The sequence below is a fragment of the Ictalurus furcatus genome, chromosome 2 (genome assembly GCF_023375685.1).
Source record: "Ictalurus furcatus strain D&B chromosome 2, Billie_1.0, whole genome shotgun sequence".
Lineage (NCBI taxonomy): Eukaryota > Metazoa > Chordata > Actinopteri > Siluriformes > Ictaluridae > Ictalurus > Ictalurus furcatus.
In genome coordinates, this window is record NC_071256.1 from 10,727,612 (window position 1) to 10,799,700 (window position 72,089).

At 42.3% G+C, this 72,089-nt stretch overlaps 2 protein-coding genes across 11 annotated transcripts; one reads left to right on the forward strand and one right to left on the reverse strand.

Annotated features, from left to right (window-relative positions):
- The first annotated feature begins 16,561 nt into the window (after nt 1-16,561).
- Nucleotides 16,562-41,768, forward strand: armc2 (armadillo repeat containing 2). Of its 9 annotated transcripts, XM_053647343.1 has the most exons (21): nt 16,562-16,667; nt 16,936-17,022; nt 17,212-18,341; nt 19,247-19,305; nt 19,411-19,680; nt 19,828-19,900; nt 19,979-20,147; nt 21,491-21,641; nt 29,752-29,807; nt 30,204-30,314; nt 32,903-33,093; nt 33,230-33,332; nt 33,424-33,680; nt 34,888-35,033; nt 35,333-35,432; nt 35,949-36,237; nt 39,426-39,548; nt 39,669-39,782; nt 39,880-40,012; nt 40,126-40,265; nt 41,232-41,768. In XM_053647343.1, exons 5-21 carry the CDS (start codon nt 19,469-19,471, stop codon nt 41,417-41,419), a joined length of 2,556 nt encoding a protein of 851 aa, XP_053503318.1. In that variant the 5' UTR covers nt 16,562-16,667; nt 16,936-17,022; nt 17,212-18,341; nt 19,247-19,305; nt 19,411-19,468; the 3' UTR covers nt 41,420-41,768. The 9 variants fall into 9 exon arrangements, with proteins under 9 accessions (XP_053503318.1, XP_053503293.1, XP_053503278.1 ...); XM_053647318.1 differs by having other exon boundaries at nt 16,562-17,022; XM_053647303.1 differs by lacking the exon at nt 16,936-17,022.
- A 425-nt stretch (nt 41,769-42,193) lies between these two features.
- Nucleotides 42,194-47,660, reverse strand: sesn1 (sestrin 1). Of its 2 annotated transcripts, none has more exons than XM_053647390.1 (10): nt 47,365-47,660; nt 46,499-46,564; nt 46,190-46,387; nt 45,886-46,068; nt 45,333-45,563; nt 45,056-45,203; nt 44,677-44,786; nt 44,380-44,570; nt 44,148-44,292; nt 42,194-44,024 (listed from the first exon to the last, which is right to left on the reverse strand). In XM_053647390.1, the coding sequence occupies exons 1-10, from the start codon at nt 47,464-47,466 to the stop codon at nt 43,938-43,940; spliced, it is 1,461 nt and encodes a 486-aa protein (XP_053503365.1). In that variant the 5' UTR covers nt 47,467-47,660; the 3' UTR covers nt 42,194-43,937. The 2 variants fall into 2 exon arrangements, with proteins under 2 accessions (XP_053503365.1, XP_053503356.1); XM_053647381.1 differs by having other exon boundaries at nt 44,677-44,789.
- Nucleotides 47,661-72,089: the final 24,429 nt, after the last annotated feature.

Below are 72,089 nucleotides of genomic sequence, written 5' to 3' on the forward strand. Positions count from 1 at the left end.
ATATATATATAATATATATATATATAATATATATGTATGTGTGTGTGTGTGTGTGTGTGTGTGTGTGTGTGTGTATACAGTGGTGCTAGAAATTTTGTGACTTTTTAGAATTTTCTATATTTCTGCTTAAATATGACCGAAAACATCATCACATTTTCACAGTCCTAAAAGTAAGATAAAGAGAACCCATAATTGCGCTTGGTCATTTATTTATTCAGGAAAATGATCCAATATTACACATCTGTGAGTGGAAAAAGTATGTGAACTTTTGCTTTCAGTATCTGGTGTCCTGACATTTTCCTTCATAATTCGCTAGTATTATTCAGAATTCATTGTTCCATCAATGATGGCAAGTCGTCCTGGCCCAGATGAAGCAAAACAGGCTCAACTCATGATACTACCTCCAGCATGTTTCACAGATGGGATAAGTTTCTTATTCTGGAATGCAGTGTTTTCCTTTATCCAAACATAATGCCTCTCATTTAAACAAAAAAAAATATTTTGGTCTCATCTATCCACAAAACATTTTTCCAATAGACTTCTGACTTGTCCACATGATCTTCAGCAAATGCAGACAGGCAGCAATATTTTTTTGGAGAACAGTGGCTTTCTCCTTGTAACCCTGCCATGCACACTATTGTTGTTCAGTGTTCTCCTGATGATGGACTCAGGAACATTAACATTATCCAACGTGAGAGAGGCCTTTAGTTGCTTAGAAGTTACACTGAGTTCCTTTGTGACCTTGAGGACTATTACACGTCTTGCTCTTGGAGGGATTTTTGTTGGTCTCCACTCCTGGAGATGGTAACAATGGTCTTGAATTTTCTCCATTTGTACACAACCTGTCTGACTGTGGATTGGTGGAATCTAAACTCTTTTGAAATGGTTTTATAACTTTTTCCTGCCTGATGAGCATCAACTCCTCTTTTTCTGAGATCCTCAGAAATCTCTTTTGTTCGTGCCATGATACACTTCCACAAACATGTGTTATACATGCGTACACCTCTGACAAAGTCAGCATTAAACTCTTCAAATAGTAATACCCTGCTGATTGTTTTTCAAGAAATCAAGAAGCATAAGAGCACAGTATAAGAGCAATGCAATGGTTCTGTTTTTTGGGCATGGTGGCTTCGTTTCCCGCCTCTGCCCAGTGTGCATGTTTGCCCCGTGCTTAGGGGGTTTCTTCTGGGTTTCCTCCCCCAGTCCAAAGACATGCATTGTAAACTGATTAGCATTCCCAAATTGTCCATAGTGTGTGAATGTGTGCATGATTGTGCCCTGTGATGGGTTACCACATCATCCAGGGTGTCCCCTGCCTCATGCCCTGAGTCCCCTGGGATAGGCAGTAGGCTCCCTGCGACCCTGTGTATGGAAAATGGATGGATGGACAAACTATAAAGCTATAATAAATGTTCTTTGAGAAGGGGGAAAACACTTTTTTAATCAGCAAAAGCTGGCAGCAGTGATGTACTGTACTGTACTGTACTGTACTATATATATATATATAGTATAGTATAGTATAGTGGGAAGGGGCTGAGTATTTGCAGTTACTTGATATCATGAAATTAATGTGATCTAAGTGTGTGTACGTGTGTGTACGTGTGTGTATGTGTGTGTATGTGTGTGTGCGTGCGTGTGTGTGCATGCGTGCGTGTGCATGCACGCGTCCTTGCATGTGTGTGACTGTTCGAGTGAGGTCAACACTTTGATCTGATTGGTTGGAGCCAAGGATCAGTAATATGGGAGATTTGAGAACTAGGCTGCAGTGTGGTGATGTCATTACTGAAAGGGGGCTTTGTGTGAACGAGAGAGCAAGAGAGAGAGAGAGAAAGAGAGAGAGAGAGATGTGCAATCTCAGGTTCACTATAGCTCTAGTGTCCATTAGGCAGTAGAATACGATCTTTCACTCAGCTGGGTGAGGGACTGCACCCTCAGATCTGTTACTGGAAACACCATTAAGCTTTATTGCGGAGAACATGTGTGCAGTACAAAGGCAAACCCTGTGAGAACTTGATGGACCTGGTGAAGAGAAAAATCACCTTACTAAAAGCTTCTATGAAAGTTTAACATTTAGATCATGTTGTTCATGAAAGAAGAAGAAGAAGAAGAAGAAGAAGAAATCTGAAAAGCAGCTAGTATGCTGTCAGTGTTGTAAAGCCAAATGTAGTAGTGGCCATTGCTACCCAATTTGCATTACCTCTACTAGTTATGCCATCACCTAGCTGCAATCACACATGAATCCATGGTTAGGGATAGCCAGTTGCACCAGTAGTTAAAAGCAGTGCTATGTAATTTTGGTCACACTGTAGACAGATATGTAACATTTACAACATCACCAACCAGTCACTAAAGCAAATCAAGGTAAACAGGTAATACTACTTCCATTACTGTGACCAGAAAAGTGCTTAGCATTTGCAATTTTTAATAGGTCTGCCTGTCAAGCTTGTCATATTTTAACTGTAAATAAATGAACAAACTCCAGAGGGATTGTGGTGAAAGTAGTGACTGTATATACCCATCTCATGTATTTCTACCTTATAATCATTTGCATTTTTTTAATTCTTTTGTTTGGGATCTTATGCAACACATTTAGGTTTGTACTTGTGGACTTCCATCTCCAATTCAGACCACAGGAGACTGAGATGGTCATCAAATATTGATTTTGTGTTGACTTTGGAAGTACGTTCTGGCAGAGGCAACCAGGTTCTGGTCTGAATTATACTGGTACTTCAATCAATCTTCACAAGAACCTCTGAACCACCAACACCTCCATATTTTACAGCATCACCAAACATGGTGATGGTGTACATGACCAAAGATTTTGATTTTGGTTTTATCTGACTACAGCACACATGCTCTCCAGAAGGACTTCTTTTTTCATGCTTGTTATGAACGTGGAACTCAACAGTTGATTTTGAAACATGACCCCTACAGGTATCATCTAATATTGTGCATTGCTAATACTGGTATTTGGGCTCATTTTTTTCTTGCTTCACTACCCCTCTCAGTATGTAGGATGGACAGAGAGCTCAAATTCCTGGCAAATTTCCAACTGTTTCAGTCATGTGGTTTGGCTTAATGATACTTTTAACTGCTTGTGTACTTTTTGTATCCATTATCTGATTTGTGCAGGCCAACAACCATCAACAATCATCTGTTTCATGTTGGAAGTATTTGTTTTTTCCCATGTTGACAAAGGGATTTCATGGGTGTACAACATTATCTTTATGCCCCAGAAAAACAGGGCATGGTTAAGGGCAACAAAATGGTTAAAAGTTCCTGTAGACTTCTGAGAAGTTTTTCAATAATTACAGTTTGCTTGGATTTATTTAAGAAATTTTCTAGGGGGTGTCTATAATAATAGTTCATTTTATACAGTAATTTTTGCTCATCTGTTTTATCCTGTTACACCCAGGTAGTATGTCATGAATAACAGGACTCACCTTAGCACAGCTAAGGTATTCGATCTTTAGAAAGTGCATGGTAAGGCCCAGCAGCAGCTCAGACTGCCAGTGCTGGTGTGGTACACCACTCAATCACAATACACATCGTATAGTGGCACGTCACAGCTGGCTGGGAAACCGGCTTGTCTATAGCTCATGACGTCCACCACCTAGTAGGCTAACCTCTGCCCAGACAATGGAGCCCCCTGTGTCTAATGCCCTTGGTAAGTAAAGGACTGAGGATCAGATTGCTGTCTTCCACTTTCAAATAACGCTACAGGGTTTATACCAGGCACAACAGAAACTAGAGGCTCTGGAGGTCTGGAGGCTCACACATTATTTATAGACTGATTCATAAAATTGGGTGATAATAATATTGGAAAGAAAAGCTGGATTCATCTACAAGGTCAACATCAGAATCATCTGGCCACCAATGTATGCAAGGCAAGTTTATCGCCAGAGCATGCATCTCCATAATTATGCCTCCCTGAAGTGTTTGCAAAACAGTTTTAAAAGACACACACTTCAAGTCAAATTCACACATAGGCTAATAAGTATTCAATATAGCAATTGTAGTCCTAAGCTATCATAGCATAACTGTTCATATGAATTGAGGTCCAAGGCCATCTTTATGGTTTGTAAGTGGTACCATCCTCAGTAATCTCAATGATCTTTAGGCTGCACCATGTGGGGCCATCCTCAGTAGCAGCAATTAACTTCCAATTGATGAGAACTCCAACCACAAGTAGGACATCAGGATGGATCACGCAGGTCCAGAGAGCAGAAGGGGTCAGGGTCACTGGTATCTCAGGAGTATAATGTGTAGCGCGACAGAAAGAGAGCGGGAGAGAGAGGGAGAGAGAGAGAGCGTGGAGAGAGAGGGAGAGAGAGAGGCATGCTTATTGTCCTGTAGTGGTTAAGGACAATGTACTTTGTGTGAGTGCAAGCAGGGACTCCGGCAAGACTAGCTATGACAGCATAGCTGGGAGAACCAGAAGGCAACACAGACATGAGGGTGCCTGGGGACATACAGTAGCCAGCCACTCCACCATCAACAAACCTGGGTGAACACGTGAAAGTGTGGGGTGACAGCATCCAAACATCCCAGTTCACCACAACATTCTATGACTGTGAGCCCTCTAGATTTGCTCCTTTAACTAAGAAAAAAACTATGCACAAAAAGCTTGACTAAACAAATATGTTTTCAGCCTGGACTTAAATACTGAGACTGTGTCTCAGTCCTGAACACTAATTGGAATGCCAATTCCAAGTAAAATCTCGCTTTGATTATAAAATACTAGTATTGTCCTATGAACCATTAAATGGTCTCGTGCCACAGTACCTGAGTGAACTTTTGGCCTTTTATGATCCGCCACGCCTACATTGATCAAAAGGTACAGGCTATTTGTTGTTACCTCGAAAAGTGAAGGCTACAGCAGGGGGTAGAGCTTTCTCTTACAAAGCCCCACAGTTATGGAACAGCCTTCCAGTTAGTGTTCGGGACTCAGACACAGTGTTTGAGTCCAGTCAAGCTTTTTGTGAATAGTTTTTTTCTTAGTTAAAGGAGTAGATCTATAGGGCTCACAGGCACACAGGTGTGGTGAACTGGGATGTTTGGATGCTGTCACCCTCCCACTTTCACACGTTCACCCAGGTTTGTTGATGATGGAGTGGCTGGGTCCTAGGGTGCCCTCATGTCTGTATTACCTTCTGGCTCTCATTTTTAATTATGCTGTCATAGCTAGTTTTGCCAGAGTCCCTGCTTGCATTCACGCAAAATACATTGTCTTTAACCATTACGGGACAATAAGCATCGCTAATAATCTCTTTACCTCTCTCTCCCGCTCTCTTTCTGTCGCGCTACACATTATACTCCTGAGATACCAGTGACCCTGACCCCTTCTGCTCTCTGGACCTGCCTGATCCATCCTGATGCCCTACTTCTGGTTGGAGTTCTCATCAATTGGAAGTCACATGCTGCTACTGAGGATGGCCCCACAATGGTGCAGCCTAAAGATCATTGAGATTACTGAAGATGGTACCACTTAAAAACCATAAAGATGGCTTTGGACCTCAAATCATGTGAACAGTTATGATATGATGGCTAGGACTGCAATTGCCACAAACAGTTTTGCACTCAAGTCTCCATCAGTGAACAGTGGATCAAAGTTAAACAAAACAGACATCATGTAAAAACTGTAATGAATTTTCCTGGTTACACAACTGTACAATTTGTGTAATAATGTAGTATTAGCATATTTATAGAAGGGATTCATTTATTTATAATTGAGCTATCCATTGTCACCCAGATGAGAATGGGTTCAATTTTGAGTTTGGTTCCTCCCTCATATCATCTCAGGGAGTTTTTCCTTGCCACCATCACATCTGGCTTGCTCATTAAGGATAAATTCATACATTTAAAATCTAGATCCTGAATTTTTATACTTCTGTAAAGCTTCTTTGGGACAACATCAACAAACTGATAGCGATCAGTCAAATAAGACCTGAGCCAATAGAGGGCCAATCCCATAATGCCAACAACGTTTTCTAGTCTACCAAGGAGAATAGTAAAATCAATGGTATCAAAAGCTGCACTTTTGTCAAGCAACACAAGCGTGGAGACACAACCCTGATCAGACGCCATTAGTAGGTCATTTACCACTTTAACCAGAGCTGATTCTGTATTATGATGAAATCCTGACTGATACATTTCATGAATGTTATTCCTATGTAGGTACAAGCATAGCTGCTGTGTTATAACCTTTGATATCTCTTGATGTTATTGATAAAACTCTGTGCAGTAGCTGACGTGAATGTGCATTTGACACGGTAGCATAGCAAGGTGCATATATAATTTGTTTTTCTTAGGAAATCTTAGGGTCTTAGGAAAGCACAGGTTTTCAAAGATTCAAGTAAGAGCTAATGATATACACCTTTGTTAGTCAGAGGTTACTACAAGTATTGTTGTAGCGGTGTGTAAATAAGCGGAGGCGATGTTCGATGCAGTAGTATCAGTAGCCCATCCCAATGCAATGTGGCGATGTAGTTTACAGCAGGTTATGGTTGCTGAACTGCTTTATGTCCAGGCCCAAAGAATGACCAGAAGGATCCAGAAGGATGATTTGCACACACTAAGCAAAGCACCAATCATACACAAAAGTGTGTATAAACCATCCATCCATTTTCATTATCTTACACGGGGTCGCCTGGACCCTATCCCAGGTGACTCGGGGCACAAGGATGGGGATACTCTAGACAGGGTGCCAACCCACTCACACACTATGGACAATTCAGAGATGCCAGTCAGCCTGGAACGCATGAGGAAACCATAGTCCCATAGGTTTCAGAGGAGGAACCCTGAACCCCGAAGCAGGGTGAGAACATGCAAGCTCTGCACACACATGGCGGAGGCAGGAATTGAACATCCAACCTCGGAGGTGCAAGGCAAACGTGCTAACCACTAAGCCTCCAAGTTAAATATGATAACTTGGCCCAGATGCCCTACCAACAGGAGTGATGTGTCAGCTAATTCCATTACAGAGGAGCCAATATCTGCAGATTGGCGGGACTGCTGTGAATACCCAATATATTTCTATTGCGTGATGCAATATTGTAGGTTGTCACCATAGAGTCATCAGTGCAGCTGAACTCATCACTTGGGCAGAACACATCTGGGAATAGTGGTGAGTCTAGTGAAACCACTAGTGACAACCACCAGTTTCAGGTATACAGTCAAAACCAAACTACCCAACATTCATCATATTAGGGCTGGCCAAAATTTCCCATGAAAGCTATCAATAAATTCCTATCACTGTGGCATAGCAAACCCAACTGTCACAAATGCAGTGTGGAAGAGTGCCTTGCATGTTGTGGTTTGTGCTGCACCATCCAACCGTAGACATCTTCAGGATGTTATCTGTCTTTACATCACTTGTTTCTTTTCTTTCTGCCGTCCTGCCTTAGAGATGGGAAGAAGAGCATTAATAATACTGCTTAGTGTCTTTACATGACTCAAATAATGTAAAATTGTCAGAATGCACAGACACAGGATAGATATTTCAAAACTCGATATGATAGTCTACAAACCCCATGTCTTTCAATGTACATCTCCAATGCTCCTTCTACGTAGAGTAAAAGATAAAAGCCAGGCAGAATTGAACACAATGACACCTTACAGTGCTTGTAACACCTTCACACTTTTCTGGAGGAGTGAAGAACCACAAAATGACATGGTATAAAAAAAGTGTGAATTATTACACTGGGACCTGAAGAAAGATATTTGGACTGTTTTTCATAAGCTGTGCAGCTGTGTATGTTTGTGCCTATGTGAGACTGAAAAGTTTTTATTGCATACTCAACCCTTTCAATCTTTTGCCAAATTTAGATCTGTAGTTACCTGATTTGACATAACTTATGAAGTCATGAAGTTTCTTCTTTGCCTAATTTGGATAAGCATACTAATTTGCCTAATTTTGATTTACATACTGGACAGTTGAAGAGTGGAAAAAGGCCAGGTAATGTTGTTCTAATCTTCAATTACCCAGTTTTCGTGGATCCTGTGCCCACTGTAGCTTTATGTTCCTCTATTTTGTTCATAGGAAGTAAACCCAATGTGGTCTCCTGCTGTTGTAACCCATCTTTCTCTAAGCTTTTCTGTGTTTTGAAATGCTTTTCTGCTTACCACGGTTGTAGAGTGTTTTTCCCCCACCCACCATCCAGTTCTTCTCTATCATACAACAGCTACCAACCAGGGAGGGTGAAGGCTATATCATGTGTTTTCTTCAATACACGTGAAGCCAGCCAAGTACATCTTTTTTCAAACAGTGTCACAGTGCGGCGTAAAACACTCAGAGGAAAGCACTATCCACACTCTTCTGCATACATGAGCTTTCTCATGAAGAGAGAGTATGCCATCCCTCCCACCCTAAGAGCATGGCCAATTATGCTCTCCCCAGGACTGAAAGAATGGTTATTTGAGTTACTGTAGACTTCCTGTCTCTCAAATCAGCTTGAACCAGTCTGGCCATTCTCCTCTGACCTACATAAAAACCCTGGAGGTCAGTAGTTTCTGAAACACTCAGTGGTATCCACGTAAATACCTTAAGATGCGCAAGCTACATTCTACGCCAAATTAGTGTCATTTATTGAAATAACTATGGACATGTAAAACATAAGGACATGTTTTATCATTTAAAACATACAAATCCTGGTCAAAATATCACACGCAGTCCTTATGTAAGATTATGTCCGCAACCTCAGGCATTACACTCCCTGCAGCTGTACATTTCCTATCATCATCTTGATAAGCATTAATAAACATAGTAAATGTGTGTACAAATATACATGATGAGTCATTGAAAACACTTCAGCTAACCTGTGAGATCATCATGACTACTATTGCTAAAACAGATGCTATGAGGGGAAAAAAAGTCTTTGTCACTGCACTGGGCTCTGTGGTGAGCAAGATAAAATTTAGCCAACACAATTTGGCCCTTGAGTCACTCAGATCCTTACACTTGCCCATTTTTCCTGCTTCCAACACATTAACTTGCTGCCTAATTGTCATATATTAAGGTGGTAACTCTGGACTTCAGTTCCCATCAGCCACTGCACTGTACTACATGTCACATGACCACTTGCACCTGAATCACGTTTCTGTTAATGAGCACACTTATATATAGCCATTGTTTGCACTGTTTCTCTGTCTTTCGTTTGTCTTAGACCACCGTGTTCCATGTTACCATGTTTATTGATCTTGTTAGTTTATGTTTAGTTTTACCACAGTATTATGCCAAGTTGTCTTAGTGTCTTTGTTTTTTGTTGTTTATTTGTTAAATAAACTATTTGAAAATCTGCAATTGTTTCCGATTCTACCTTGAAACGTGACAGAACGAAAGACCTTTAACGGAAGCAGCGGATGGCCAGGATGAAGTACTGGGGCATCACGATGCCACCGATGTTTGCGGAGTACTTCGCTACGCTATGCCAACAGGCAGAGGATTACCAAGCTGCGCTACGTAAGCAGAAGGTCACCAGGAATTACCTGGGCTTCAACTTACCTCCTATGTTCACGGAGGACTACGTCATGCTAGGCCAACAGGAGGAAGTGGGAGTCTGTGGTCGGGGCTAGTACAATCTCCCACCCTCCCTCCCCTATAATGGATCTAGTTCAGCAAACGGAGTCAGCGGAGAACGAAAGTCAGCCTCCCTGCTCGTCTGAGGACGCCGCTCAGCTTTTCGGGTCAGCTGAGGATGCTGCTCAGTCACCCGGGTTGGCTGAAGACGTTGCTCCGTGTTCTGACATACCCAAATACTCCCCTCTATTCACCAACCCCGCACACAACACCGCTGTGCTTGCCGATTCAGCTGAGGACGTCTCTCTGCCTTCCTGCTCGGCTGAGGACATTGCTCTGCCTTCCTGCTCGGCTGAGGACGTCGCTCTGCCTTCCTGCTCGGCTGAGGACGTCGCTCTGCCTTCCTGCTCGGCTGAGGACGTCGCTCTGCCTTCCTGCTCGGCTGAGGACGTCGCTCTGCCTTCCTGCTCTGCTGAGGACGTCGCTCTGCCATCCTGCTTCGCTGAGGACGTCGTTCCTCCCTTTGGCCTCGCAGAGAACCTCGCTACTATCCCTGGCCTCACGGAGAACATCGCTCCCCTCACCTGTCCTGCAGAGGAAGTTGTCCCGCTGTCCTGCCAGTCAGACGTCGCTCTGAGCTCCAGCCCCGCTGAAGACGTTGCATTGCTTTCCTGCTCCGCTGAGGATGTCGCTCAGCCTCCTAGATCTGCTGGGGACATTTTGCCCAAGGGGCCAGGACCACCAGATGGAGGGAGTGCATTTTTGAGCGCTCCGGGAGAAGCGCCCTTGGGGGGTGGTTCTGTCATATATCAAGGAGGTAACTCTGGACTTCAGTTCTCATCAGCCATTGCACTGTACTACATGTCACATGACCACTTGCACCTGAATCACGTTTCTGTTAATGAGCACACTTATATATAGCCATTGTTTGCACTGTTTCTCTGCCTTTCGTTTGTCTTAGACTACCGTGTTCCATGTTACCATGTTTATTTGAAAATCTGCGATTGTTTCCGATTCTACCTTGAAATGTGACACTAATATAATCCCACCCCTTGACAGGTGCCATTGTAACGAGATAATCAATGTTATTCACATCACCTGTCAGTGGTTTTAATGTTACGGCTGATAGGTGTAAAACTGAATATCTTCGACCAACACCGTTGATGTTGATTTATCAAACATATATTAAATTAGTATTTGAGTTTATGCAAATGAAAACAATCAACGCTTTTCTGATTTTCCAATTTCCGACACTTCCATTTCCTCATATGAATAACAGAATATAAGGGGTTCGTTACTAGCTATGAACATACACATGATATGCAATTTTTTAAACAAATTAATCAGTTTAACAACATCAAACTGCTTAAAAGTTCTTAATACTCTTTTCTGGTAATGAGATATACAGTATGCAATGATTAGATTACTATAAATGCATGCTGAAATGATTTGTACAGTCAGATTAAAATTCCAGGCCACAACCAACGCAAAGGACCTTTCTTTTTTTCCTCCACAAAAACGGCAACAAAGCAGCTTGTGTGCCCATAGCCGTCGTTTTATTTTTTCGGACAGCACTGTATGAATGAGTCAACCCGTCTGTTGTCATTGCGGCATTCTCAAATGACGAAGATAAGTGCAGAAGCCCAAACTGTCAGCTGCTTGTTTTGGTTGTCCTGCTGAACACATTAAGGATAATAAAGCTATATTAAATACAGCATTTATTTATAACCTCATTATCATTTTAATAAATCTTAAATCTTCCTACTTCTTCAGATCCGAACACAAACACGATTAAAGTCATGGCTTTGTCCCCTAGACATGTTGTTTTTTTTTTTTTTTCCAGATTAAAGCAAGGTCTTGGATTCATCTAGAGAAGAATGCAAAGCACTGAAAGAATGAGCAAGTGGTACATTATTTAACACAGCCCTAACACTCCCTAAGGTGGTCTTCCTACGTTCCTGAGCAACACTCCGTCATTGGTGTTTTTGTCGACTCTGTTGTTTTTAACATGCAGTGAGGGAGTATGTGTCCAGAGGCAGCAGTGTGAGGAACTGGTTACCTAGGAGACATACCACCAAAAAGGACCACGGTCCTTGCAAAGCAAACCAATTTACCTTGGTGACGTCAAAGGGCTTCCAAAAGTGTGTGTGTGTGTGTATGTGTGTGTGATCAAGATGGCCTATACATTCAACTTAGTAGTGTAGATATACATAAATATATCAAATGCCTCTGACAAATGAGGTCATTTCTCAGCCTCCCATCCAATCCAATTACCCTTTCTCTTATAAACTGAGCATTTATATATATTTTATGGAGCTTGCCTTATTGGTATGGTGGTTGTCAAATTACCATCCTGGCAAGCCTGGCACACTACGCCAGTACGCCTCCCCAGTGACAGTGAAATAGCTCTGAGCAGCTATTGGCTGATCAGAACCATGGTAATGACTCCTGATTGGTCAAGCCCTCCAGTTACTCTCAACCAATGAAACATCCTGTATCCATGAGAATGAAGCTTGCAGAGCTATTTAAAACCAACCAGATAGACATAAGATTGCTCGTATGGACATCTTACTTTGAGGGGAAGGAGAGGAGATGAGAGGAGAAACAGAAATAATAATAATAATAATAATAATAATAATAATAAAGCAGAGGTTTATGGACAGTCTACTAAACAAATCCAGCAAGATTTACAGGAGATCCCTATGCGAATTTGTTTAAGGAAACTAATCAATCTGTTGTGTACAGTAACACCCCTCCAGTTTAACTTGTCCCACCTTTTACACTGGGCAAGTCAAAGAACTTCCGTGAGAAAACCTCCCAGACAGTCCTTCTCATAGCATTTAGGACACAATATGAGCAACACGGACACCATTTTGTAATTAAAACTACGTCACATTTTTTTGGTGAAGGTGAAAAGATTTCCCTAGTGTATATATAGACATATACATATCATGAATATGTTGATTAGACATAAAGGGTAAATACTTTGCAACACTGACCTGCCTTATTCCTGAGTCGTGACATTTGGTTAGAGGTCAAACCACAATGAATCTGAGACATGTGTGCAAAAGAGATGTTGTTCATAAAATATTAAAACAGCATCAGTAAATGAACTACGCTCCCTCTGGCACACTGGTATGAAATATTATACATTATAGCTTCGATTGTGAATGTGATTACATCTTTAAGTATGAGTTGACCATTTGCATATTAAGAATGTGCATTGTAACTTCATTTACAATGAGTAACTACATTAACTTCATATTCCCCACATTGTTTTTCCCGAGGAAGCTGTTTGTACTACCAATGAGACTCGGGTCTTAACATCTATGAATAATGAATTAAGGCTTGAGAATTTGTGGGTATTTTAGTGGTGATAAGTTTACTGTGAACACTCTCCCATCTCTGTGAACACTCCCCCCTTTCTGGTTCCTTGTTCCTGTGTTAACACCTTTTTTTCCTCTTTGTTCCTCTGTTAACTCAGATACAGACCGATAAAGCCCCTCACTATTTGCATTCCTTTGTCTACGTGAATACCATTTGTGCGCATTTACACACCTTCACGAATAGCATTTGAACGTATTCCTACTGTATGACTTCCTGAAAACCATATATGGTGTTGTTCCTGTCTTACATTGATATGCTTCCTGTTATACGCAAATATGCCCTCCCGCCTAGCCAATCAATAGTTAAACCCATTGTCTCTGTTGTGTGTCAAGCATGATATATATTTTACATTTCTTTGAATAAAATCGAGATCTTGCCATTTGAACTTTGTGTGTCTGTGTGTCATTTGGCAAAATCTCCCACGGCCTTGGTGTGGGACGAGGCATGTAGCAGGGCGAGGGCGCCTTCTTTCTTGTGTACGTTCTTTTTCTCTCTTCTTAAGAATTGTAACCCGAAAATTCTCAAATCCTCACAATAGGTCAAAAAGCCTAAGGAGATTTCTGGTTTGACTGCAATGTCTAAAATGATGTTATGCTTGAATAGATGGAATTATACATGTTTATACACATTCATCTCAATGATGAAGGGTGCACGGTGGCTTAGTGGTTAGCACGTTTGCCTCACACCACCAGGGTTGGGGGTTCAATTCCCGCTGCCCTGTGTGTGCGGCGTTTGCACGTTCTCCCCGTGCTGCGGGGGTTTCCTCCGGGTTTCCTCCTTTACTCTGGTTTCATCCCCCAGTCCAAAAACATGCATGGTAGGCTGGTTGGCATGTCCAAAATGCCTGTAGTGTGTGAATGTGTATGTGATTGTGACCTGCGATGGATTGGCACCCCGTCCAGGGTGTACCCCGCCTTTTGCCCATGCTCCCTGGGATACGCTCCAGGTTCCCCTCGACTCAGTAGGATAAGCGGTATAGAAGATGGATGGATCTCTGTGATGAATGATGTAGTGAACCACTCTACAACTAGCAGCAAGTACAGCATTGAGAAACAGACAATGGCATCCAAGAGGAAATCAAATTCATCTGTTCTCACACACAGAGCCCTGAATCCAGTTTATCTCACACCTTCCACTTTGCTTGTGGGCAAAATGTAACCACAAAAAATTCAGACAATTCTTGGCATGTCGTACTCAAATAGTTGTTAGGAACAGTAAAAATAAAAACAAACATGACTTGATTCCTGGAAGCTCACAGTGTAAAATAGCTATGTTCTTTGCATGATGCTTCCAGTTCTCTTTACAGAACAGAACAATTTCAGTTCCCGCGTCTCCCTAACCAATATTTCCTCCATATTTTCTCTTATTTCTCATTTTTGTTTTCTTTCTGTATAAAATTGTGTCACAAAGACACGTGATAGACAGCTCTCGTGTTTATTTTTGTGAGCAGAATTTGAAGATTCGGTGTGCTCATCTGTGATCAAAGGTCATGTAATGTGTGCACCTCATCTGTGAGCACTCATGTAGTGTGCATACCATGTGAGGGTCATGTAAGTGGGTGTGGTCAGCATCAAACAGGAAGTTGACCCTAATAATTTTGAAGCAGGATTATTTTTTTCATAAGGTTATAAAACTGTCATGACTAATATATGATACATAGGATACACCACTGTAACATAAGCATAACAAGCATAGGGTTAGTTCAAATCATGTACATATTAGCTTTTAATTGAATTATTTTGAAGATATTTACTTATTTATTATTTTCACAATATTATATTATTATTAATTGGGACAGTCAAAAAACAATAAGTGGAGAGAGGAAAAGTAAAGGGATATAATTGAAGCATAAATGGCTGTGTAAAATACCACGAAACTATAATCAAATAAAATACTGATAGACCTTTTATGTGCATTAAATTGTTCTTAATATTTTTATGCACCTTAAGAAGCAGGGGTATAAGATTGACTTAAGCCTACTACTTAGTATGCAAAGATTTTTACTTAGTGTACTATGTTTATAAAGATTAATGTTTATATAGTAATGCTGCTACTGTAAGAAATACATTTTAAAAGGTTACTTACCTGTGAATTTTATTTTTTAACTTTTTATACAGTCTTTTACTTTGATCTGTTTATTCTGCGTTTTAGAAAAGATTGGCTATGAATTTGGAAAATGTGGAAGATTTTCTAAACTGTTTTCCAAATTGTCGTTATCACTTTAAGAAATGAATCACGGAGATGTTTTTTTTTGTTTTTTTTTTTTTTAATATGCAGTGAATTTTACATAGACTACTGACATTTTTACGGAAACTATTTTATTTATGTATACTTTGAATAAAATGAATGTCAATTCATCCATCCACTTTCCATACCGTTTATCTGACACAGGGTAATGGTGAAGCCTATCCCAGGGAACATGGGAGACAAGGCATGTGACATTCTGGACAGGGTGCCAACTCATTTCAGGGCACAATCAGACACACTTTCACACACAGTGGACAATTTGGAAATGCCAGTCAGCCTACAATGCATGTCTTTCGACTTGGGGAGGAAACCGGAGTACCCGGAGGAAACCTTCATAGTACAGGGAGAACGTGCAAACTCCACGCACAGGGGGCAGGGGGAATGGAGGTGGGATTCAAACCCCTAACCCCCAGGAGGTGTGAGGCAAACGTGCAAATCACTAAGCCACCGTGCCCCCTAATTCAATTCAACTGTAGCATTGCAGAAATCCGGATATGGGTTTAGATTTAGATCCATAATAAGCAAGCCTGTGGTGAGGAAAAACTCTGTGATGTCATGAGGAAGAAACCATGAGCAGAACCAGACTCAAAAAGGAACTCATCCTCTCCTCTCTGAGACTGGATAGTGTGATTATGAGTTATTGTTTTGGATAGTGACAGGGTGCAGGATGTAACCCATGATATAAGAGGTGCATTTCTTTCTGCTGAGAGGCATGTACCAGATGAAGTTGTTGTGCACAGGAGAATGCTGCATAAGGGTCTGGTGTATACTAGCAAGTAAAAGAAGGAAAGGTTACTATGGAAAATTAAATGATGGATGTAAGTTTAAGACAGTTTCTGGATTGGGTAGCAGGTGGAAGGGAGCTCATAGGCATGTTATCATCCCTTATGAGGTTTTTTTTTTTTTTTAAATACTTAAAGGTTCTTTAATCCTAACGGGTTTATACTTGGAATCAAACTTAATAGGAAAAGCAGTTATTAGGTAAATACATAAAACTCTCAAGCGGATCCCACAGCTGTTCAAGCAGTGCTGTCTTTTTTTAAAGGATCTTCAGTACAAACAGGGTCATTTTTGATTTCATTAGAGTTTTAAGTTTTACTACTGAGGATGAAATCAAAGGCCTAAACCAATGAAATGACCAAACATGTATTTAAAAATGGCTTCCAGTCTAGGTAAAAAGATACACCATGCCTCTTAATTATATGATATAAACATTTTTTTTCTACATAAACACGGTCAACTCATTGAGGATTTCGTGTGTTGGGGGGTAGTTTTATTAATCGCAAGAAAGCTTAAACAAGGAGGAAAGTGAAAAATACAGTGTATCTGAAGTCACAATGTCTCCTTGTTAACTAACAAACATGACGAACCATTAGCCTCCTGATCTCCGGCGCGTGCACGCGCGGCCCTACGTCATCACTGGTGCCACCAGCGCGTGCACAGAGTTGCTAGGTAGTTTCTGAAGACAGAGTAAAGACAACGAAAGGAAGACAGCAACCGCTTACTGTATTAAAAGGTAAACTTATTATTATTATTATATTTTAAACACTTCTAAATATTATTAGACAGAAAGGAAGCATTCTTCAGGTGCAGTTAAACCATTTCCTAAGTAAACAGCGTTATAGGTAGAATAACAGGATTTGTTTGTAACTCTATAGATGACGCGTTTGTCTCAGGAAAGTGTTTCAGAGGATGTCCTGACTCGAAATAGCATTTGTAGGTCTTCAGAGGTCTTCTTCTCCTTCTTTTTTTAACGATACTCCCTCACTGCTTTTGTTGTCGAGCTTGAGTTCCTGCAACCGCTACATGCGTCGCCATGGTGACGCAGCGTGCACGCGCAGGGTGGTTACGCGCCGAGCAGCATCTCCCCTGTATAGTGCTTCTTTTCATATTGATAAACTGTTTTTCATTTATTTTATTTTATTTTATTTTAATTTCACTTCAAAATGCTGTCATTTAAAGCGAATTAGGTCTTCCAGATGCTCCTTCATAATCATTATTCATTATGAAAATGGTTAATGGTCAAAGTGTAGTGTATAACATTGATTATCTCGTTACAGTGGCACCTGTCAAGGGGTGAGATTATATTAGGCAGCAAGTGAGCAGTCAGTTCTCGAAGTTGATGTGTTGGAAGCAGGAAAAATGGGCAAGCGTAAAGATCTGAGAGACTTTGACAAGGGACAAATTGTGACGGCTGGACGATGGGGACAGAGCGTCTCCAAAATGGCAGGTCATGTTCGGTGTTCCCGGGATGGATTGGTTAGTACCTACCAAAAGTGGTCCAAGGAAGGACAACCGGTGAACCAGCAACAGGGTCATGGGCTCCTAAGACTCATTGATGCGCATGGAGAGTGAAGGCTAGCCCGTCTGGTCCGATCCCACAGAAGAGCTACTGGAGCCCAAAATGCTGAAAAAGTTCATACTGGCTATGATAGAAAGGTGGCCTCAGAATTCCCCAGATCTCAATCCACATCTGTGGGATGCGCTGGACGAACAAGTCTGATCCATAGAGGCCCGACCTCAGAATTTACAGAACTTCAAGGATCTGCTGCTAAAGTCTCAGTACCAGATACCACAACACACCTTCAGCGGTCTTGTGGAGTCCATACCTCGATGGGTCAGAGCTGTTTTGGTGGCACAAGGGGGACCTACACAATATTAGACAGGTGGTTTTAATGTTATGGCTAATCGGTGTAAATAGGGTTCATTCACCAATATGTGCCGTAACTGAAGTGATCTGAACTCACTTGTATTGGTGCTGCTTTTAAGTTTTACCTCTACAAAACACATCTAATTCTAGCGATGACTTGCATGAGTACCTGATATTTATTTGCTGCCTGAAAGAAAGAAAAAAACCTCCATGTGGACGAAAGTATGTGGACAGCTGACTACCACACCCATGTGTGTTCCTTCAGCAAAAAAAGTTGGAAGCACACAGTTGTATATAATGTCTTCGTACGAGAGTAGCATTATAATTTCCCTTCACTGGAACTAAACAATAAAAACCTGTTCCAGCATGACTGTGCCCCTGTGCACAAAGCGAGCTCCATGAAGCCATTCTGTGCTAAGGTTAGAGTGGAAGAACTCGAGTGTCCTGCACTGACAACAATCAGACAAACCCAGGCAGGCCTACAGATCCCTTCAGAAATCAAACAATAAAAAAGTATTCTATCATACACAGCTTTAGCAGGTTTGCATTCTTTCACTCTTACCATTGAAACTAATGGAGGCCATATATCCAAGTCGTCATGAGGGTTTGTAAATAATGGACGAATCGATCGGTCAACCCAACCCATTGATTAGTACAATATCATGTAGGATCAGCCAACCAGTCTGCAAGCATGGTCAATGAATAAAAGTGCTCAATCTCCCCCTTTTATCTGGCCTTGCAATTACAAGCTGCCTTCAAACACAATTAAATGCCTTAGAGAAAGCACAGGCATTGGAGTTCCCAGGTAACAAATGAACAGTGAAATTATCTGAGGTGTAGCATTCCCAGTTTTAACACTTGGCTTGCTTTGGATTGTTCAATTCAGAGCCAAAATTCACAGACCATGCTGACAGTGCTGGCATTTCTACCTCTACTGGTAGTTTTGTTTTGTTTTTAAGAAGAAAAAATACCCCCTTCAGTTTTAGGCCATGCCTACTTTGTTTTTAAATGTGATTAGATTTAAATAGATACAGATACAGATAGAAACATCACTGTTAAAATCCCAAACATACATGTATCTCTCATCCAATTTCATTGGCGCTTGGCAAAAACAAATTATTTGTCATCCTACCCTGAAATACACAACAGGTTGGGACTTGTTTTAACTAAACAGACTGAATTTATAATAAAAAGATAGAGGGGCTAGAGGTACTTGCTTTTGAAAAGGACTTCAAAAGTATTCATTATATAGTCCATCAATAAATAAAAAATTTTGGCTATCTGACCACTTTACCAAACTGGTGTCCCTATTATCTTATCCTGTCTTCATAAGCCTATCAGAGTGCTTTTACTCTAAAAGGATGGCAATGTTTTGTCATTCAATATTCAACTTGCCACCAGTTTGAGTCCCTTTCTTTAATTCGTGCTGTATTTCTTATAATTAGATTGCAGTCCATTTGAGTCTCAGGAACCAAGATCGCTATCCAGTCCATAATGGAGTAGAGTAGGTGCCAGTATTCAAAATGCCATACGATAGGTATAACAAAACCAAGTGTTCTTCCAAACGTAAGCCCGTTTGTCTATTTTTGTTTGTCTTTATGGTCTTTAGGTTCAGGTGGTCTAGAGTTATCGTCACATGAAATCGGACTGTTCCGTACAGTCCACACATGGCCTCGGTGGAGCGTAAGCAGGATGAGAAGGGACCCTTCTACCTTGGCTATGGCAGTAGGAGACAGACGAGTGCAGAGATAGTGACAGAAGCCCGGCATTCTCTCAGGACTCTTCAGACACAGCGGCCCTTCACCCCACGAGAGGAGCACCGGCAGCTTTTTGGAGGATCAGCCCGTACACGTGATGGCAGACCGCCATCTTCATTCAGGTTTTGAGAAGAAATAAAAAAAAACCTTGAAATTTGCTTTAGTTCTGTCATTAAACATTTATTAAAGTACTCCATTTTCTGAAATCAGCAATGCAGATTTTTTTTATTTTCCATGCTCAATAAGATTTTTTTCATAATCTCCTACAGCCTACATGCTAGGAATTTCGAGGCTCCTGATTCCAGGCCGAGTTCAGGGACCCGCCTCTTGCCTTTGGAACACGTAAGGCAATTTTTCCAAACTCTTCTGAAAACTTGTCCGATTAGGCGACGCGGATGCTAACAACTTATTTTAAATCAGAAGCCCAGGTTGCCACTTTCACTGGATCTAGACTACAGTGAAGTTGAGAAAGGTTTACCTAAACCTCCAGCTGAACGTTTGGACAAAAGAGGTTCTGGAAGCGCTCGGACAAGGCTCGTCAGAGCAAGATCGCTTACGCTGGTACCCTCTATGACACAACACTCAAATGGTATGTGGACACTCAAATAAATACAGTCTACAGAGTAGATGACCTACTGCACAATATTAGCCCGTGATCTCGATTGAGGTATTTGAGATAGACACAGCAAAAAATGAACATGTGGAACCATTGTAAAGAATGAAGAAGTAAGAAAATAATAAAAAAGGAAACAGAAAGGGGGGCGGCAAAGCACACCCGTGCCTACATTTTACCTGCATCAATAAAAACAGATTCTATGAATATGTAAATTAGAAATGCCCCCACCTCTAGTAAACGAATGCTGCATAGCATGCATACATTTGCATATTGCGACCTGATTGACCCTTATGTTTTATGACACAATAACACTTTGTCATATGTTCGATACTAATTTAGATTTTACATTGGGGGTTTTATTCTTTATTCTATTTTATTCATCCTGTATTTTACTTTTTATTGAAAAAAGCTGTTAAAACCTCTGCAGGGACTCAAAGGGGTTGCTTTTATTTCTTTCTTTCTTTTTTTTTTTTTTAAAAAGAAAGTTTTATTTAAAAAGAAGAAGAAAAAAGACTATGGGTAATGGGAGTACTAGAGCCGGACAATCACTCAACTGTGCACTCTGATTCTCCAGCACTGGAACTGATGACCCTAGCTTTAATCCCTGTTATTTGTAACAACGCAGATATACAGTATAGTAAGCATTAGAAATAAGGCAGGATAGAGTGTTACCAATAAGAGAGCTTTATGAAAGCTTCTAGAATAACAACATAGAGAGCTAACAAGGGAAAGGACTGAGCAGGATAGGGAGAAAAGGTTAGAGTCCTGCTGAATAAGAGAATAGATTGCTGGCACAATACTTTTGTCCTCCATTCGTTTCTTGCTATTCATCTGTCAATCCATTGTAAAGACAGACTGAATCGCCTTTTTAGCGTAACCTTGATCCACCCACTTTAAAGGACACCCTGACAACTGTTTAAGTGCATCACCCACTCACTGGAATGACGGAAAGAATAGACTCTTTTATAACCTCTGTTATAAGCACATTTCCATCCACAGAATGGAACCGTAACACTAGGGCAGCATGTGTAGGTGTTTGTGTCTACTGTTTATTAAGCTTATACAGTAAATTACTCATCGTTTACGCATCGTCTTACATGCAGGCTAAATCCCCATAAAACATTTTCTAGTTTGTGACTTGGTGATTATAACTTGTTTTACACTATACTTTAGTTATCTCTGACATTCTTTGTTTTTTTCCACATTTCCACATCCAGAAACAATGTTTTCCTTTACAATCAGTTTTGCTCTAGTTTTTTGTCATTTCAAAACAGTGTGCATGTTTGCATGTGATTTTTGTATCTATATTTCTGTAGTTCCTCAAACCGAGCGTGTTGACAAGCCTACCTTGGGTATGACGCCATCCCAGCAAGTGCACACAGAGTCGTTTTACTTGCATTCCGGTTGCAAACAAGAAAGGACAGAGAAATCCTCTGAAATTCTCACACAGAAACTAACCAAACATAGGTACAGCATTTTATCATTAGTATCTTTATTTAGGTTTCATCCCCTGCTCGTGTTTGTCTTGTTATTTATCAGCTGTCAGAATTTCTTCTTGCCCATAACAGCAACCTGGAGAGCTGTTGAAAACCGTAAGTGGCTCACTCGCATCCAGAACAGCAGTGAACTATTTCATAGTCAGTTGCTCCATCTGTAACAACTACTTATTAGAAGCCGTAGTCAGCAGGAATTTGGTCTGTTAACGTATCAGGCTTTTAAAATAGATTGAAGGATTTCAGTAATAAAGTCAGTCTCAATGAATTGCTTTACTGGGAAGGAAATCAATGATCGGTGGGAAATACTGCGGAAATATTCAAAGTGCCACTTTAATGGCATTATACCGTTGTGAAAAGTCCTAGGTGGATACATATTGTCATCTGTTTTTCCCAAACGTATTGTGGAAAATACCAGAGAATCCAAAATACACCAGATGAGATAAACAGAAGTGAAATACAATCACCGCCCACATTTAGTGGCTAATCAGTACAGCAAAACAGCATAAAATACAGAATATGAGCTCCAAATGCAGACTTTCAACTTTAACCTGAGGGTATTTACATACAAATCGGGTGAACGGTGTAGGAATTACAGAACCTTATTTTGTACATGATCCCCGCTTTGAGAATTGGCTACTCAGCCAGTATCTCCCATATCCAGGTGTAGGTTATTCCCTCACTTATCAGTAAGGATTGACTGACTACGTTTACATGGACAGCAGTAATCTAATTGATCTTATTCTGAATAAGACAATATTGTGATTAAGGTGTTTACATGAGTCGCTTTTAGTATACTTCTTTCATGTTCCTGTTTTACATGTTATAGAACATAGATCAGTTAACCGCACACGTCATTACGTCCCCACGCCACGCTGTCCGATGTTCCCTCCAGAATTCACGTATCGACATACAGTTCGTCTTCGTTATGGTACCATATACAGTTTTGGGTGTTTTTATTTTTAATTTTACGAAAGCTTCAAGTGCAGTTAATTATTTGTCATGCTGTACGTTCAAATAGACGACTGCTTGAAGCCGTGGGCTGCGTCCCAAACCGTGTACTTACCTACTATATAGTAGGTGAAATACGTTATTTCTCCTACTATACAGTAGGTAAGTACGCAGTTTCGGACACAGCCGTGCTCTCTTGTTTGCCGTAAAACGGTTGCGCACTGCCGTGTGTGTATGTGTCCTGTCGCAAAATGCGGTGAAAACTCCCACACGACGTTAATAGTGTGATTAAGGTGTTTACATGTCTGTAATGCACTTCGATAATGTGACTAAAACAGGAATACTCTATACATCTTAATTCAATTTGTGTTTACTTCGAGAATGACTTTAGTCATATTAAGGTAATAAAAAATTGCTGTTTACATGCTAGTTTCTTACTTAGAGTATTGTCTTAATCAGGTTAATATTGTATTATTGTTGTCGATGTAAACGTACTGACTGTACGTTCAGGTCGTCCTGGGAAGTCGTAATTACAACATCAGGTGCGTTCGAGTCACTTTGGTTGGCGCGAGAAGGAGGTTTACCTTCTCTTAATTAACTATTAAAAAAAAAAAATACAGCTCTACTTCTGGAAAATGAAGAACAAAGATTGCATATCAAATGTGTTCCCTTTCAAAGGGAACTTCGACGTTGCATTTAGCATAACAGTATGGGAGCGCCTTGCGCGCGTGACCGGTATCTGAAGCTTGTGTAAAATCACGCCTCTACTTATAGGCCTGCCATGATCAGGTGACGTGGCAATTAAGCGCGTCGTATGATATATATATGGCACCTGTGAACCACGCCGCCAGCCTTATTATCTTCAGCGAGACTGCATATCTGTGGTTTGTGTGACAAAGAAAAAGAAACGCTTCATTTCTACTCTGTATTTCTCAATATCTCTCAACTTTTCTATCCCTTTTTTAAGAAAAGAAAAGAGAGTGAAAGAATGAGCGAGAAAGAATTCAGCAAGTGTGTTACGCCTTGCTCCCGTTTCATCACGGGAGAAGACGGACACGCTTTCTGCGTGAAGTGTTTGCTACCCCTCGAGGGGTCTGACTGTCAGCATTGTGAACGTTTCACGATTAGGCAACTACGCTCTCAGCTCGCTCTCTTCTCGTCCGAAGGGAGTTGGGTTTCAGGGCCCCGCGGATCTGGGCCAGCCGCTGCCGAGGCAGCCAGCCGTCTCAGGTCCTGGGGTTCTTGTATGGATTTGGAAGAGGAGCCAGAGACGAGCGCGGCTCTATCTCTTGCTCTGTCTTCCGGGTCCGGCTCTCCGCCTGACTTTAGAGCTCGCGTCGCGACTATGGAAAGCCAAAACACCCTCGCTGACTCCGAGGAGTTGGTAGAGGGTGACATTGCACCAAAAACCGACAGCAGCTCTCATGCATATAAAGAGCTGCTTGAGGTGATCACTAGGGCGGTTCAGAAGTTGAATCTAGACTGGCCCGAGGAAGAGGACGTGGCTCGTAGCAGGCTGGATGAGCGCTTCCTCTCCAGTGAAAATAAACATAAAGCTCCCTCACACCGCAGAAAACTCCCCTTTTTTCCAGAAGTGCATGATGAGATATCACGCTTCTGGAGAAAACCATACACTAGCCGTGTTTATAACCCCGCAAAGTCTGATTACTCAGCCATCATGGGGAGTGAGCAGCACGGCTATGTGGCAATGCCAAAGGTGGAGGAGGCACTTGCAAGCCACCTCTCTCCATCAACGGCAGGTAATTTAGGGAGGCCAACTTTATCTTCAAAGCCATGTAAAGCCACTTCGGTGTTGGTGGGCAAATCCTATGCGGCAGCGGGTCTTACTTGTGGGTCCCTGCATACAATGGCAGTGTTGCAGGCCTACCAAGCAGACCTGCTGAGTGAGCTAGATACTGGTGAGGGAATTGGGCCAGAGGCAGTGGCAGAACTGCGCCGCGCCACAGATTTATCTCTTCGGGCGACCAAACAAACGGCCCACCATATCGGCCGTTCAGTGGGTAGCCTGGTTGTGGCAGAGAGGCACCTATGGCTCAACTTGTCAGGGATGGGGGACAAAGATAAGGTCTCCTTGCTGAACGCCCCTGTTAAACCTTCCAGCCTGTTTGGCGGCGCAGTCAATGCCATCGCCGACAGGTTTCGCGACACAAAACAGCAAACGGCGGCGTTCAGCCAGTTCCTTCCCCGTCACGTCGAGTTCGCACGGGCCTCCATCAGTGGAGCCCGGGCCAGCGCTGGTGCGAGGGAGATGCTGAAGACGAGTGTGGGCGTCCAGGGGGACCGGTCGGCCACAGCCACAGCCTGCTAAGAGGCCTGATCTAAGAATGATCATAAAAGCAAAGCAGGCAAGGAAGGAATGGTCCTGATGGGCCATGGAGGGACATATCAGGGGACATGAGGCTGCTAGGGCAACCAGCCCCAAGTGCTACTGTAGGGCCTGCCCTGGCCGAGGCCATCCCACGTTTTCAGTCTTCTCTGGTCAGCGAGCTGTCACAGGGCGACGGAAATCTGATGCTTTCCCTCCAACGAAATGTGGAAAAGCTAACATCACTGAAAGACCATTTGGCAGTGTGGAAACTACTGCCAAATGTGTCCCCATGGGTTCTGTCTACCATAGAAAAGGGTTACCGGGTCCAGTTCAGCGCTCGACCCCCCCGGTTCAGAGGTGTGCTCACCACAGTTGTCAGCACAGAGCAGAGCCCAATGTTAGTGTAGGAAATAAGTTCCCTTTTGGGCAAAGGGGCCATAGAACATGTACCCCGTTCCCTAAGGGAGGGAGGTTTTTACAGCCGTTATTTCCTGGTCCGCAAAAAAGATGGGAGTATGCGGCCAATTTTGGATCTGCGTCATCTGAACCGTACTCTTCGGACATACAGGTTCAAGATGCTGACGCTCAAACTTATCGTGCCACAGATTCAGTCCGAGGACTGGTTTGTGACGATAGATCTGAAAGATGCATATTTCCACATAGGAATATCGCCCAGTCACAGGAAGTTCCTGAGGTTTGCGTTTGGAGAAAACACATACCAATTTCAGGTTCTTCCCTTTGGGCTAGCTTTATCCCCTCACACCTTCACAAAGTGCATGGATGCTGCTCTGGCTCCCTTGCGACTCCAGGGCATCCGTGTACTAAACTACCTGGACGACTGGTTAATTTTAGCACGATCCAGGGAACAGGCGGTTCAACATCGAGATGTTGTTCTCGCCCACATGAGGAGCTTGGGGCTCAGGATGAACCTCAAGAAAAGTATGTTTTCTCCAGTGCAGAGGACAACTTTTCTAGGGGTTATATGGGATTCTTCTACGATGAGGGCGTTTCTATCCCCATCAACTATCCTCTATCAACTTTGAGCAAGATAATGCTAGGTCTGGGCATCCCCTCCAGCCTTTACGAGAGGCTGTTGGGCCTTATGGCAGCAGCAGCCAACGTCATACCGTTGGGCCTATTGCACATGAGACCGTTTCAGTGGTGGCTGAAAAGTCAGGGGTTTCATCCGAGGATGAAACCTCTGAGAGTAATTAGAGTCACGCGGCGATGCCTACGTGCTCCGAGTATTTGGAGGTGCCCACAGTTCCTAGCCTCGGGTCACACTATAGGGGCGTCTCCTTAACGCAAGACAGTAATGACAGACGCGTCTCTCATGGGCTGGGGTGCAGTCTTAAATGGCTGTCCAGCTCACGGTCTTTGGAGCGGCCCTCATCTGGAGTGGCATATAAATCGCCTAGAGATGCGGGCCGTATTCCTAGCACTGAAATTCTTTCTTCCTCAGTTGAGAGGTCACAGTGTGCTAGTTGTGTCAGACAACACAGCTTTGGTCTCATATATCAACCACCAGTGAGGGTTACGTTCACGCCCCCTGTTCAGGCAGGCGCAACTAATCCTTCTCTGGGCAGAGGGAAAGTTCTTGTCAGTGAGTGCAATGTCATTCCGGGCAGACATCCTGTCGAGGCAGGGGCTGAGGCCCGGGGGGTGGAGGCTCCATCCACAAGTGGTGGAGTCCATATGGCGGAGGTTTGGACAAGCGGAAGTGGATGTGTTCACCTCCGAGGAGACAACACACTGCCCGCTGTGGTTCGCCCTCACTCCTCCTGCACCACTGGGGCTGGACGCCATGGTGCACACGTGGCCGAGGTCACATCTATATGCTTTCCCCCCTATTGCTCTGTTCCCACAAGTTCTAGCGAGAGTTCGCCAAGACCGTGTACGTCTGCTGCTAGTAGCACCTTATTGGCCAGCTCGAATATGGTTCTCAGAGATAATGTCCCTGCTCGACGGCACTCCTTGGGAGATTCCCATCCGCAGGGACCTACTGTCTCAAGCCGGAGGGCTGATCTATCACCCTCGGCCAGAACTACGGAAACTGTGGGTCTGGCCCCTGAGGGGCACCAGCTTATAGATTCTGGTCTCACAACTGAGGTTGTAGAGACCATGTTAAACGCTAGCGCACCGTCCACAAGGAAATTGTATGCGCTCAAGTGGCGGCTTTTTGTCTTGTGGTGTGAGGAACGTCAGTTAGACCCAGTGAATTTCGCAATAGCTACAGTCCTGGAGTTCTTACAAGAACGTTTCTCAGCAGGGTTGGCTCCTTCTACAATCAGGGTTTACGTGGCCGCCGTTTCGGCCAGCCACGCCCCTGTTGATGGAGCCTCTGTGGGGCAACATCCTCTAACTTCGAGGTTCATGCGTGGTGTCAGACGGCCGAGGCCCATCTGCAGGCCGCGAGTACCTTCCTGGGACCTTTCTTTGGTCTTGGAAGGTCTGTCAGGGGCCCCATTTTAGCCCGTAGAGTCAGCCTCTGAGAAGCTTCTGACTCTAAAGGTAGCTCTTCTACTGGCCCTGACATCTCTCAAGCGTGTGGGAGATCTACAAGCTCTCTCTGTTGCCCCCTCCTGCCTTGACTTCGCCCCTGGACTAGCCAAGGCCTTCCTGTATCCTAGGCGGGATTATGTTCCTAAAGTGCCTACATCAGCTGCCCACCCTGTGGTGTTGCAGGCCTTCTGCCCTCCTCCGTTCCTCACACCGGAACAAGAGAGGATGCACCTGCTGTGTCCAGTAAGGGCCCTCTGTACTTACATCCACGGCTCCGGCCAGTGGCGTAAGTCGGAGCAGCTGCTGGTCTGCTTTGGTGGCGACAGTAAAGGTGATGCTGTGTCGAAGCAGCGCATCTCTAACTGGATAGTGGAAGCAATCTCTATGGCTTACGAGGCGCCATTTTTTTTTTGTTACTGACACATCCCCAACTCAGGAAACTCGGAGCTCAAAGAAAATCCAGAGTTTCCCACTCTTAATTATGACTTTGTGGTGGTGTTTGTGTGCGTTCAACTCTTAAATATGATCTTTGTGACACAACTTGAACGCACTAATAAAAGGTCTAGAGTAGTAGCATTTGCATTTGGAGTCTGTTACAGTTAACTCTCAATATGAAGTCCAAAAGCGCTGTAACTGCCACTGAAGCAAGCCAACAAACCTATCAGAGAGCAAAACTGAAGGCAAAACGACCCAAGAACAAGCAGGAAGTGAAGACAGCTGCAGGAAACACCTGGCAGAGCATCACTGAGGAAGAAACCAAACGTCTGGTGATGTCTATCAGTTACAGTCATTGACTGCATAAGATTTGCAACCAAGTATTAGAAACGACAATTTAATCAATGATCATTAAAGTTTGTCCAATTACATTTGGTCCCGTAAAAAAGAGAGTAGATATAGAAAGTGTTGTAATTCCTACACCGTACACCTGATTTGGATGTAATGTAAATACACCCCCCCCCCACACACACACACACACCAATTAAAGCTGAAAACTGCACTTTGAGCTCGTATCCATCATTTCATTCATCTAAAATAAACTTTTGGAAATCTGTTAGCGCCAAAGCATTGGGTTTATGTTCGAATCTAGCTTTTCAGAAAAATCTGAGAAGGCAGTCGTCTTTCTGCTGACTGTCGGGAAATATCAAGTCGTGTCTCTGCATGAACGTGTAGCCTTGATTAGAAGTGCTTTGCGATCATATGGACAGCATGAAACCTCTACCAAGACGTGTAGCTGAAAAATATAGGAGCCAAGTTCAAATAATGGTGTGTTCTTCCAGACCACTCGTAGCCAGATCTGTAAACGAGGTAATACACACACACGTCTCTCTCTCTCCCTCTTTCTGTCTCTCTTTCTCTCTATCTCTTTCTCCCTCTCCCTCTCTTTTTCTTTCTCTCTCTCTACCCTCTCTTTCTGCCTTTCTCTCTGTCTGTCTCTCTCTCTTTCTCTCTCTCCCTCTCGCTCACTCTCTCTCTTTCTCTCTCTCCCTCTCTCTCTTTTTCTTTCTCTCTCTCTCTCTCTGATATAGTTGATAATGGAGCAGTATTAGATTATGAGGGCAGGCTGCTCTGTCGACCGCCAATGTAGTTTCGCTCAAGACTCTCACGATGAGCTCATGTCTCAGACTAAAGGAGTCCATCAACAAAGAGGCATTATCAAGTCATTAAGAGGGCCAAAAAAAAATCGATGCCCAAAATATGCCCAGCTGTAGGCTGAAAAAAAAATTTTGTGCTACCCATGAGCAGCATGTCATTCTGTACCTCCAATAAGTTTATTTAAGGACCCTGAAACGTGTAACACGTTTATTTGTAAGACAGCACAAAAAGGAATAAGTTGCTCATCACCATGTATCAGCCAAATTGAGGGATAACGCCGTTTTTAAGATAAGACTCACTATGACGTCAAACGAACAACTCGGACGCGAGCACACAATCTTGTGGTTTCCTGTCTGTTGCGTGCACATTTTCACTCTGGGCAGTTTGCATGCATTCACATTATGCAAACCTCCAGATGTGTCAGAGATTGTTAGTACTGCTGGGGGTAAAGCACAGGGGCAGGCAGATTAGGGGCATGGGTCAGATTAGACATGAACAGACCTGTTTGGTACTGTACACGCCATGTATGCGGGTACCAGAACATTACAACAGGGACACCTTGTGGCAAGCTTTTAAATGTTTTAAACACATATCTACAAAATACACTTTCAGTATATTGTGTTGTATTTATTTGCTAAAAATGTTTACAATGGACTGTTGGCAGATTGCTGTTAAATGTGTTCATATGTGTGTGTGTGTGTGTGATTAGTGGATTTCAACGGCCCAGCAGCGCCGACTTATCTCAAGCAAAAGGAACAAAAACAGGTTTGTTTTATCCCCATCCATGGCTATGCTCCTGCGATTTGTTTATCAGTTTGAACTACTCACTAACTCCGAAGCCTGATTCGTAGATTTGACAACAGATCCACCTTTCATTGCACTGATCCAAAACACAGTGGCTTGTAGAATAGTTCCTACTCGCAGAGACAGCTTCCTGCATGACACTTTGAATGCAAATGTTCAGTCACCGAGGTGTCTGCACAGAACCCAGGCTAATCAAAGGATGTGTAGGCGCATAATGTTTGACCTTTTCATGCTATGCTGAACATCCTGTATTTTCTATACAAATGGGTGAAACTGAGAGAACCGCCGATGTGAATCGGGTAGGTGTAGAGCATCAATATTTTAACTGGTGTTTGTGGTCCATCTGTTCTCTGTCAGATGCTGAGCGTGGCTGCGGAGACAAGGCAGGAAGTGATGCCACTGATGAATCTGTCTTCTGGACCTCTGAGGTGCTTCCTATTCTGCAGATGTTTGAGTCTTTTTCTCCAGGTGATCATTAACTACACCATAGAATTTAAGGTGTATACATTCCCCTCTAAAACTACTGGAATGGCAAGGCCAATTCATTTATTGTTTGTGCTGTACACCAAAAACATTTGAGTTTGAGATCAAAAGATGGATATGAGACGAGAGTTTACGATTTCAGCTTTTATTTCCTGGTATTTACATCTAGATGTGTTGAACAACATAAAACATAGAACCGTTCGTATCACGCCACCCAATTTATCGGAGAGCAAAAGCATAGGAAGTTATGCAAAATATGTAATAACTGCATCAAGCCTGCGACTCACTGACTTCACCAAACTGTTGGTTTATTCTTTTGTGTTGCTTTTCCAGGCTTTTACTGCAGCTTCTTTCTGTTGGTGTTTGTTTCGGGGGGTTTCTCTCGTCAGTCTCCTCTTCAAGAGGTGAAATGCTGCTCAACTGGGTTAATGTCTGGTGATTGACTTGGCCAGTTTAAAACCTTCCAATTTTTCCCCCGATAAAGTCCTTGTAGAGTCGGCTGTGTGTTTTGGATCATTGTCTTGCCGCATGATGAAGTTCCTTCAGATTAATTTGGATGCATTTCTCTGTAAATTTGCAGACAAAATGTTCCTGAAAACTTCTGAATTCATTCTGATGATACCATCATGAGTTCCATCATCAGTAAAGATTAGTGAGTTTGTTCCAGAAGCAGCCATGACACTACCTCCACCATGATGAGCTTGTATGTTTTGGATCATGAGCAGACACTTTGGCCTTTCCATCACTTTGGTTAATGATTTCTTTGCAGATTCTAATCTGGCTATCAGATTCTTACTGCTGATGAGTGGTTCTATATTTCTACTTAAGACTACTTCAAACGTTGGATTGTGATCCCTTCACCCCTGCCCTGTGGAGGTTGTTAGTGATGTCACTGACTGTTGTTTTTTGGTTTTTCTTCACAGCTCTCACAATGTTTCTGTCATCAGCTGCTGTTGTTTTCCTTGGCCGACCCAATCGGTGTCTGTTGCTCAGTACATCAGTGGTTTCTTTCTTTTTCAGGACATGCCATTGTTCGGCCAAATGATAGATTTTCTCAGCTTTAAATTTGCTTGCTTTTCTCCCATAGACAGCGCTCTGATCATCATGTTGGTTTATCCTTTTTAACAGCAAATGCAGTCTTCACAGGTGAAACTGGCCTTGCCATTCCAATAGTTTCTGAATTTAACTGAATTGGACCTCACTATTCAAAAACACTGTTACACATGACAATAAATCTTTATATTATGATAGCAGATTGTGTCTTAAAAATAAATCATCTTAATACAGGTGAGAGGGATAGCATTTTCTCTCTCTCTCTCTCTCTCCCTCCCTCCCCTATGTGATGTTTGAAAAGATGTGCTTGGTTGGTTTCTGGTTTCATGTGTCTCAGATGAAGCATGTATTAGCCTTCACCCTCCCCATCTGGTAGCTGTCATGTGATAAGGAAGACTAAAATGTTTTTAAAATATGATAATTAATTAATTGCTGTTCTGTCACTGAAGGAAATGAATCAATTCTGTGTACTGTATGTACGCACTGTATATATGCATATATATAACTTTCAAAAGGGAAGTGCAGGAATAGAAATGAAATCTAATGGCAGTACATAAAGTATTTAAGCACTTAAAAAAAAAAAATGGAATGGAAATGCATTTGAAAGATAAATATAAAATATTTATCATGCCCAAATGCCTCTCGGCTCCCGCGTAACAAACTGCCGAGCGGCACGAGGTCACCAGACAGGATGAGACGAAGCAGCCGAGACCAGAATAGCGGAACAACATTTATTTTACCCAAAAATAGCTTTTGAAAACCTCATCGTTTTCATCTCATCTACTTCCCATTGCCTGATGGTAAACTTGCAAAGTGTGAGACAGTGAGCTTAAAGATTCAAATAGGTTTAAAAAAAACAAAAAAAGGAAAAAAATCATGCTTTATTATCAGGACATACTGCATTAGATCACATTGGTTTTGAAATATATGCATAGATGAAAGCTACAGAAGACTGAGAGCCCAAGATTAACTGTCAGTGGGTGTTAGATAAATGTCAGGGAAATGTCAACAGACCTGTTTTGGCAAAAAAAAGTGAAATGCAGATCATAAATTGTTTACCGTACCTGTTGACCCGTTTAAGAATTGTGTGTTCACACTGTAATATCAGAAATCCTTTTTTACCTACCCAGCTGACAAAAAAGGTCCCCAGGACGTCCCCTAAATGGCCTCTACGAACGTCCCCTGAATGTCTATGTGTAGGGTCCCCTTGACGTCCTATGGACGTTGAATGGGACGTTCACAGGACGTCCAGCGGCCATTCAGGAAGCTTAGGGGACTTTCACTGAAATTAACACATTCAGTAATGTTATGCTTTATGTTATGACTCTGACGTCCTCGGAACATCCGCCAGCGAACATTATAAACTCGACCAAATGCGGACCTAAGTAGACTTTCATGATGTCCGGGGGACATCCCCTGTTTGCTGGGCACGGCCGGTGCGCATCCGATTTTAAGTATATTGTTCTCTTGTCTTTGAACTGTCTTTCAACTATATCTCTCTCTAACTTGTGTACATTCAGGAGGAATCGTGTCAAAGGAGACTGTTGAGCGTCTTTGTGATGCCTGTGCCAGTCTCCATAACGTCCTGGCAGAGAAAGGCCTGCTGGGAAGGCGGTTTAAGAAAAGGTCTGCCGTTCTCCGCGCACTGTTTCGACTGATCGATTTGGGATCAGACCAGCTAAACCTCACTCTGGCTAATATCATACTTGCAGTAAGTAGATGATGGAACATTTGCTTTGAAAAATTAAAAAACAAAACATAACGACAACGACGTACCGGGTTTAAATGAAGAACGTTAACGTTTAACGAGAGCAACGCAGATCTTATCTACCGGTGTGTCATTTCAGCTTAATGTCAGCGGAAACAACTTGCTAAACATTTGCAAGCTCGTCTTTAATATAAGCCGGAGTTCCAGAAACGACTTCCTGTTCCAGGACAACCCTGTTATAGGTGCGTCTCTGTTTCCATGTAACTCATTCACTCTGATCAGTCATTAACTGTCTTTCACAGTCAGCTTATTCTGTGTGTGTGTGTGTATCAGATTCCCTCCTCTCACTGATACAGTGTGAGGATTTTAATAGCAGTGGAGAGACTGTGCTGTACTGCATAGGCTCCCTAAAGCTCCTCTCAGGAAACAGCACCCTCGCCAGGCTGCTCCTAGGTAAAGACTTCATCGCAGTCTCGCTCCGTCTCTCTCAGCGACTGATTCAGCCAACAGACCCTAAAGCTTTCCCTAATGACCATCACACGTTAGCAGGACATGGCCAGCATCCTATCACGGGACATATACTGGTCCAGGTGGGTAGCTTTCGAACGCCTACAACGACGGAAAATAATCCTAATCGTTACATTCCGTGATAAACACACAACCTTTATATCATCAGCTCCATTCAGAATCACTGCAGATGTTACCGTGAGCTCTTCTAGCAGACAGAACAAATACAGATTCTCATACTGAAAGAGAGTTGAACCAAGTCATTCTTTATGACCAGAAATGCTTGGACGGTTTGTGTTGTCGACATGCTACAGTATGTTTCCCTCAGTAAGTTTTGGTAGTGCAGGAACAAGCTGTCTCTGAACCCCACCTAGACATTCTTAGAATCAAACTAAACTGGACAAAATGGAAGGGTGGGGTCACTCAAGGTCCTAACACAGGCTGGATTGTTTTATGCTCATTTCCTTGGCTTGTTTTTTTTTTTTTTTTTTTTGTCGTCTGGGAAAGTTTCCTTCTTTTTTTCTTTTTTTTTCTCCTCTCTTTTAAATCCATACTGAGCTTGTTTGTACTGGCTGGATGTTTCAGTCCAAAGGCTGGCATTTTTTTATATAGGAGTAAGGAATGTAAATCTTTACATCTTCCTAAACAAATTTCCTGAGCTTGAAAGCAAACTCGGTTTGCCAGGCGGAAATGAGGCGAGTTAGAGAGACGATTATTACTGGACGAGATTAATCAGGGTACTATATCTTTTGACTACCACTCGTTTTTGATTTTTTTTCCACATTTTAGAACAACAATAATAATAATAATAATAATAATGATAAAGTCATCAAAACTCTGAATGAACACAAATGGAACTATGGGAATTATATTTATATATTATATAAATTCCAAATAAGTCAAAGTAGACACCCTTTTTTTCCACCTTGAATTTCCAGAAATGTATTCTTGGCATTTTCTCGACTGATTTCTTGAGGAATCCCCTGAGATGCTTTTTAAACAGTATTAAAGGAGTTCCCACCTATACCGGACATTTTATGGCTGCTTTTCAGAATATTTCACTCCAAGTCTAATGGAAGAAATGAATATGTCGGCACAATTCTATTTCTGTCTACAACACCGATTTCACACATTTAATCATACACCTTCAGATCAAAACGTTTTTCAGATCATGAGAAACATTTCAGTCGAGCGTGTCCAAACGTTTGACCGGTAGTGTAGGGTATTAAGGGAAGTGTTTTTATATACACATTGAAGCAAATGTTTGATGACCTCTTGACCCCATTGCAGGTGACAGGAGCGCTGCGAAACATGGCCGACCTGTCCGAGTCCCGTTCTTCCTTTTTGTCCGACGATGTCTTCTCTACGTTGTGCGCGGTTATGGATCATCGGCAAGAAGACGAAGACATCTGCCTTAACGTAGCCAGGATATTTAGGTGAGAGACACCTCATATTCCATACAAACTCTGTAATGACCCTCAGAAAAGATAAGAACTTTTCTTGAGTCCCTGTGTGAACATCGATATATATATGTGTATATATATATATTTTGCGTGATTATTGCAACACCGCATGAACTGACCACTCGAAACTCCTTTCACTGATGTTCTTCCTGTCTGTTTCACTGAGCTCACTGAGATCCCATCACAGAACTATTTTCTAAGCCCAATCACAATCTAACGTTAAACGTTAACGCATGTGCATGTGTGTGTGTTTTTTGTGTGTGTATCTCCAGCAAACTGTCCTCATATGCTGAGTGCTGCTATGCGCTAGCCGAGACTTCGAGCTGCTACAGGCTATTTTTAGCCCTGTTGTGCAAACACAGCAGGAAACAGGTGAGTCCAGGCAAAACATATATACACTAAAGCCACGTACTCTCTCTCTCTCTCTCTCTCTCTTTCTCTCTCACACACACACACACACACACTTTTGAATGCAGCAGTGTTAAATGAAGATGCACGAGTATGTGTGTGTGTGTGTGTTTCTATTCACAAAACATTTAACTTCTCTCCCTCCTGTTTTGTTAAAACTTCAAAAAAAAAACAACAACAAAAAAAAAACCTTAGACGTGCATCCAGTGTTGCAAAGACATAAACACACACCCACAGCCCTTCTGTAGGAACATACTGTCCCTTTTTGACTTCCTTATTGCAGAGAGCATAACATGAGCTCTGTCTCCTGGGTAAAGAAGAAATGGTTTATAGGTTAAATGGTTTATAGGCAACTGAATCCACCCTGATTTCTACTAGTTTATAGTGTATATATGTATTTAGGATTTAGGATTCATGACATCTTGTAAATTCAGACACACACACACACACACAAACACTGTTTCTCTGCATGGTTTGTAGGCATTGGTGGTACGTCTCCTATTCACATTAGGAAACCTGGCGGCTCGGAGCAATGATGCCAGAGAGAGAGTGTATGAGGAGGAAAGGTCCATAGACATTCTCTTAGAACTTTTCCAGAGCTACCTGCAAGTCTCCAAGAATCCTCCAAACTCTGAAAATTATACGCAGGAGGATGAGGACGTCCTGATCAAGCTGATTCGAGTGTTGGCCAACCTGTCCATTCATCCCACTGTAGGCACGGCACTGGCAGCCAATACACTGTTTGTGCAGCTACTACTGAAAGTGATGGGTGAGCAAGAATAAACACACACACACAAGCACACACGCACGCATGCACCCAAACATATTGTATACAGTGGTGATTTCTGCATAAATATGACCTAAAACATCATCAGATTTGCACACAAGTCCTAAAAGTACATAAAAAGAACCCCCTTGTTCAGTAATAACTGCAACTAAATGTTTGCGGTAACTGTTGATCAGTCCTGCACATCGGCTTGGAGGAATTTAATCTCATTCCTCAGTACAGAACAGCTTCAACTCTGGGATGTTGGTGGGTTTCCTCACATGAACTGCTTGCTTCAGGTCCTTCCACAACATTTCTATTGGATTAAGGTCAGGACTATGACTTGGCCATTCCAAAACATTAACTTTAGTCTTCTTGAACCATTCTTTGGTAGAACGACTCGTGTGTTTAGGGTCGTGTCTTGCTACATGACCCACTTTCTCTTCAGATTCAGATCACAGACAGATGTCCTGATGTTTTCCTTTAGAAATCTCTGGTATAATTCAGAAATCATTGTTCCATCAATGATGGCAAGTCGTCCTCGTCCAGATGAAGCAAAACAGGCCCAACCCATGATACTACCACCACCATGTTTCACAGATGGGATAAGGTTCTTATGCTGGAATGCGGTGTTTTCCTTTTTCCAAACATAACGCTTCTCATTTAAACCAAAAAGGTCTATTTTGGTCTCATCCTTCCACAAAACTTTTTTCCATTAGCCTTCTGGCTTTTCCACATGATCTTCAGCAAATGCAGACAGGCAGCAATATTTTTTTGGAGAGTAGTAGTTTTCTCCTTGTAACCCTGCCATGCACACTATTGTTGTTCAGTGTTCTCCTGATGATGGACTCATGAACATTAACATTAGCCAATGTGAGAGAGGCCTTTAGTTGCTTAGAAGTTACACTGAGTTCCTTTGTGACCTTGAGGACTATTACACGTCTTGCTCTTGGAGGGATTTTTGTTGGTCTCCACTCCTGGAGAGGGTAACAATAGTCTTGAATTTCCTCCATTTGTACACAATCTGTCTGACTGTGGATTGGTGGAGTCTGAACTTTTTTGAGGTTATTAGGTACAAACCGAATTTCATTTCTGGTCCTACGTGGGAGTTTTTGAGCTGGCACGGAAGGATGAAGACGCAGTTAACATTTCCTGCTCTAAAAGCAGGTAGGACAATTGTCTAATCAGCAGTTATCATTTCTCTCTCTCTCACACACACACACAGACTTTTTTAAAACCAAAAAATGCACAGGCACGCACTTATGCAGAAACCGTAAACATTTCACCTGTTCGTACCGCCACACAGACGCACCGATTCCCAGCAACAATTCCCAGCACACAGCGCTGCACATAACAAGAAGTGGCCAACTGTACTGGTGTCATTTCCCCGAGTCTGTTTTGATAAACACACCTTCCTATTCTTCGCATGTTTCCGAGACACAGAAAAGAAACGTTATGTGGTTTTTAGGTGCAAACCGAAAGCCACTTTCAGTCCTGCATGGGAGATTTTGCACAGCTTGGGGAGAGGTGAAGAGGTGGTTCGTTTCCTGTTAAGAAAAAGAAAGATATCGTTTATCAGCAGTTCCATTTTTTAAAAAATCAGTTTTTTCTACTGATTTAAAATCTCAGTCTGAAACTGAGCAGAATCCACTGAATTTATTCATTTATTTTGTGTGTGTGTGTGTGTGTGTGTGTGTGTGTGTGTGTTGGAGGGGGGGTGGAGGGGGGGTGGAGGGGGGTGGGGCTTGGGGGGATCATATCACATCACATCACAACATTTCAAGAAACAGGTCAACAACACCCGATGCATGAGATTATGTGTTATGAGCAACAGTATTGTTTTGTCAAGTGAGATATCACATCACTTTTGAAAGGAAGAAATAGTTATTTCGAACGATACAGACTAAGTCACATTCGCAAAAAACGTAAGCATTCGTGGCGACAGAGACAGTTCTCACACATCTGGCCTTTGTCTGAGTAAATTAAAATAACTTCCTGTTTTTATGACGCTAAAAAAAAAGAAAAAAAAAGACCTAAAACCAGATGGAAAAAAGAAACTGAGACAAACAGAGAGTGAGAGATGTTCTCGGCAGCATACGTGCCTCCTGAATGGTTCGCGCGCTTGCACGGTGACACCAAAATTGACAATGCAAACCACAAGTCTATATTCGAACAGGATGCTGCATATTGCTCTCGCGAGTGCTGTAATATTCATTTTATCACTTAATATCGGGATTGTGAGTCAGAACAAAAAAAATAAAAACGCTTATGAGCTGTTTCTAAACCACCTGAGAGAAGTTTGGGCTTGATGCTCGGCATGCAACGGAACAAAACCAAGACGTGCGACGTGTTAGATAAATCGAATATTCACCATATGCATTGTATAGATTTACATTGATTCATTTAGCGCACACTTTTATCCAAAGCGACTTACAAATGAGGAAACACAAGCAAAGTGATTTATCAAGCGGAGAACAATACAAGAAGTGCTACCATACGAGATCTTTTAATTGAGTTCTAGAGAAGAAAAGTGCACAGAGTAGAGGTTTTTTTTTTTTTAGGATAATGTGGGTTTGGCATTTTAGGGGTTAGTTAAGTGCTCATGGATGAGGTGGGTCTTTAGCTGTTTTTTGAAGATAGTGACAGATTCTGTGGTCCGGATTGAGGTTGGAAGTTCATTCCACCACTGGGGTCAGTTAGTGTGAAGGTTCTGGAAAGGGATCTTGAGCCACGCTGAGTAGGTACTACTAAGCGTCGGTCATTAATCGATCGCAGGTTGCGTGAGGGAACGTAAGCCGCAAGGAAAGTGTTGAGGTAGTGGGGGTGCTGTTCCAGACAAGGTCTTGTACTTGAGCATCAAGGCCTTGAATTTGATACGGGCGTCTACAGGAAGCCAGTGGAGGGAGATGAAGACGTGGGTTCATTTGGGCTGGTTGAAGACGAGACGTGCTGCTGCATTTTGAATCATCTGAAGGGGTTTGATGGAGCTGGCCGGGAGGCCCAAGAGTAGTGTGTTGCAGTAGTCCAGTTTTGATACGACTAGAGCCTGGACTTGTAGCTGTGTAGCCTGTTCTGTGAGATTGTTTCAGCGCGGAACATTTCAGCAGCGTCATTAAAACTGTGAAAACGGACCGTTCTTGTTTTTGATCAGCGTTTCTTCCATTTCTGACCTTCGCCCCATTGTGTTTCAGAGCTCAGGTCCGTGGAGAAGAGTACAGAGTTAGTAGTAAACGCTTCAACCGCTATCAACAACTTGTCCTACTACCAAGGAGAGAGCTCCATCGTCCGCATCCAGCACGCACACGTCTCCCAGTGTAAGAACAGAAAATCTACCCGTTTTCACATCAAATGTAATAATAATGATAATAATAATAATAATAATAATAATAATAATAATAATAATTATATTCTTTCTTGACGGTGTTTGTGTGCAGTGTTGCTTCAGCTGTTATTAAGCACAAATACGGATGCAGTTTTGGAAGCTATACGTGTGTTCGGTAACCTCTCTCAGATCGAAGAAGTACAGCAGTTTATCATCACAAACAAAGGTGGGTGGGTGTGTGTGTGTTTTAAGGTGTAGGTATAAATCGGTAACAGGATTTGACACCGAGTGGTGAAAGTTAAACGTGTGCTTTTGCGCGTCAGTGCTCCAGTTCGTGGTGGCTCTACTGGACTCCAAGAATCCCGACATGTGCTTCTCGGCATGTGGAGTCCTCACAAACCTCTCTGTGGATCCCAAGAACAGAACCGTAATAAACGAGGAAGGAGCCACACCCAAGTAAGCCGTTATATTTGCGTCGGGGATCGCTTGTAACACTGCGTAAATCCCCCGCATCTCTGTTGCGTTCTGTTTTCGTTTCCTTTTACTCCTCCTTCTCCTTTCACGCGCAGGTTGATCGATTGTCTGCGGGACTTCGGGCCTCAGGACTGGCTTTTGGCTACACAGGTGTGCCAGACGCTGTGGAACTGCACTGAAGACAGAGAGCAGGACTATGCACAAGAGTTATGCACAATACTTTCTCTCTACTCAGGTGTGCACACACACACCCTCCCACACACACATTTGTCTTACTACTCTTTCGAGAAACTTCTACTGAGATAATGTGAACTAAACCTAACCCTAACCTTAACCTCAGTACCCAAAAGGAAACCTTGTGGCGCTTCTAAGTAAAATAAAAAACCAACCAAACAAATGTCAGTTTTTGTAAATAAAGTCGTTTCACTCCCAATCCGTGGAGCCCAGAAACGCCAGAATTTTATCGGCGACCTTCAAGAAAGAGAATCTGACATATAATATCTTCAGTCCTCACCGTGTGCAAAACCAAAGAGCTTTCAAGCTTACGGTTGCTGGTGGTTGTTGGCGTGTAGTCAGGAAATGCATGCGAAAAATACACACAGTTAATAAAAACGTCATTAAACCCAGTGAGACCCATAAAAAAAAACTTCAAACCTTTCAAAACCGTCAAAATCAACTAACTTACGATGTCAGTTTTTGCTAAGTAAAAGGATGTTTTCGGCTGGTTGCCTCTGCCAGGAGGTTACGACTTGGTTGTAGATAGATCATGAACACAGAAGTAGCGTTGGAATGGAATGAAATCCCAATATCCAGTCCATGTTTTGGGCCAGAGCGGCTGGCTTGGTGGCTTGACGGTTAAGGCTCTGGGTTACTGATCGGAAGGTCGTGGGTTCAAGCACCAGCACTGCCAGGCTGTGCTGGTGGCCACTGTTGGGCCCTTGAGCAAGGTCCTTAACCCTTTCTGCTCCAGGGTCACTGTATCATGACTGACCCTGTGCTCTGACCCCAGCTTCCTGACATGCTGGGGTATGTGAAGAAAGGAATTTCACTGTGCTGTAATGTATATGTGACCAATAAAGACTCATTATCATTATCTGTTTGCAGCGTTCTATAAACATAATTTGATGAAGCATGTTGTTGGGTGCGTCGTTGTGCCAGTCAACGGGCCATGAATGATCACTTCCGTCTCTTCCATTTACAGACCCAAAGGCTTTGCAGTGGCCCTCAAGCGACGATATGAAGGCTTACCAGGAGGCATGCTGGGAGCTGGAGTTTCTACCTGTCGCCGAGAGGCTGAAGAAACGCATGCAAAGATACGTAAACATACCGGAACCCGTCAGCGAGCCTTCCCGATCGAGGATCCCCGAAGTGCGACCGTACAAGAAATAACGGTATATCGGGATATATATATATATATATATATATATATATATATATATATATATATATATATACACACACACAAGGAGTGCACTTTAACTTTGATTTTTTATGTAGTGAATTCGCCAGGATACGCCATTTTCAACAATCAGTACCGAGAGAAACAGCGAATACAGTGAATCAGTTTGAGGTTTCGGACCGACCGCATGTACGGCCACAGAAATAATTCAAGAATATTTCATAAGGAACACCCAGGACCACGGCAATGATCTCAAACTCTTTATTAAAGAGACCAGAAGGGACACAGGACAGAGTTAGGATCTCACATTACAGCAAAATGATACAAAATGGCACTGGCTCTCCATCTCCAACATTCCTTTAAGCCGAACAAATAACACTTTCCTGGTACCATCTGTGCAGTTACCTAGAACAACGTTACACCTCAGAGCTGTCCCACGCACGAAGAGAAGTCGAAGTCAGTAATAATTCAATACACAACCCGAAGCATAGCAGGCATTTATTATGAAATCCCAATGAAAACATTCGTAACGAAGAACGATGCAGAGTGGGGAAAAGCTACAAACACAACAAGCTGATTTACTCTGATCCTCTCTAGGGGAGGACAAATCAATTTCTCTGTGTGTGTGTTCTTACTGCATAACAAAAATCACATCCTCTACTAGCGGAGTTGTGCTGGAGATATTTATCTCTGATATCTCCATGGGATTGTTTATTACCAAAAAAAAAAAAAGAGAGAAAGAATACTTATTGAAATTCAGGTAATACAAAGAGCTTAAAATTGTTTATTTTCTTTATTATTTTTTTCTGTTAAACATTTTCTTATAAAAGTGTCAGTAACTGACATCAGTCTCTGAAGATTTTTTTTTTAAAAAAGAAAAGAAAAAAAGACAAGAAAACTCATTGCTTCTTCAAAAAAAAAAAAGTACCATCCCTCTTTCTTTCTTAACATTCTTTTCTACACCCAGCTGTTCCAGCCACAATCAGAACGCAGTACTTGATTTATTTATTTTAGTAAACAAAGAATCTATACTTCTTAAAAACACACGTGCTCAACAATGAAATGAAGAAAAAAAAAAGCTGCTTAAGTATACTCCGTGAAGTTCTTGAAAAACAAGCAGCGTCTATATCGTGATCATCTGGGGAGACGTGCTCGAAGCATCAAATCCGTCTAACAAACGATAAGATCCTGCTCACCAAGAGCACTCAGATACTGAAGGAGATCTAGAACAGGAGGTATTTTATTAGATTTAGATTATACTGACAACACTAAACACAAACAAAATGAGGGCTTTTTTTTTTTTCCTCCTTTCTGAGAGATAAGATGACCATGTGGTAAAAGGGAAGACAGGTGAAGGGAAGGGTTGGGGAAAGGGTTCAGACCAACAGGAAGCACATCACATCAAACAGGAAGACTGGTTTGTTTGTTTTTTATCCTTGGATAAAAAAAACAAAATGGATCGAGCGATCACTTGGGCTGTCAACTCGAGACAGCACAAAGTGAATTTAGTGAAGAGATGGTCACTAACCCAAAAAACGGCTACATCTTGATATTTCAGAAACAAAGTGCTTTGATATTTTTTATGCCTGAAATACCAAAAAAAAAGGCTGTGATACGAGATATATATATATATATATATAAACAGACACTGGTAAGTAGAGACAGAGTGGTAGCTTACAGTAAACTTAAAAACAAGGGCTCAGACAGCTGTTTCTTTTTCATCTCTCTCTCTACCACTCACACACACACACACACACACACACTTTTCATTCCTCACTCCCTCGCACATCCCACACGTTTAGCTTATGAAATTGGTAATGGTTTGGGTGTTTTTCGAGGCTCACGCCTCTCAGTTTGAGAAAAGCAGCATTAACGAACAGCACCTCTGCTTTGGGCTCCAGTGCTGCGTACGACTAGGCACACGTTTACTCATCTTCACTAACGCTCTTCTCACCAGTCACCTGCACTACAATAAAAACAATACGGAAAAACAAAACAAAAACAGAGTAGAAAGGCATGATAGTAGTGCAGACTGCTTGCACCGACGCTGGAGTTGTGGTAATTGGTTCTCCTTTCATCTACAAAAAAAACAAATGATTTGAGGAGCATCTTCATCCAGATGCGTTCGCAAAACACTAAATGAAGGGCTAGCCTCCAGAAGCTGCAGTTTCAGGCTATCCCATTACACGCATTTGCAAAAAACAAAACAAAACAAAACAAAACAAAAACAAATAAAAAAAAGTTGCCCTCTGCTGGTGGGCTTTGGCACTGCAGGCCAAGCAACCACACTCTTCAGTCAGCAAGCGGGTTCAGACCACTTACAGTCTCTCCAGAGTCCCCCCCCCCCCCGGCATCCACCACATAGACGATCGCTGTCGTCCTCCACTTCTGGATCTTTCCTTTAATTTTTATGTTTTTTTTGTTGTTTTAACTTTTATTGACGTGTCCCATGAGAACAACAATGACGACGACGACGGTGAGATTACAAAGAGCAACGGTAATAGCACTTCATGTCATATAGCGAGTGATGGCTCTTAGAGCATAGAGCAGTTCTGCCTGCATGCGCGCTTCCATAAGAAGCAAATTTACATGGACCTAGGAAGACAGGAATAGAGACAAGAGACGAGGATGGCTGTTAAAAACCGAGTATTTCAGAAAAAAAAAAGTAAGATGATAAAACTGTGTACAAGACACACACACACACACGGTTGTGTTTACCTTCTCAGAGTGCTGGAACTGCCTCCAGAAACTCTCATACATCCTCTTGGTGGTCTTCTCAGGGCTACACACCATAGTCTTGATGTAGACTTTAAAGCTGCAGTCCAGCAACTCATTGATCTCGCCATAATCATAATCATCATACCTGAGGAGAAAGAAAAAAGTTAGCGTGCCCTAAAAAGTAGGAAGATTATACTCCTGAATAAGTACGTTGTGTCTACTGGAGACTGACCTGATCCCAAACATGCAGTGGATGTAGTTCCAGATGGCTCGGCGGAGCATGGAGGTGTCTACACCCTGGTGCGTGGCCATCGTGTTATAGGTGAGATTGTAGACGATCTGGAATTTCTCGTCGAGCAGCTGGCCGACGTCCGGGTACAGCCGGTTCACCAAGGAGAAGCCGTGGTCCTCCCAGCTGTAGTCCTGGCAACCGCATGGGAGCATCACGATCAGACCACCTTCCATCTCATTAAACTAATACTACTAATCCGACTGAAAGACAGTGACATTTTGTCCCTCCTTGATTTACCTGCACTCTGAAGGTAGGCACATGCTCTCCTCTCCTGGAGAAGTCTTGGTAGCCGTAACTGGGGTCCTCGAAATGCCTGGAGACATCCCTGGATGGCACACACTCCTCGTCTTCTGTGGGCAAATCACAAGCGCAAGAGTCATCAAACTCCATCGTCTTTCGTTTAAAGGTCTCGACTGTTTTTTTGTTTTTTTTTAAAAATGTGTCACGTTCATTAGAGCCTGGTGTCATCGTGACGGCACTTTTCCAGTCACAAAATGTCATTATTTAGGTTTTTATGCTAGTAATTAAACGGCGATAACCAGAAATAAAAATGAGTGTCTACATGAAGCAAGGAAATCCTTCCCACTCGTACGAGCGCTCGTTTAATAAACGTTACCTGCTGTGGTCACGAGCATGCTCTCGGTCTTCTCCCGCTCAAAGCGTGTGGCCATCTCTTCCTGACTCGCCTCCTCTTCATCGCGGCACTCCTGCAGCTGCTTCATCCTCTCCATCAGCACTTCGACCTCGCCTGACACCTCCATCTCCTTTACACACACACGTACAGGGATATTGATCCGTGTTTACACTGACACACAGGCTAAAGACAGACAGAGTTACTGTTACTGTGACAGTGGCTAAACAAAGAGACTCGGGCCAGATCTTCTAGCTCTTACCAGCTGGTGTCCCACCACGTCGTCCAGAGCACCATTGCCGTTGGCGATGTCGCACATGCAATAGCCACTGACCGAAGGGGGTCTAAAAGTGTGTCCGCCTTCGGCATGAATGTCCGGCGTGATCCCACAGCCGAAGGTGAACGAGGCCAAAGAATGGTAGTGCGTGAGCAGCACGACCGCATGGATCAGCTCGGCTAAAGACCAACTGTGCTCCTCGGCCTTCAGGAGATTCTGTTCAAATGGACAAGTAATTCTTTAACTTGGGAATACTAGGCATATCAGCATGGGATAAAATACTAAGCCACTAAACAGCCTACAGTTTTATGGTTATGATTGCAACATCTACTTCCTACAATTTTAGTTCTCTCATTCATGAATAATCGGAAATCCTATAAAAAATTTTTTTTTTTTTAAAAAGTCATCAAAATGAACGTTAGCCAATCGACCTGCCTTATGCAACTCAGGATCATGATTTAATACGATTAGCTCATACAATGACCTTCAGTGCAGCGGTAACCACACTGACCAAAATCTCACTGCTGTTGCGTAATACCTCGATGTGTGTTTTTGTGAGCAGCCACGGCCGGTGAGCCAGGATCTTGTTGAGTTCTCCCAGGGCTCGCAGCTTCTGCGGGGCTCCATCTAGTCCGTTCAGCCACTTGGGGTCCCCCCCAACCTGCAGGAAGTCGTTCACATGCAGATTGACCAAGTACGAACACTGGTGCCTGGCAGCAGCCTGAAACGGCGCAAGAGAACAAGCACAAGAACGTGATTAGACATGTTTTGGGTTGTTTTTCTTCCATCAATCACCTTTGGGATGAAAGAATTAAGAAGCCATCTCTGATGGTCCACTTTACCATTATGCCAATGTAGTGCCTGTAGTGGCGGGACAAGGGTCCGTCCATCTGAAGCAGGTAATGCTGCGTCCTCAGGAAGCAGTCCAGATACTGAGGATGGAAGCCCATCACCAGGCAGATGTTATCGAGCCGGCCAAGCGAAAAGGCGTCCTCGAATATCGACTGCGTTCTGGTGTCCACTTTGCTGACTTGAAGGATCTGGGACAGAAAAAATCGTTGATCACGAGAACAGTCTTCAGAATTCAATTCAATTGTCAAATGGAGAAAACACTAGTTTCGCGAATGATCGGTGGAACAAACCGGCCATACCTCTTTCTCCGGGATGAATCTGCTTGGTCCGTTTCCCAGTGGCCTGGGGATTCGCACTCCCATGTACTGCGAAAAGAAACAATTAAGATGTTTTGAAAATTGTGCTTACTTTTTTGTTTTTTTAAAGGAATCCTAAAAATATATATATATATATATATATATATATATATATATATATATATATATATATATATATATATATATATATTAAAACAACGAATAGTGGAAGTTCTGCAAGCATGTGAGAATCCTCACAAGAAGACTTCCCCAATCAACGAAGCGCAATTCTAAATGAAAAGCACACTCTGGAAAATGGGGGCTGGAAAATGGACAGTCATTTTATTTTTTAAATAAATAAATCAATCAATAAAGAAAGAAAGAAAAACCCACACAGGATTAAAGAGATCTTCATGACGCTTTGGTAATGAACAAAAAAAGGTTCAAAAGGTTAGGTCATATCATGTATCAGCAAGCAATGTGAAACATATCCTCAGGCTAGTGAGTCAAAAAAAAAAACAAATTTTTTTTTTCCCCTTTAGTGTTACAGCACTATTCTGTCTGACTGAATGAATGACTTCACTGCGGAGCTCATTTCATTTCCTTATTTATGAACTCTACACAAGAAATATTTAAATAGAATGACACTTCTCATGAAGTAGACCAAAGTTCTTTTTAAACGATTTGCACTAAAGAAGAGAAAGAAAGAAAGAAAAAAAGTCCAGAAAATCAAGCGCGCGCGTAAACAAGGCAGTGAAAAGACAAGCGCTGCACTGCAGAGAAAAACAGCACGCGACAATACAGTGCAACAAAAACAGGACAAAAAAAACCAAAAAAACCCTGACATGCGTTCGGGTGATATTTCTTACCTTTTTACTAAGCCGTTCGCAGTGTGTGCAAATTTTAAACAAGCCTGTCATTATCAGAGAAGAGTTTTTCACCGGCTCGTTATCTGCCGACGCGTGTCTCATCTTGTGCGCTTCTTAAAATGTTTCCGAGCTTGTTTTAGTTTGAACTTTTTGTTCCTTAAGGCATTGTCTCTTCTTTTATTTTATTTATTTTATTTATTTATTTTTTTTTTTCTCCCCCCGCCCTTTCTTGAGCCAGCTGCTGGAGCTCCAGAGCAGAATTCCCCGCTGTCTTCTGGACCTGTCGAGCTAAATAAGAAGGCGGAGTTAGATTGACACAGCGCTTAGCTAATCGTCTTACGAAAACAACATCCCGTCATCCAATCAGCGTCCGCTAGGGCGGGGCTTGTGAGGAAGGGGGAGAGAGAGAAAACAGGCAAGCCTGACATGATCAAAACCTCGTCAATCTTGTGTACATACCACATTGATTAAGATATCTTTCTATTTCAGATGAAGATTAGTGTATTTTTATTCTGTACAGTTCTAACATCTTTAGTGCTTTTATGAGTTAGCAAAAAAAAAAGAAAAAGTTTTGGCACACAGTGAAAAAAAAAGTATGAACTGAAAATTATGCACTACCTTTTTTTTTGTTCATGCAGCTTGAGGATATCAGTAAATAACATTAAAAGCTTGTGCAATGCTGAGCGACATGATGTCATACCTGCGGCACAACAGAAAAACAAGCCCGGATCAATTCTCTCGCCTTCCGCTTTGTACAAGCACACCCAAGACGGTCTGTCCGCCATGAGATAAGGTGGGATCGATGTGATTGGATTCTTTTCTGGAAAGAATTCACCCCCAGGAGGTCGATTTCTTTGAATACACCCACTGAGACCTATCTATCAACCTTTCTTGGGGGGGTGGACTTTATCCTTCTTTACGTCTTCCTCTCGTCTCTTATCTGGAGCACACAAACAAGTTGTGTGCTCCGAGCTGAGGTACTCAAAGACTGAGGTACTTTATAGCCTAGAGAAAGCTGAGGTACTCAAAGACTGAGGTACTTTATAGCCTAGAGAAAGCTGAGGTACTCAAAGACTGAGGTACTTTACAGCCTAGAGAAAGCTGAGGTACTCAAAGTCTGATGTACTTTACAGCCTAGAGAAAGCTAAGGTACTCAAAGACTGAGGTACTTTACAGCCTAGAGAAAGCTGAGGTACTCAAAGACCGAGGTACTTTACAGCCTAGAGAAAGCTGAGGTACTCAAAGACCGAGGTAGTTTATAGCCTAGAGAAAGCTGAGGTACTCAAAGACTGAGGTACTTTACAGCCTAGAGAAAGCTGAGGTACTCAAAGACTGAGGTACTCAAAGACTGAGGTACTTTACAGCCTAGGGAAAGCTGAGGTACTCAAAGACTGAGGTACTTTACAGCCTAGAGAAAGCTGAGGTACTCAAAGACTGAGGTACTTTACAGCCTAGAGAAAGCTGAGGTACTCAAAGACTGAGGCACTTTATAGCCTAGAGAAAGCTGAGGTACTCAAAGACTGAGGTACTTTACAGCCTAGAGAAAGCTGAGGTACTCAAAGACTGAGGTACTTTATAGCCTAGAGAAAGCTGAGGTACTCAAAGACTGAGGTACTTTACAGCCGAGAGAAAGCTGAGGTACTCAAAGACTGAGGTACTTTATAGCATAGAGAAAGCTGAGGTACTCAAAGACTGAGGTACTTTATAGCCTAGAGAAACAAAATCTGCAAAGCAGGAACAACGAACATGTCCTTCATTACAGTCAGATGACGAACTACGACTCTCAAAGTAACATTTGCAATTCTAAGCTGCCATGAGTCTACATGAGTTTTCCCATTTGTGGTGGTGGTAGGGGCGACTTAAAAAAAAAAACCCACGAAAAACAACAAACAGGTTAAAAGCGTAGATTGTGATTGAGATGATATGCAACACACACTGTTACACTGTTACACTGTCACAAGCTCGAGTTGATGGAGAGTCTATTCAGCATGTTCATTGTGTCAGTGGGTTACCCCCCACACCCCCACGCCGCTCCGAGAGTGAGAGAGGGGTGTAAACACACCGGAGTCAGCACTCTTTGACGAGGGGATGGTGGAGGGAAACGAGCCTCGTTGAGCCCCATGGCTCAGCAAAGCCACACAAGATACTGGTCAGCGTTTGCCTGAACCGGTCACAATATTATCTCAGCCAAAATGATTGTGTGTGTGTGTGTGGATAAACGCTGAAATCTTTGTTTGGCCTGTGTGTGTGTGTGGGGGGGCTTCCAGCTTCATGGAATTTAAAGGCACCATCTAAATGCAAATTAAAAGATAAAACAGCTTGTAGAAAAGCTAGAATGTAAAGGTCAGTGTTTCAGTGATTACATTTGAACCGTATGAAGTACTGATCAGACCAGATCAGACATGCTTATCTAAATCTGAGTAGAATAATCTCGTCATTATGTCGTCATGCACCCTGTCCTGTGTATGTGAATGTTATCCCAGCCTAAAAAAAGGTGTCCTTTTTTTTTTTTTTTTTAAACAAGTCTCATTTGCAGGAGCGTGTGTGTGTGTGTGTTTGCAGATACTTTTTTTTTGGCAGCTCTCGGCTCTGTTTTCTTTCTCGTGCTGAATAAGCAGACCTGCTTTAAAAACCACAGGCTGGTCGGATGTACAACAAGTGGCAGAAAAAGTTGCCTGGTGCAGCCCTGCTCAGAACCAGTTCCAACCTGACCTATCACAGAGCTGGGGGAAGACGAGGGAGAGGTTAAAGAAGAAAAAAACCCAGAAAGAAAAGCCACAATGACATAAGCCTAGCAACAGGAGTCAGCCAATCACCAGGCAGAACAACAGTTTCAGGGTCCAATCTCTTTCTTTTGCTTCTCACTCCCCCACTCTAAGTTCCTCTAACAGGAAAAAAAAAAGTCAAACTCCAATATGCAGCTGTGTGCACAGTCTCCATGAAGGAGTGCTAGGCTTTTACGAGCACATGTTCCTCCTGCTTATTGTGTTCTGAGGGACTGTTGAGAGGTCAACAGAAGAAGCAGTGATGAACTTTAGACTACATGGTGTGACAATGCTGAATATGGGAGAGAGAAAAAAAAAGAGGAAGAGAAAAATGGCCTTCTTGTTAAATATGTAAAGTATTCGGTACACTGAATATCTGTGGCTCAAACGTAGCGCATAGACAAACGAACGACTAATCCTAGAGGTTCGCATACTTTTGCCGCTCACAGATATGAAATATTGAGTCACTTTCCTCGATAAAGAAATGACCAATTGTGAAATTTTTGTCTCGTTTGTTGAAGTGGGTTCTACTTGATCTACTTTTAGAGCTTTGTGTGAAAATCTGATCATATTTATGCAGATATATAGACAATTCTAAAGGGTGCACAAACTTTCAAGCACCACTGAATGGTCACTTTAATTGGATCGCTCTCTCTCTCTCTCTCTCTCTGTATGTGTGTGGTGTGTGTGTGTGTCCCTCACTCTTATTCTCTTCCTATCTCTTAAGTTCAAAGTGCAATAATGGCCAATTTGGTGCTTTACTTTCATCCCCTCCGTTCTCTCTCTCTCTCACACACACACACACACACACACACACACACACACTTTTGTTTGTAGCCATAATCACTGATAATCACTGTTAGTATCACAATATCTCACTGACTGTCCCAACTCTCTACCTACTGCTATCTGTGTCAGGTGAAACAAAAGCTAAGTATAATTTAGGTGATGTTAAACTGAACGCATCTCCACAATGACTGCGTTACACAAACCGTTAGGTCTGTAGCAATAAGCGAATACTTCAGTAACGTCTCTGTTACGCATGTCCAGTGATTAAAGCTTCGGTTGTTCTTTCGGTCCACTTCAGAAAACGGATTTGTTTGACCATTTACTCTGTAAATCCACAGATCTCCCCCACTCACATCCTCAGCAACTCTTTTGAGCACTTTTTTACTTGTCCTCACTCTCCTCCCTTCCTCACTTTCCTCTCCTTCCTCACTTTTAATCCCTCCGCCCACCCTTTCCAGTGTTACTTGGCTACAATGCTCGAGTTCTGACAACTGGCCTGATTGAAGCAAGCCGTCCTTGCATCTGTCTTCCTGAGAGGTGCGGTCTACTAACGCACACACACACACACACACAAAGGAAACAACATTCCCAAGACTATAGAGCACGCTAGATCACATCATTACAACTTCACAAAAGTTTACAGGTCGAAACGAACACACTAAATCTGCTGGCTTAATGTAATTACGGCGATTTACTGTCGTTCTGGTTTGTGCTCATGAACTCTAGGTCAAGAACTGTACACACTGTAAGCCCACGGTGAACACCAAACCATCCGCAAAGATTAACCTGAAGATGTTTTTGGGTTTGTCGGTCTTGGAATGAGGGAAAAAATGTTGTTGTTTTTTAAAATTATTATTTCCTGTTACATTTCCAAGTTATATCATTTATTTATTCATTCACTTTCAGTAATCTCTTCATGCTTTACACTTGGCTGCATGGTAGTGGGAGGACGGAGGAAAACCTGAGAACCCAGAGGAAACCCACACAGTCACGGGAAGAACGTACGCATCCATCCTTCCATTTTCTATACCACTTATCCTACACAGGGGGTGCACGGTGGCACCTCCAGGATCGGGGGTTTGATTCCCACCGTGGCCCTGTGTGTGTGGAGTTTGCATGTTCTCCCCATGCTGCTGTTTCCTCTGGGTACTTTGGTTTCCTCCCCCAGTCCAAAGACATGCATGGTAGGCTGATTGGCATGTCTAAAGTGTCCGTAGTGTATGAATGGGTGTGTGAATGTGTATGTGATTGTGCCCTGCGATGGATTGGCACCCTGTCCAGGGTGTAACCCGCCTTGTGCCCGATGCTCCCTGGGATAGGCTCCAGGTTCCCCCGAAAAGGATAAGCAGTATAGAAGATGGATGGATGGATTATCCTGCACAGGGTCGCAGGTAGTCTTGAGCCTATCCCAGGGAACTCGGGGCACAACATAGGGGACACCCTGGACGGGATTCAGGGCACAATCACGCACACACACTATGGACAATTTAGACATGCCGATCGGCCTACAATACGCACCGGGGTATCTTGGACTGGGGAAGGAAACCAGAGTACCCGGAGGAGAACAACGGAGGTGCGAGGAGGTGCGAGACAACAGTGCTAACCACTATGGCCCTGTTTACACAAGTGCGTTTAGGTTTTAAAACGCATAACTTTCGCCCGTCGTCTACACTACTCCGGTGTTTTCGACGCTCGAGAACTGAGACTTCTGGAAACGTCAAAGACCCTGTTTTAGTTTGAAAACTCCGGGCTCGCGTTTCAGTGCAAACAGACCGAAACAAAGTTTTCTGGGTTTTTTCGGGTTTTCTGGATCACTGCATATCCTTCCCTGATTTGTCAAGCCCCTATCATATGACCATTACGCTACCTTGATCGTATACAACAACAACATGGAGACTGAACTGCAAGCTTTGCTGGCTTTATCGTCATTCTTAGTAGCCATTGTACAGTTAAATTCTGTATTTTATAATACTGCAGCTGCCTACATGTGCAAGAGCCAAGCTACGATTAGAGCAATCAGCAACAAATCTCGTTTCAAGCGGCGCACGCCCTGCATGGAACGCCGGTTTGTTGTGCCTGCCGGTGATTGGCAACCAATTTCCTGTTTACACTTTAATGCGCATGCCCAGTGTACATGAACGGTCATGTGACGTGCGTATTCGGTCGTGTAGTGTGGGACGGAGATCGTTTCTGAAACACAGCGGAAACGCTAGTGTGGACGAGGATCGTTTCAGCTAGTGTAAACAAGGCGTAATCCAAGCCACACGACACACTTCAGAGTTTCTCCAGAGCAGAATGCCGATGTGATGCTTCACGTGTGATATATACCATCTTCTTGTTAATGTGAAAAATGAATATACTGACAGTCCAAAATGATTCCTCAAACATAGCGCTCGGAAATGATGTTTGTTTTTTTCATTCCTGGTTTATCCCAGCGTTGGACGAATCCCGCTAGCTGTGCGAATGCCAGTAGATTAGGTGGAGGCCTGTGTAATGCTGTGCGTTTGAGGAAGCCAGAGTTCCCGTGGATGTTATTTTAAAAGGCAGAACTCACAGCTGTCGCAATACATGCAGAGCACAGAGCGCGCACACACACACACACACACACACACACACACAATACAGCATCCAGTAATATGGGAGAAAGCAAAGAAAACGCCTTCCTCTGCTATCTTTAGTGTTCAAAACAGTGCCGGTCAACTAATCACCGTCCCAGTGCTAAAACCCTGATTATTCAAGAATGGACACACACACACAATCACACACAGACTGTGTAACATATGGAGTACTATAAACAGTAGAGAATGTGATCGGTACTAGGTCTAGATCGTGATTAAATCAATAGCCACCCTGAAACAAACAAATAAAGGGCTGACTGAGCAGGAAATAAGTCTCAGAAGATATAAGCAGGTGGCTAATTTGGATTAGCACTTTGGTAGACCTAATGTCTAAAAAAAAAAAACAACAATGTTTTTTTGCAGTCAATGGTAAAGTTACCACAGAAGCTGTAGCTAACATTAAGACACGAAGTCGATATGGAGCCTTAACATACGTTTCATTGAATGAGCTAGCTGGGACAAGGCTACACTGTACTGTAACGAGCTGGTAGAGAAACAGTTGCACTTTAAAAAGCTTCAAAAAGTTCAAACGCCTCGAGTCATACTTTCACGTCAACCTCTTGGTTGATAGACAGCTACGGTCGTCCTACTGTTCCAGGAGCGCTTCTGACAAACCATTAAGTGCTCCTTTATCCCTTATCAGTCTGGCTTACTCTTCTCTTTACAATGCTACAGATATGACACGCTCTAACCCGCTGAGCTCGGCAAACCTGCAGCGCAGCACCGGCTCGATCGACCGAGCAACACTAATTGCTCTTCGTCACTCTGTCCCTTTGTGATAAGAATTCAGAATTCAGATTCAGAAGGTTAACAGCCTTTCGCTCCCTTTGTCTGTATCAGTCAACAACAAGGCCATAATTATGTATATCTCATGACCAACCCTAAGCGGCTTACTGTCGTAAGAGCTAATCCAGAAATCCCTTTGTTCCCACAGTATTAAAATGCAAAGTTTACTTGAAAAAATTATTTGTTACTACTTTTTAAATATTTTTTTTATTAACATTGTTTTTTATTTATTTTTATCTAGTCCTTACGGGATTTCACAGAGTTTAAAACTCTAAAAATGCTCGATTTTGCTGCAGATTTTTTTCCTTCTTCAAAATTTGCGATGCAACTTACTTGAATTGGCGAAATCGCAATCGCACAAAATCGTTTTGCACGCTCTTTGTTGGTAAATGAGACCTTTAAGCTGTACTCGTGTTGAATCGAAGACTGCTTCGGCTGAACAACGTCACCAGGCCCAAATCTGCGGTAATTTTGAAAATAAATAAATAAAAAAAATTAAAATCACAAGCAGCTCAAAATATTTGCAGCATTTCCTTGATTTCGCGTTCATTTCTTTGAAATCCTGGCGGGACTGGCTTTCTCGAATTGTAAAATGTAGGCTAATCCTATTTCTGTTAACTCAGATGGGTTCCCTTCTGAGTCTGGTTCCTCTCAAGGTTTCTTCCCCATATCATCTTAGGGAGTTTTTCCTCGTCACCGTCGCCACCGGCTTGCTCGATAGGAATAAATTCCCACATTTAAAATCTGTATCCTGTGTTTATATTAGGGTTGTCACGGTACCAAAATTTCAGTAGTCAGTACCAATACCAGTAAAATTCCACGGTACTCAGTACCAATTTCAGTACCAAAGCAAAACACAAAAACATGCTAATTAAACAATACACTATTATATTAATAAAGCTAAATATCAATATAAAACGTATTTTTTTTAAATGCCATTCTGTATACTTCATATATATCATTATTAAAGCTACTAGAGTTATCCAGACAAGAGTAGAAATGTTTTTCTGACTGATATTAATGACAAACAGTGCTAGCCACACATCTATTATTTTCTAACACATAAATTGCAGATATATCGCTCATCTAAAATCCTCTGGTATGTAAAATTAGTAAACTCCATCATGTCCTCCCATTTATTTTACCCCAATAAAAGTTAAAGCATTAAATGGTTAATAAGGACTCCTGACTGTATTAGCGTTAAATGCGCGTATGCTAACCATTAAGTAAGCAAAAACGAGGATGTTTTCTTGCAATAATACACTACAATTAAACTATGCTATGTTGTATCAAAATTTGCCTATTACCCAAAGACAATTAATATTTAACATAGAAACAGATACTCACATACATTAACCAGTTTAAGGACGCAAGTAAGACACCGGGCCCGTGAGTGAGGAGAGGCAAGGGTCCAAGTTTATTGTTGCATGAGCTCACACAGTTGAGACGTCCCAAGGGACGCAACATTCATCATAACAATTCATAATTCATATGCAACATTCATAATGCAACCGCTACCATCATTTTAAACTCACCTGCTTGAATAAATACTGCGGGTAAGCAGCTGCTTTTCCTGAAAGCACGGTTAATCTATCCGCACATTAATTTTATGGGCGCGGCTTTTACACACTTAGCGGTAATAGCACCGAAAGCGGAAAACGAGCATCTGAGAGAAATACATGTATTTCGCCTACTATATAGTAGGTAAGTATGTGGTTTCGGATGCAGCCATGGCGACCGGCAGAGCTGCTGCTGCTTTGGCTCCAATGTCTTCTTGTTGCACGATGCAAACAAGAAAAGTTCCCGACTGACCACCTGTCAGGCAGCGCGTCAGTACCGACTTGGTACCGAAGTAGTGGTACTTTTGACAACCCTAGTTTATATAGTTCTGTAAAGCTTTGCGACAACGCTCATTGTTAAAAGCACTATACAAATAAAATTGGATTGAATTGGATTAATGTGGGTAGCTAATACGCCGTTTTATTCGATACGAGGCCCTTGATTTGATACATGCAGAATAATGTAGGCTGTTTATTATAAAACACCACTTATACTACATGAAAGGTGAAATTTAAACGTAACCAAGCTGACACGCCCTGCTCTGAAAAAGTACTTTGGCTTTATCTCGAATCATCATCAGCAGATTCGACGGGGGACGTACTGGAATCGAGACGCCACTGTATCGTATCCAAATGAGAATTTTGTGTATCGTAGCAGCTACAGTTGTAGAGTTGCTGAAGAACACTCGGGACTAATCCAAGATTTCCAAAAAAAATCCAAAAGCAAAAAAAAATAAAGCGAAAAAAAAGATGCATAGTAATGAGCTGAGTAGTTGTTTTATTATTATTATTAGTAGTAGTAGTAGTAGTAGTAATTACAACAGCTGTTTTTTTTTTGTATTGCCAGTGGATCTTTTGGCACAAAACGACCTCCGTGCTCATAAATCCATGTAAAAATTCTGCGAGCTTGTCCGACAATCATGACGAGTCAAAAAGAAAAAAGCGCGGACGCAGTGATGTCACTGTGGGCTTTTATAGGGTTGGAGAGATGCCATCAATTCGGGAAGGGTGAGTCATCTGGATTCAAAAACTCTTCATACGTGTGAGCCTCTGAATGCGAATTCAAAATACGATCGACAGGCTGACCAAGCAGACGTGTGATCGATGACCTGCCTAGGATCAAGTTTGATCACTAACATGACATCATAAAAAATATCAATAATAAAAAGAATCCTACTACTACTAGAGCACTAAATATACGCTGTCGTTCCGGACAACTTTACAAAACACACATGTGCACATGTTAAAACGCACACACTCCAATGTTTATTACAGTATTGCTCGCGCAGTCCGTGTGTCTATATCCTCTGATAGAAAACATTTCTATATTTGCATATGGTAATATTTATATCGCTTGGCTAAACTGTGGTATTACTGCTTACAGTGAAAAAATACTTAAAGTGTGTGCGTGTTTGACTAAGCAAAAAAAAAAAAAAAAAAAAAGGGCGCACAAATTTACGGCACTTATGTGTCGCAGAGAAACCTGTTCCATGCTACGTACGCTTTACGGGCCAGACTAGAAGCCTTCCAAATATACTCACCACTATAAGCGTGTTTGTCTAGCGGTTAATTAATAACAGAGCCATAAAACGGAAGAGTGGGAAAGCGAGTGAGACAGAAGAAAAGATGTACACTTTGTGTGTGTGTGGTTTTTTTTTTTTAATCATTTATTCATTATATTTCCTTTATAGTTCTCTAGCAGTACATCTACAGTATGAGCAGCACTGACTTTTTTACGGTCCTTTACGATCAGTATCATGTGTCAGGTGCCATCCTTGGGAAAACGATTTATCGCGACTGGAGTGAAAATGCGGAGGTGGCAGAGTTCATCTGTCTGACGTTGTTGATACACCGAGAGCGTCAGGCCATCTATGTGGCGATTGGCGTTTTCCTTCAAAGGCACTTATGCAGAGAGAGCAGCAGTTTCAGGAGAAAAGATATCGAATAGAAAAACACTTAGCTCATATGATTGTAAAATTATTATTATTACCATTATTATTACTGCTACTATCCTTATTATTAATATTAATATCAATAAAGTGAAATCTTAGACTATTTAAAGTGCACCTATTATGGTTTTGAAACGTGCCAAATTTTGTTTTAAAGGTCTCATACTATAGATTTACGTGCATCCACGATCAAAAAACACTTTAATGTGCTCATCGTTTAAACATTAACTTTATTCTTCTTGAACCATTCTTTGGTAGAATGACTCGTGTGTTTAGGATCGTTGTCTTGCTGCATGACCCACTTTCTCTTCAGATTCAGATCACAGACAGATGTCCTGATGTTTTCCTTTAGAATTCGCTGGTATAATTCAGAATTCATTGTTCCATCAATGACGGCAAGTCGTCCTGGTCCAGAGGAAGCAAAACAGAATCAATCCATGATACTACCACCACCATGTTTCACAGATGGGATAAGGTTCTTATGCTGGAATGCGGTGTTTTCCTTTTTCCAAACATAACGCTTCTCATTTAAACCAAAAAGTTCTATTTTGGTCTCATCCATCCACAAAACATTTTTCCATTAGCCTTCTGGCTTTTCCACATGATCTTCAGCAAATGAGTAGTAGTTTTCTCCTTGTAACCCTGCCATACACACCATTGTTGTTCAGTGTTCTCCTGATGATGGACTCATGAACATTAACATTATCCAATGTGAGAGAGGCCTTTAGTTGCTTAGAAGTTACACTGAGTTCCTTTGTGACCTCGTGGACTATTACCTGTCTTGCTCTTGGAGGGATTTTTGTTGGTCTCCTCTCCTGGAGAGGGTAACAATAGTCTTGAATTTCCTCCATTTGTACACAATCTGTCTGACTGTGGATTGGCAGAATCTATACTCTTTCGAGATGGTTTTGTAACCTTTTCCAGTCTGATGAACATCAACTCCTCTTTTTCTGAGGTCCTCAGAAATCTCCTTTTGTTTATGCCATGATACAACATGCATTGTGAAGAGCAGACTTTGACAGATCCCTGTCCTTTAAATAAAACACTTGAATCTAATTAGTGTAATATCACTTGGTGTCTCTCTTTTATCTCTAGCTGCTCTGCGTTTCTCTCTCTTGTGTGAACTACAAGAGCGATACACCGTGTGATTGTTTTATTGGATCCATGTGCAGCCAAACACAAGTTTGACAAGACTTTAATCCTTAGCGAACCTACAGATGATCGACGTTACGGTTCATGGCGGCCTGCGCACCTAAACACAGCCGAGGGTGCCAATACTTTCATCTGTATAACAATGACGGTTCTTACCAGACGATGTTAAATGATGCCACGTGCATCTATCTGTGGCTGAATATTAGATGTCTTTCTCACAACCATTTGTGGCGAGGAAATGCATAATCTGGTTAAAAACGGAGATAAGAACATTATGATGCACTGTGGATAAATGTGTAACACTGGATCTGAACCATTATGCCGCTGCTTCAAAACTGTGACCTTGACTCCTAAATGAGCTATAAAATGACTTTTATAAACAGGAGGAAACTTCAGCAGAGAGTCCCTACTAGTTTGCTACGAGAGGATCTATTTTTGCTGGTAGAGACACGACGTAAATCAGGACATAAATAACAGGATATTTTTGTTATAACTGCTTGTCTGATTTGTTTTTCAGTGGCATGCCTATAGTTTACTGATGTTAAATATATATATTCTTATTTCATCATAGTTAAGCCGGACATACATCGATAGACTTTGGCAAAAAGTCAGCTCATCTTTCAGAGCTCAAAACAGCTGTCAATCATTTACGATTTACATGTCCGATTGGCTGATCTGCCGTCATGAGTTCAAATCCCAGCACTGCCAAGCTGCCGCATTGGTGGGTACCACTACCCCATTGGTAGCTCAGTGGCCAAGACATTGGTCTACTTATTGGTAGGTCTCGAGTTCAATTCCCAGCACTGCCAAAGCTGCCAGTGCTGGGCCCTTGGGCAAGGCCCTTAATCCTTAACTGCTCTGTTGAATAAATGTAAGTCGCTCTGGATAATGGAGTCTGCCAAATGCTGTAAATGGATTGTCTGTTCTGCGAAGAGACCTGGAGGCATAGCGGAAAGAAACATTCCACAGCTATTTTTTATACTGTTCCAGGAACCATGTTGTGTTTTTTTAATAGATGCATGATAAACTGGTTTCAGGGATCTGCTGCGCATGACAGTGGAATCATTTGATTTCTTCCTGGACTCTCATTAGCAGTCTGTTCCTCCTTTGTTTGCTTGTTACTTGATCTTGCTGCGGCTTTTTTGTGACACGACTTGGAGAGTTTTTTTGTGCTTTTTGTTTTCTCTCCGTAAAACTACTAGAATCGGCGAAATCGCAGTCGCACGAAATTGTTTTGCACGCTCTTTCGCAGCGACGTTTGCTGGTAAACGAGACCTTTCAGCGGTACTCGTGTTCGACGCACGTGAATCGAAGAGGGCATCGGTGACGTCACATGACACGTCTTGGCAAAAACGTGCGGTAAATCAGCGGTAATTTTATAAAAAAAATTGCTCCTCCGAATAATACGGCATTTTGCTTGATTTGGGGTTCAATTTCTGCGATCACAAGAAATCACAGAATCCTGGAGGGACTGACGAGTTGTAGAGGTGTTCATACTAAAATATTCAGTGCAGAGAATATCAAACATGCTTGAAAATATGAGAACATCTGCGACAACAGAAAAAGTCACTGAAATCCATCAAACTGTATTGTAACAGCTTTTATTGGTAGGCTAAGTAAACTATCAAACGAAATCAAATGCGCCCTGCGTTTGCGTAGAATATGGTTTGGGTCTTTTAATTCAGTACGAGTACAGTACGGTGAGGAAAAAAAAAACCAGAGAAGAATGATTACTCATCAGAGAAGGTAACTAAAAGTTAAAGTTATTTATGAAAACAAAATGAGGAAGCATGCCAAGTATCTCTCTTATCCATACATCCTTGTCTGGGGGGGGAAAAAAAAGACAAGAAGAGAAGCAGGTTCTGCAGGCTTCCAGCTTACGAACTGAATAACATGTTACAAAACAGGCAGGGAGGAGAAAAAAAAAAAAAGGAGGAAAAAAAATAATGCCTTTAACAGAAACGCAAAAACATTTGGCCATAAAAAGCTATGAGGCTCTTTTTTTCGTTTGGTACTATTAGAAATGATACAAATAATGAAAAATGTTATTACAGACTGGTTTACACACACACACACACACACACACGCACGCACGCACGCACGCACACACGCACGCACGCACGCACGCACACACGCACGCACGCACAGAACAGATATTAATATGTATGAATATGTGTATATTGCTGTAGCTAAATAAAGCAACATCTACAGATAGGATAGGCAGATTGATTATATACCGTATTATAATAATAATAATAACAACAACAACAACATGTTAAAGACGTCCTTGTAATATTCTTCATCAAGCCTTTCAGATTAAAAACAGGTTTAAAATGTTTTTTAAAAATACAGAAAAACTGTGGAGATGTCTACAGCAGTCAATAAAACACTGAAGGATTTGTTCGAAAGCGACAGGGCGACGTTCCAGAGTCGAGGTTAAAGGTAAAATACAGTCTATTGTGCAGTCGTAGTGCTCACTGGATATCTGTGCCTAAACTCAGAGTGTGTTTTATAACCTTTGTTTCACGGGTCAAGGTCTTGTACTGTCTAAAGTTGAGTCTCTCCTCTGGGATCGGGAGAGGAAACACTTAGACAATGAAGCCTGTGAACTGTCTCTTTCTTTCGCACACACACACACACACACACACACACAGACACAAATCCTGTCCAGTCAAAATGAACCAAAGCCATACACACATCACCACAACCCACACACATACATTGACCACGGGCTGGAAACACAGTAGAGGGCGGCCATCCAGGCTGGACAACCGGAGCGACAGATGGTCATCTTCCCTTCAGCCTAGTCAGACGGTCTCTGGAGGTTTATTGTTGAATAAAGCCTAGTGCATGCTTCACAATTTACCAGCACATTTCGGGGCTCAGTGACTACCCCATTTCCGAACACGCCGACTACTTGTGTAGCAGATTTTAATCCTCAGTATGAGATATCGTTTCATTTTCTCGCCCATGAATCTTGAGCACCTCTACGACGAGTAGGCTCTGAAAAACCCGCCCACGAGAGTCCGAGGGAAATCAAATTGATTCTGTTATCGAGCTGATCCGCGCAGCAGATCCCTGAATCCGGGTTACTAGTGTGGGTAAAATGTAAGTGCAATAATAATAATAATAATAATAATAATAATAATAATAGCACTTGTATAAGAAGTCACAGCCAAATATTTGTTGTTAGGGCCAGCAAAATATATAGAGGAGAAAATGAACAAGCCTCCTCATCATCATGTTAATCAAAGACATACAACTCAAACCATCAAAACTGCACTGCTCTAAGGCTTAAGCAACTGTATAATTAAAACATTTTTTATGAGAACAGTAAAGCACAGTTAAAGCGGTGTATTGACCCACTGAAGAGAAGGCGGTAAAAGTGAAAAACTAGAAAAGTTTCATTTCCTGTTGACAAGCTGAAGGCTTAAGAGTGTTAAAGTAGAGCTTTGGAGCTTGTGTTCTCAAGTAAAATCAGACAAATATGGTTTATACCTCATACCTCATACCTCTCTTTCTCTCTCTCTCTCTCACACACACACACACAGACACAATATACGACCTTGTCTCGGTTTTCAAGATTTCTCTAAATGATAGGACCAGAAATATAACATCACTCAACACACACGCTTGCATTCACACCCCGAATGAATGGTGGCAGTGTGTATCCTTTAATTACAAGCTTCCTCGTGAAAAACATGTTTTCTACAGGAAGGTTTTTTTTTTTTAAACCCTCGCAAGACAGAATATAAAAGTTACATACTATTCCTCCAAGGTATTGCAGCAGCCTTTTTGTTTATCCCTCCCTGTACACTTTTCTCCCTCTTTCTAAGAAAATGGGATGGTGCGCTGTCTTTTGGCTGTCCTTGCTGCCTCTTTCCAGGCGTGTCGCTCTTTTTTTTTTTGGATTTGTGTGCACGCAAGAATATTTAGCAGCAGTGAGTGAAACTGTATACGTGCTTATATAACATGGTAGTGTGTATGGTGTGTGTGTGTGTGTGTGTGTGTGGTGTTGTCTAGTCACCACACAATACAATTGCACATGGAATGGACAAGCACACAAACCCATAAACGACTGATCAATGGTGTGTTTTGGTTTTTTTTGTGGTAAGCTCTCCATTACACATTGTATGTGAATAACACACCAGAAGCTAGGCACTGGAGGAGGGGAGGCCTATATACATATACACATACATATATACATATACACATACATATATACATATATACATATATACATATACATATATACATACATATATTTATATACACACATACACACATATATATTATATACACATATACACATATACACAAATATATATATATATATATATATATTAATTATACACACTCACTACATAGCTTCTTGTTCCCTTTCTCTCTGTCCGTTGAGCAGAATTAAGCTGATATATGACAGTACAGCTGAACACAGCAGCAGACACAACAGTCCTGCACATTTATCAGCAAAAAACTCTCTGACTGCCAGAGAAGGACAGCACTCTTCTTTCCCTGCCTTTCATTACACCAAATCTCATCTCAAGTGCCAGTACATTCCTCATATGACACCAGATTATAAATTATACTGCACTATAAATCATATTTTCCAAGCTTTAAATCAAACCACCTTTTACACACACTGTATACGTAGTACTAATCTATCAGTCCCTACAGGATTTCACTGAGACTTTTTTTTTTGTGATTACTGCGGCCAAAAACGCTTGATTTTGCGGCGGCTTTTTAAAAAATTTGCGATGCGACTTGTGGAGCGTTTTGTGGTTTGTTTATTTATTTATTTGTTTATTTTGGCTGAAAACTACTCAATTGGCGAAATTGCACAAAATTGTTTTGCACGCTCTTTCGCACTGATGTTTGTAGTTGTGCTCACATTTGACGAACCGTGAATCGAAGACAGGTCACATGGTAAGCACTTTTTTTAACCTTAGCGGTTCTATAAAGCACTTCACACTGTGTCTCATTCACCCACACACACACACACACTAATGGTAGCAGAGCTGCCATGCAAGGCGCTAACTTGCCATCGGGAGCAACTTGGGGTTCAGTGTCTTGCCCAAGGGCACTTCGGTATGTGGAGTCACGTGGGCCGGGAATCGAACCGCCAACCCTACGATTAGTGGACAACCCGCTCTACCACCTGAACCGCCGCCCACAAGACACGTCTCGGCCCGAATCGGCGACAATTTGAAAAGATTGCAAGCTCCTCAAATAGTGCTTGACGGATAACAGGCGAACTGGTAAAAGATTGCATCCAAGTGGACAACGTTCACCGATCTCAGTCCTGGTGGACCAGTGGTCCAGTAAAACTTGGAGGAGTTCTGTCTTTTTAAGATACCTGATTCAGCGCATTAGTTCATTTCCAGTTTTTGGAGGCGTTTTAGAGCAAGGAAACGATCGAACTCTGCGGGGACCGGAGTTAACGACCCCTGTTAGTACTCTGCAAGAACCTAATCTAATGCCAGTCTGACGTGAACTCATTTCAAACTTATCTAATTCTACAGTACTCTCAGATCATTTTGTTTATTTCAAAATCGTTTATTTCTAGAATGAAGCAAAATGGTCTGGCAATAGAATAAGACTTGAGGTTTTAAGCTTGAAGATAGTACATACGTCTATAAATACGCTGGGATGGGATATAATGGATGGAGTATAATTGGATTATACTCGTTTATAATAAGATATTTTTTTTGTTTTTGTTTTTGCAGTGTGTCCATTTACGCCTGCCCGAGATCTCATGAGATCAGAGTCCGAGCCAAACTACTTTCTGAAGTAGTCTTTGTGATCTAATCACATTCTGATACATGTGTGTGTTTGCACATGCAGTGATCATGAAGAAATCAGCGAAAACGCATACAAGGTCTCGACGAGGCCATCGGCAAGCGTTCCTCGATAACCTATCTGCTGACAAGAAGAAAAAATAATAATAAAGCAAGCTGCGTGGGCTACATCTGGTGCAGGATTTACTTTTCACACAAAACGAAACCCGCAAACACACACACACGTGCATGCCAAGTCCTATGGTCAGCTGAATGACATCATCGTGTGTGTGTGTGTGAACAAAGCACTTAACAGGGGGTCTTATTAAGAAGCAAAATCAAAATCTGCAAAATCCTCAAGACACACTGAAGGAAGGAAGAGGTGGGGATGGCCCTGCAGCATCAGAACAGGAAGTCCAAAGGGGAAAGGCAACACACAGCAGCAGCTGGCATCATGACCTCATCATACCAGCTGCCAGGTTTCAGGCTCGGGTGACACCCACAGCATGTCCTGTCCCGTCTACAGCGTTCCTATTTTCCAGTAATCTACATGTGGACTTGATGTTTCTCGTTCTCACAGCCTCCCTGACGCAAACGCGCACTTCGGGAAGCTATAATAAACATCCCTGTAGTGCACATCCACTACGTCACATCGGCCAGGTACCAGCGAGGCCCTACAGAGCAGAATGTACAGCTGAGCTCGTACATTTGCATACGCCTTGCAGAATCAGCAAAATGTTCATCTTTTTTTTTTTTTTTTTTTTAAATTTCAAAAATAAGACGGATCACAAAAATTGCATCATTTATGTAGTACTGCCCTGAATACGTTATTCCACATAACAGATGATTACATACTGTATAATCCACAAGACATGATAAAACACAGTTCAAAAGTTTACACACCCTCGATTCTTAATACTGTGTGTCATTACCTGGATGATCAGCGACTGTATTTCTGTTCATGAGTCCCTTGTTTGTCCTGAGCAGTTAAACTGCCCACTGTTCTTCAGAAAAATCCTCCAGGTCCTGCACATTCTTCACTTTTCCAGCATCATCTGTATATATGAGCGCTTTCCAACAGCGACTATATGATGTTGAGATCCGTCTTTTCACACTGAGGACAACTGAGGGACTCGTACACGACTATTACAAAAGGTACAAACACTCACTGATGCTCAGGAAGGCGAAACGATACATTAAGAGTTGTTTTTTTTTGGGGGGCGGGGGATTGTAAACTTTTGAATATGATGGTCGGTGTAAATTGTTATTATCTTGTTTAAAGCTCTTGTTTATTATTATTATTTTGTACTGCCCTTCAGAAGCTATATAGAATATAAATACTAACAGTTACCAATTGTAATCACTTTAAGTTCATTCATAATTTTATCCCTAGAACAAATATATATCGCTCCATGCGATAATCAGTGTCTCTGATAAAGATCCTAACTTCTCTGATGTCAGCTGTGTGAAAAAAAGGGACTTTACTAATGACTAACTGCGCTGCGTTTTCAGGACAATAGTGCAAACGAATTAATTCATTTATTAATAGTGTCATTTTTATGTATTTATTTATGGCCACACAAAATAGTATTCCATAGTTGTTGTTCTTATTTTAAAGTGTATTTACATTGCACAAAACTTCGATTACAGTATGAGGTATTATCATAAATCGTATATCGCATCATCAAAGTGTCGCACGGACATTGCATTGGACTTAATGCTGCTCCTCGAAAAACTGCGCTCGAGTCCCGGGTCAGCTTAACTGAGACACGTCTCTCTCGCTTTTGTTTTGTTTTTGGTTGTTTTTTCCGGAACTTTCTGAACAGCCCTGTAGTGGAATTCGCAGGAATTAAAATCCGAACGCAATGTTCAGGAAATTCAGGCATTTTATTAGCAGCCGTATTTCCCATAGCTGAGAGGAGATTAATGGACGGGACGAAGCTGGCAATAGTTTTATTGCAGAGAGTCGAGAACATTCATGCTTGGGAAGACAGGAAGGGATTCGTGCTGATTTGATAAGAGCCTCTAGATCGAGAACCACCAGGTGCATTATGCAACGTGAACGTGTATGTGTGTGTGTGTGTGTGTGAGAGAGAGAGAGAGAGAGCGAGAGAGAGAAGGCAAAGGACGCTGTGTATCTTGTCACAAATGCATCTGTCATCTTAGCAACCGGACAGTTTCCAAACACACTCTGTCTCCTACAGGGTCCCATCAGCTGAACGTGATGTTCAACCCACTGGATTGGCATTCCGAGTGTTTGTGTGTGTGTGTGTGTGTGTGTGTGTGTGTGTGTGTGTGTGTGTGTGTGTGTTTAAATCACGAAGCGAATGTATCAACAAGGATAAGGATTTCTGACTAGTAATTATGCCAACTTGACATCCTCACCTGTGTGTGTGTGTGTGTGTGTGTGTACAAGGTGTTTTTTAACTCATGAAAGAATCCATTATGCAGACAAGTACGTTATATCAAATGTCCGTCCTTCCTCCAGAAAGCTAGCATTATAGAAGTCATTATTTCAGTTTTCCTTGAAAAACACCTCCACCCATTCTTCAAGCAAGGCCTCCAGTTGCAACCTATCCTGATGTGTGTGTGTGTGTATGTGAGTGTGTGTGTTCTGCGCTGGCGTGTTTCTTCGAATGTGGTGCACTTTTCTTCGAAAGCGTTGTAATAAAACTAGTACAGCCTCTGAGGTGAGGGAACCCTTAACAAAACATTAAACGAGGAGCAAGTCAGCCAAACACACACACTGATGATCCATATCAGAGACCGAGAGAGAGAGAGAGAGAGAGAGAGAGAGAGAGAGAGAGAGAGGAGTTGGAGAAGTTATTGCTGATGGCTTTTCTGGACTCCACAGCTGTGTCATACTCCAGACGACAATTTATAGTCCACATCATGTAAAATGTCTCACCTTGGTTTCAGAGGGCAAAAAATAGCCCCAGAGAGTCAAACACAAACACACCCACATAGCGGCGGTTATAAAAGGCAACGTGGGGGACAAGAAGGGGCGTGTGAGATGTGTATGAGGTCACATGACAAAAAGAAGCTATGTGCCATATGCAGGAGCTATGGGGAACGGGTTATGTAACTTTGTTCTAGTAAACACACACACACACACACACACACACACATTTGTGGTATTTCTACATTACATCGGGGTTTCTTAATCATTTTGTAGCCAAACAAACATAATCCAGTATTTAACCGTGACAAATTTTAAACTAACCCCATCTTATTTATTTCCTGAAGAAACCGGTCCATTGATTCTCCATCATATTAACATGGTGTCTCTATGAAACGAATCAGGCTTGTAAACCTCTCTTTAACAGTGTTCACCAGCATTGTAAACTTCATAACCACCCAATTACAGACCCTCCAGCTAAGTGTCATGGAGACCCGTGCTTCAGTTCGTCAGCGTAAAGTAAAGTGCGTTCGCTGCGACGGTGGGAAAGAATACCATTCCGTCTGTATACAGCGTACAACTCGTTAGTGGGGAACTCTGTCTATCAAGTCCAAAAGTGGTGGGGCAAAATTTTTGTCTGAGAGAAGACGTACAGTACATCTGTCATTTGTCAAAAAAATAAAATAAATAAAAATTCAGATGTAAGGTTAACTCGTGCATTAACCAGAGCAAGAGGGCGGGGGGGGGGGGAGAGAGATATCGATGCACATAGCACATTACCAAACAGAAATCAATAGGGGAGTGATTCCACTTAAGAAATCCACCCTAAATACTACACTCCTCCCCTTTTAGATGTACGCAGCAAAAACATTACGTAAAACGTTACGTTTTGCTCTGTGCAGATCTTGTTTTTAAACGGTCTATGACTACAAACTACTATGTTTATGAAGGAGTCTCTTTATTGATGACATTTACACAGCACAGTGAAATTCTTTTCTTCGCATACCCCAGCATGTCAGGAAGTTGGGGTCGGAGTGCAGGTTCGGCCATCATACAGCGCCCCTGGAGCAGAGAGGGTTAAGGGCCTTGCTCAAGGGCCCAACAGTGGCAGCTTGGCAGTGGGGCTTGAACCCCCGACCTTCCGATCAGTAACCAAGAGCCTGGCAGTGCTGGGGCTTGAACCCCCGACCTTCCGATCAGTAACCAAGGGCCTGGTAGTGCTGGGCCTTGAACCCCTGACCTTCCGATCAGTAACCAAGAGCCTTAGCCACCCAAGCCACACTGCCCTGGGATTTGGTTTTATAACTACAAATCTAAGTCAGTTCTTTACAGATCCAGTCTTTTGGGTGGCGCCCCGTTCCTTTCAGGGTAGCGCCTCTGTATCTGTGGAGTGACATGAGGGTTCTTTTCAAGGGGGACTGTTTCTGTTGCAGATGTCATACTTTTGTTGGTGTCATGATCAGAAACAAATGAAGTCTGGTGGACACACCATGTCTGTTTTGTTGGATGCAGACTGTTCAGGGGTGTTCTTTGGCTGAGCATCCAGAGTTTGATCAACGTGACATCTCCAACGTCCACTTCGTGCATCAGTGGTCCAGCTCTTGTGGCTATCCGCCCAGGTGTCCGCTCGTTCTCTTGATAATCACGCGCTAAAACTCGCTGTCCAACATCAAAACTCCTTCCTGCTTTACTTGTCAACTTGCTGAGCTGTTTATTCTTCTTATTCTTCCCTCCAGAAGTTAGGTTTTAGAAGGTCAAAGCGAGATCTAAGTTGTCTGGTCATGAACAGCAGTGCTGGCATCTGGTTTGTTGTCACATACACAAAGTTCTGGTACACAAAAAGGAAGTTGTCCACCTTATGTTGAAGAGAAATGTCCTCCTTTTTCATGGCTTTAACGGGAATAATTAAATGTTTGGACAAACCGTTCAGCTAACCCATTTGTAGCCGGGTGCTGTGGTGCTGACTTGAAGTGTTTAATGCCATTTCTCTTCATGAAAAGTCTGAATTCATTTGAAGTATACTATGGTCCGTTGTCACTCACGATTTGCTCAGGTAGGCCGTTTCTGGAGAAGATGCTCCTCAAAATAGAAATAGTCTTTTCTGAGGTGGTAGATTTCTTTGGCATGACCTCGGGCCACTTTGAATAGGCGTCCACAGCAATTAGAGACATGGAATTCATGACTGGCCTGGCCAAGTCAATATGCACCCTTCGCCGTGGTGCAGATGGCCACTCCCACAGATGTAAGGGTGCCTGTGGGGGTACATTTTGAATGTTATGACATCCTGAACAGGTTTTAGTGAGAGCCTCGTTCTGTCTATCTAGTCCCGGCCACCACACGTAGCTAGGGGCGAGGCTTTTCATCTTGACTGTACCCAGGTGACCCTCATGTAGGTTCTCTAACGCTCTAGTACGAAGCTTAGCGGGAACTGTAACACGACATCCACACATCAGAGTTCCTTGGCATACAGACAGTTGCTCACGTCTCACTGAAAGCTCTGGGAACATAACATTTCCATGAGCTGGCCAACCCTGTATGGTGATGTCATACACTTTTTGACAGTGGTGGGTCATTCTCTTCGTATCTCTGCGTTTGTTACTGGCAGCTGGGCCACCAGTGCTGTATGGAACACTTCCTCTGGATCCTGAGTGGAAGGCTTTTCCTCCTCAGTTGTAGACAGTGGAAGGCGTGGCAAAGCATCAGCGTTACTGTGTATCTTGGTACCTTTAAACTCTGTCATAAGAGTGGGCTCCCAAGAAAAGTGCCCACTGTTGTAAACGGGTGGCTGACATCACCAGAATTCCCTTCCTGGGGTTGAAGATGGACACAAGGGGCTTGTGGTCTGTCAATAAGATGAACTTCTGACCGTAAAGCTAGTGATGGATCTTCTTTATGCCTCATACTAGACTAAGGGCCTCTCGATCGATCTGTGCATAATTGAGTTCTGCACTCGTCAGGGATCTTGAAGCAAACGCAATCAGACGATCAGATCCATCGTCCATAGTGTGTGCCAAATCGGCACCAACGCAGTATGGAGACGCATCACATGCCAGTCTGACGGGTCATGATGGGTCATTGTTATCACAGGTTATGGGTCATAGATCATCAGTCATGTTTTTTTTTTTTGCTTTGAATGCTTTCTCGCATTTTTCTCACCACTCCCATTTTGTTGCTGTCTGTAACAGTGCATTGAGTGGGTGCAACACTGTAGTAAGATTTGGGAGAGATGTGTGATAATAGTTTACAAGGCCCAAATATGATCCGAGTTGTGACATGTTTTCTGGTCTAGGTGTCTGCAGCACTGCTTCAGTTTTCTCATGTGATTTGTATAGCCATGGTCGTCAATGACATGTCCACAATATGAGATTTCACTCTTGAAAAACTCACATTTCTCTCTGTTTGCCCGTAGACCATACTCGTTTAGCCTGGTAAGCATTTTGCTGAGGTTTTGAAGATGATGTTCATCATTCTTTCCTGTCACAATTATGTCGCCAAGATAACACTGTGTTCCTGGTATATCCTGAAGAACCTGATCTATTGCTCTTTGCCAAATGGCTGGCGCCGATGCCACACCGAACACAAGACGATTGTACTGGTAGAGCCACTTACGTGTGTTGATGGTTAGGAACTTCCTGCTCGACTCCTCAACTTCCATTTGGAGATGTGACAAGTCGATCTTTGAAAACGTCTCCCCTCCAACCAGAGATGAGAAAATGTCTTGAATTCGTGGCAGGGGGTACTGCACAGTGCGCAGTACAGGGTTAGTGCTCACTTTGAAGTCCCCACATATGTGTAGCCCAATCACTCCAGTCAACCTTGGAGAGAATGGCAGATGCCTCCAAGCTTTGAAGTTCAGCATCTTCTTTAGGACGTAGTGCATGGGACACCGGACGTGCTTTATGAAATCTTGCCGTCCCTGTTTCGTTTAATTCCGTTTTCGCCTTTCATGCCTTTAAGTTTACCGACGCCCTAGGTGTGCTCGCGTATTAACCACACCAAGACGGGAAAAAAAGACAAGAAAAAGATATCGATGCGCATGGCAAATTACCAAACAGAAATCAATGCTTAGGGGAGTGATTCCACTTGAAGAAATAGACCCACTCTAAACATTACTGTAACTTATAATACAATAACAGGGCACAACACGCCTTTTAATGAACGTCAGAATAGTTCGTTTCGACCCCACACGCTTCATTTTGCATTACGTATGTTTTAAAAATGAAATTTAAAAAAACATATAATATTTTAAAACTATGTATAAAGTATGTTTAAAAATCAAAGGCATGTTCACGTTCCGCAATAGGCTGTTTGTCGCTGTAAGTAATTGTCTGTTTCGCTAAACATTTTTCCAGCGAGCCTTACTTGCTTTATTCGAAGAATGCCATTTGAGGAATGTTCCGATAAACGAATCAGAATAAAGAATATGTGCGT

What these genes read in the sequence shown, in the direction of transcription:
- sesn1 (XM_053647381.1), bottom strand. Translation starts at nt 47,466, where the DNA reads ATGAGACACGCGTCGGCAGATAACGAGCCGGTGAAAAACTCTTCTCTG. An exon ending in GATTCATCCCGGAGAAAGAG is followed by an intron (nt 46,388 to 46,498) that starts GTATGGCCGGTT and finishes TTTCTGTCCCAG; the next exon opens with ATCCTTCAAGTCAGCAAAGT. An exon ending in CACTGCATGTTTGGGATCAG is followed by an intron (nt 44,293 to 44,379) that starts GTCAGTCTCCAG and finishes CTTTCTCCTCAG; the next exon opens with GTATGATGATTATGATTATG.
- armc2 (XM_053647318.1), top strand. Translation starts at nt 19,469, where the DNA reads ATGGCCTCGGTGGAGCGTAAGCAGGATGAGAAGGGACCCTTCTACCTT. An exon ending in CCAGGACAACCCTGTTATAG is followed by an intron (nt 33,333 to 33,423) that starts GTGCGTCTCTGT and finishes TGTGTGTATCAG; the next exon opens with ATTCCCTCCTCTCACTGATA. An exon ending in AACGTAGCCAGGATATTTAG is followed by an intron (nt 35,034 to 35,332) that starts GTGAGAGACACC and finishes GTGTATCTCCAG; the next exon opens with CAAACTGTCCTCATATGCTG.